Source organism: Salmo trutta, chromosome 1 (genome assembly GCF_901001165.1).
Source record: "Salmo trutta chromosome 1, fSalTru1.1, whole genome shotgun sequence".
Taxonomy (NCBI): Eukaryota; Metazoa; Chordata; class Actinopteri; order Salmoniformes; family Salmonidae; genus Salmo; species Salmo trutta.
In genome coordinates this window covers 41,241,813-41,313,901 of record NC_042957.1, presented here as the reverse complement: position 1 = coordinate 41,313,901, position 72,089 = coordinate 41,241,813, and the positions used below count along the sequence as shown (strand labels likewise).

Here is a 72,089-nt window from a genome sequence, read left to right as displayed (position 1 = left end):
GTGGTACCTTCAAGCGTTTGGAAATTGCTCCCAAGGATGAACCAGACTTGCTGCCATGGCTGATTTATTTACATTTTCCCATGATGTCAAGCAATGAGGCACTGAGTTTGAAGGTAGGCCTTGAAATACATCCACAGGTACACCTCCAATTTACTCAAATGTTTTCAATTAGCCTATCAGAAGCTTCTGAAGCCATGACATAATTTTCTGGAATTTTCCAAGCTGTTTAAAGGCACAGTCAACTTAATGTATGCAAACTTCTGACCCAATGGAATTGTGATACAGTGAAATATAAGTGAAATAATCTGTCTGTAAACAATTGTTGGAAAAATTACTTGTGTCATGCACGAAGTAGATGTCCTAACCGACTTGCCAAAACTATAGTTTGTTAACAAGAAATTTGTGGAGTGGTTAAAAATTAGTTTTAAAGACTCCAACCTAAGTGTATTTACAATTCCGACTTCAAATGTACGTGAAGAAATTACCTAGACTAACTTGTACCCCCACACATTGACTCGGTACCAGTACCCCCCTGTACATAGCCTCGTTATTGTTATTTTATTGTGTTACTTTTGATAATATTTTTTTACTTTAGTTTATTTTGTAATTTTTTCCCCTAACTCTTTCTTGAACTGCATTGCTGGTTCAGGGCTTGTAAGTAAGCATTTCACTGTATGGTCTACACCTGTTGTATTCGGCACATGTGACAATTTAAGTTTGATTTGATTGGCCACAGATAAAATGACTTCCAATCACATATCTAAAGTAGCTTTGATTGGACTGATCATGTCAACATCATACTTTCAAAATCTTAGCTAGAAAGCTAGAATCATGAATCAAGTTGACAATCTACTTGCAAATAATTTTTAGTCCTTGTCATGAAGAGAAATAATTAAGAGAAATTATAGGCAAAACGTATTGGTGCTCATCGGCCATTGGACAAACATTGCACAACAAGTTGGAAATAGCAAATTCAACAATGAGTGGTTTAAAGGAATCAGTGGCTAACTGCAAGCATTTCAAGCTGTCACTAGCCTGCTATTCAGTAGAGTGTGTGTGTGTGGTCCCAGTCTGGGTTTATGGGTTTCTTTTTCAAGCTTAAAAGGATCAACATTCAACATTGGCCATGCTGTCAATACATCATGACTTCTGATGTGCACAAAACAACTGGGAACAGGAAAATCTCAGACTTCGGGGGGTTCAAGACAACTGGGAACTCTGAAAAAAACAAGCTCTGACTGGGAAAATACATTTTGAACAGTCATCCAAGAATTGCAAGTCGGGAACTCGGGCCTCTTTCTAAAGCTCTGACCTGAAGATCACTGACATCATCATGATTCAACTTTACCCCCCCCCAAGTTCTCAGTTAACTTGAAAGCACCATAAATCGAGAGAATGCCAGACTTTGATGGCAAAATGTGTCGCCTTCATGTTGAAGTGAGCACAGCACAACAAGGTGAATCCAACAATGTATTGTATGTTGCTGCATAAATTATGTAATATGCCAGGGAAATATGTATACTGAAGCTAAGAAAGTAATACTAAGTGTATGTTGTGTAGTAAGCTGTTAGTAGCCCATGTGCCTTACCCTAATCATTTGGTCAATTTCCCCCTCATAATTTAGCCTACTGTTCAGACTTGGTGTAGCCTATAGCCTGTTTCAGAGAAATATAATCATTGAATATAGTAAGAGCTTTCCTTGTCTGCTTATATGCCCCCTTTATTTATCATACGGTTCTGACATGGTGTACAGGGAGAATACTGTAAGAACGGCCCATGTTCTGAATTCTGTTGCTGTACATTTCAAAAGTACTGAACAAAGAGGTATATTGACTCAGTCCGTCCTAGCTCGCTCATTAATGTCTTAATCTAAATTATGGATTGCCTCTTATCCGCTCGTCGTCCCCTTATGTCATAGTTTGAGCATCTCAATTGTCAATAGAAACCATATTTGTTTAAGCAAGTCAGCCATATCAGCTGTGTTTTTTTTAAGGCAGTAAATGAGACTTAATGAACTGTTTCTCTGCCAGAAAAGGCTCCGCTGATAGCCAAGTGTAGCTACTGCTGTTGGGACAGCTTAATAAGGATCCAACACTTAAAAAAAAAAATTAGCCTAAAATGACATACCCAAATCTAACTGCCTGTAGCTCAGGACCTACAAGAATATGCTGAACAATATTGATACCATTTGAAAGTAAACACTTTGAAGTTTGTGTAAATGTGAAATTAATGTAAGAGAATATAACACATTAGATCTGGTAAAAGATAATACAAAGAAAAAAATAATGTTTTTTGTACCATCATCTTTCAAATGCAAGAGAAAGGGAAATGAGAGAGACATGTTTTGTTCCACCCAGGCACAATTTAGATTTTGCCCACTAGAAATGAAATGTATGCATTCACTACTGTAAGTTGCTCTGGATAAGAGTGTCTGCTAATTGACTAAAATGTAAAAGTTTGTGGGCACTGTTTGTCACCGTTATAGTGCACTTAATGTGTTGTGCTGTGTAGGGGCTTTGCTGCCATGCATCAAAAACATTTAGGGGGGGGGGGGTTGCCCCACCAGGATCGACATGCTAAAATGGCCACTGGTTATATGGATATGATTTGGTCATCTCCCTGTATAAAATATGATTTTCGAAATCTGCCTGAATGTGCTGTGTTGTGGAGGTGGCACTTATGGATGTTTCTTGTCATTTATATCATAGATAATACAGTTGACATCTAAAACGTTTGATTTTGGCCTTTTATTACTGTTAGTATGTGAAGTAGTAATAGGAAACAGTAACTTCAACACATGGTGTCCTTACACATTTCACGGTCAGTACCTGCTCTGCCCTCTGCTAAATCAGTAATCACTGTCTTTTGAAAACATGTCTTTTCTTTTTCATAAAGTTTCTGTATTGCAATCTGATTATTACGCCATTTTCTTTCTCCTCTACCCTCCAAACCTGCAGTTTGTGTAACTTATTTGTCCTGTTTGACTGTGTGTCCTAAACTGTGTGTTAGGTCAGATTAACGAATCGTAGCCCCGCTCCCAAGCTGAATACCAGCATTAACCAGGGGACAATGGGATTGTGGGACTAAGCCCTTTTTACAACCTGTCTGCTGGCTGGTTGATGTCATCCTCTGACTCTGGCGCTTACCACCACCACAACTGTCACCCCCTGGCTATCAAAACACCATCAATAATGACAGGAATCACTCTCTACCACCACCACCACCAGCTGATCTGTGACTCTTTTTTGTCTTTCCTCTACAGTCACTCAATCTCTCCCTCTCTCTCTCCACCCCCTCTCCCTTGTCTCTCTGTTTCTCCCACCCATTTCATTCTCTCTTTCCTTCTTTCTCTCTTTCCATCCCCTTCTCTCTTGCTCTCTTTGAAAAAACCTGCCCCCTCAGTTTTATAACACACAGATGCATAATCTTAATTTAAGCCAGTTTGCTACAGCAGGAAAATAATTGAATTATTATGTGGATTATAATTAATGGACATGTTTGTAGGGGTTGATAACATTTTCGTTAGGGCAAATCAAGTCTGACAGTGGAAATTACAAACTTTAGATCTATTTCTTAAACCTTGAATAATATACTACAAGTCTGCATTTCCTACAGTACAGGAAAATTCTCAGCAACAAAAGGGTGACCAAATTAAGATCCTACATCTGTAGTACCACTTTGTTAGTTTGTTTAAAAAAATGGAGAATAGAAAGAGAATGGAATGACATCATGTTGTTTAGAATGATGTCATGTTGTTTAGAATCAGCCTCCGGTACCACTTGCGTGCGATAGCCCTAGTCTATGACTAGGGTGGCTGGATTTATAGACTATTTTAGGGCCTTACTCTGACACTGCCTGGTATAGAGGTCCTGGATGGCAGGAAGCTTGGCCCCAGTGATGTACTGGGCCGTACGCACTACCCTCTGTAGTGCTTTGCGGTCGGAGGCTGAGCAGTTGCCATGCCAAGCAGTGATGCAACCCTTCAGGATGCTCATGATGGTGCAGCTGTAGAACATTTTGAGGATCTGAGGACCCATGCCAAATCTTTTCAATCTCCTGAGTGTTAATAGGTTTTGTCGTGCTCTCTTCACAACTGTTGGTGTGCTTGGACCATGTTAGTTTGTTGGTGATGTGGATGCCAAGGAACTTGAAGCTCTCAACCTGCTCAACTACAGCCCAGTCGATAAGAATGTGGGCCTGCTCGGACCTCCATCTCCTATAGTCCACAATCATCTCCTTTGGCTTGATCACGTTGAGGGAGAGGTTGTTGTCCTTGCACCACACGGTCAGGTCTCTGACCTCCTCTCTATAGGCTGTCTCATCGTTGTCTGTGATTAGGCATACCACTGTTGTGTCATCGGCAAACTTAATGATGGTTTTAGAGTCGTGCCTGGCCGTGCAGTCGTGAGTGAACAGGGAGTACAGTTGGGGACTCAGCACACACCCCTGAGGGGCCCCCCGCGTTGAGGATCAGCGTGGCGGATGTGTTGTTACCTACCCTTACCAGCTGGGAGCGGCCCGTCAGGAAGTCCAGGATCCAGTTGCAGAGGGAAGTGTTCAGTCCCAGGGTCCTTAGCTTAATGATGAGCTTTGAGGGCACTATGGTATTGAACGCTGAGCTGTAGTCAATGAATAGCATTCTCACGTAAGTGTTCCTTTTGTCCAGGTGGGAAAGGGCAGTGTGGAGTGCAATAGAGATTGCATCATCTGTGGATCTGTTGGGGCGGTATGCGAATTGGAGTGTGTAGGGTTTCTAGGATAATGGTGTTGATGTGAGCCATGACCAGCCTTTCAAAGCACTTCATGGCTACAGCCATGAGTGCTACGGGTCAGTAGTCATTCAGGCAAGTTACCTCAGTGTTTTTGGGTACTGCTTGAAAGATGTTGGTATGATAGACTCAGACAGGGAGAGGTTGAAAATGTCAGTGAAGACACTTGCCAGTTGGTCAGCGAAGCCAGCATAGAAGTAATTTAGCTTGTCTGGTAGGCTTGTGTCACTGGGCAGCTCTCGGCTGTGCTTCCCTTTGTAGTCTGTAATAGTTTGCAAGCCCTGCCACATCCGACGAGCATCAGAGCTGGTGTAGTACAATTCGATCTTAGTCCTGTATTGACACTTTGCCTGTTTAATGGTTCCGGGTTATTGTCCCGCTCCTTGAAAGCTGCAGCTCTAACCTTTAGCTCAGTGCGGATGTTTCCTGTAATCCATGGCTTCTGGTTGGGGTATGTACGTACAGTCACTGTGGGGACAACATCATCGATTCACTTATTGATGAAGCCAGTGACTGATGTGGTGTACTCCTCAATGCCATCGGAAGAATCCCGGAAAATATTCCAGTCTGTGCTAGCAAAACAGTCCTGTAGCATACCATCTGCTTCATCTGACTACTTTTTGCTTTAATCTTTGCTTGTAAGCAGGAATCAGGAGGTTAAAATGATGGTCAAATTTGCCAAATCGAGGGAGGGCGAGGTAGAGCTTTGTACACGTCTCTGTGTGTAAAGGTGGTCTAGAGTTTTTTTCCCCCTCTGGTTGCACATTTAACACGCTGATAGAAATGAGGTAAAATGGATTTAAGTTTCCCTGCATTAAAGTTCCCTCCTACTAGGAGTGCTGCCTCTGGATGAATGTTTTCTTGTTTGCTTATGGCTTAAATTTCATTGTGTGCAGTCTTAGTGCCATCATTGGTCTGTGGTGGTATGTAAGACAGCTACGAAAAATACAGACGAAAACTCTCTAGGTAGATAGTGTGATCTACAGCTTATCATGAGATACTCTACTTCAGGCGACCAAAACCTTGAGACTTCCTTGGATACCAGCTGTTGTTTACAAATATACATAGACCGCCACCCCTTGTCTTACTAGAGGCTGCTGTTCTATCCTGCCGATACAGTGTATAACCCACCAGTTGTATGTTATTCAACAGAAGAAGCTGATTAAACAGCATGGTCATGACACAGGTGCACCTTGTGCTGGGGACAATTAAATGTCCATTCTAAAATGTGCAGTTTTGTCACACAACACAATGCCACAGATGTCTCAAGTTTTGAGGGAGCGTGCAATTGACATGCTTGACTGCAGGAATCTCCACCAGAGCTGTTGCAAGATAATTTAATGTTAATTTCTCTACCATAAGCTGCCTCCAACGTGGTTTTAGAGAATTTGGCAGTATGTCCAACCGGCCTCACAACCTCAGACCTTGTGTAAGCTCGCCAGCCCAGGACCTCAACATCTGGCTTCTTCAACTGCGGGATCGTCTGAGACCAGCCACACGGAAACCTGATGAAACTGTGGGTTTGCACAGCACAATAATTTCTGCACAACTGTCAGAAACCGTCTCAGTGAAGCTCATCTGCATGCTCATCGTCCTCACCAGGGTCTTGACCTGAATGTAGACTGGCGTCATAACCGACATCAGTGGGCTCACCTTCGATGGCCAATGGCACACTGGAGAAGTGTGCTCTTCACGGTTGAATCCTGGTTTCAACTGTACTGGGCAGATGGCTGACGACGTGTATGCCGTCATGTGGGCGAGCGGTTTTGCTGATGTCAACATTGTGAACCGAGTGCCCCATAGTGGCGGTGGGTTAATGGTATGGGCAGGCATAAGCTACGGACAACGAACACAATTGCATAATGCATGGCCCCATGTCACAAGGATCTGTACACAATTCCTGGAAGCTGAAAATGTCCCAGTTCTTCCATGGCCTACATACTCACCAGACATGTTACCCCTTGAGCATGTTTGCGATGCTCTGGATCGACGTGTACGATAGCGTGTTCCAGTTCCCGCCAATATCCAGCAACTTCACACAGCCATTGAACAGGAGTGGGACAACATTCCACAGGCCACAATCAACAGCCTGATGTGTCGTGCTACATGAGGCAAATGGTGGTCACACCAGATACTGTTTTTCTGATCCATGCCCCTACCTTTTTTTTTAAGGTATCTGTGACCAACAGATGCATATCTGTATTCCCAGTCATGTGAAATCCATAGAGTAGGGCCTAATTAATTTATTTTCATTGATTGATTTCCTTATATGAACTGTAAATCAGTAAAATCTTTGAAATTGTTGCATGTTGCGTTTTATATTTTTGTTCAGTGAGTATGTGTATATATATATATATATGCAGTTATGACAGCTTCTATGTTCCCTCTGTATCTCCACCTGCTGCTTGGATAATGTGCTCTGGTCCACACAGCATGCATACCCCAACATGGCTGCCATGTCTCCCCCTATGGCGTGGTTCCATATTGTAGTATTGGGTCATGTTCATTAGGGCACACTGTAGCAAAACATTTCAAGATAGTTTTCTTTGACAAGTTGAGATAATCCCTCCCTGTTTAACAACATTTTCTTCCATTTGGTGCCTTCTGAATACGATCCTGTTTTGCTGTAGAGGAGGTAAGCTAACAGCTGCTAGGCTAATGCTAAAAGGAGCTAAGCCCCAAGGGTCCCCTGGAGAGATGGAGTAAGAAAGCCCCTGGCTTCATCTCAGGCCTGCAGTAGGTGACCCCCTGTCCTAGAAACAGTTGCTGTTTTTACGTGATTAGCATTAGACACGGCAGCACAAGGATAGAGTCATTGTTATTTATACTGTGCAGAGTTACAGTGCTGCTGAAGAGCCAATATCCCCATGTGGTTGTTTCAGACTCCATCACAGAGGTTTGAGGGGGGGAATGGGGATTACAATTTGTTTGGTCTGTACGTCGGTTGTGGTGTTTGTCGTACTGGTTTGAACTAAAAGTAAATACTAACATCTAATTTATGTTAAATGTTGCTTTTGTATTGGTAGGGATGAGTATAAGTATTAAAGTACCACATGTAATATAATTAAGCAATAAGGCCCGAGTGGGTGTGATATATGGCAAATATACCACAGCTAAGGTCTGTTCTTAGGTACGACGCAACGCGGATACAGGCCTTAGCCATGGTATGTTGGCCATAAACCACAAATCCCAGAGGTGCCTTACTGCTATTATAAACCATATACCATCAGCATTCAGGGCTTCAACCACCCGGTTTATAAGGACTGTTAATGCACTCATGTGTAAGACATGCTTCCATTCTAGGATCAGGTTACCATTAACATGATGTTTCCAATGTAGGCCGAAAGAAAGTATTTGCTATTCTTAAGATTGTTATCTTGTATTTCAATGGGGCATGAGCTAAAACAATATTGCACACCCAGATGTCATGGTATATACAGTATCGGTCCCTATATCAAGAGTGCATTTTCGGGCCGTTACATCATGGGCTTCATGCAAGCATGTGAAAGTGTTCATGTGTGCGAGAGAGGGAGAGAGTGAAAGTGTTTTTTAAATGTTATTATTATTAACCAAACAATATTTAGCAGTTGCTAAGTGACTGTGAGGATGATTCACCCCCACTTCAGGCTAAAGGACATGCCAGCTTGAATGAATAATACTGAGCAGACCACGCCAACTCATTGAAAATAGGGTGGTTATGAATACAGTGATGGAGCTGCTTGGCTAAATGTAAATCATGCCTTTTCTCTTAAGACTGTCGCAGATGTTGGCCTCTGCTCAGAGATAGCGTGACAGCTCCGGGGAGACATTTTATCCTTCAACAATACCAAATTATTCATTACAGTTGTTTAAAAGGCTCAGCCACAATTCTGGGAGCTGCCAATACCACCTTTTCTGTTATCATTGGTGGTGATCTGATACAGCTTGGCAGTTATGGCTCATGATTGATTGAGCCTTGATGTAAGGCCTTACAAAATATTGTATATCCTAGTTTCATACAATGAAGGCCACAGCCAAAGTGCTAATGAAAAAGACATGTCAAAACAGTTAGGTAGGATCAGATCTTTCTACAGTCAAAATGAGAGAGAGAGAGAGAGAGAGAGAGAGAGAGAGAGAGACCACACTACCATCAGCCTGTTGAGAGACAGGCTGGCTGTGTTAGAGGTATGGGTTACTGAGCTGAAGGAGCAGCCCCCCAGTCAGAAACAGACTCCATGAGTGTGGTATGAGGGCCCGACGTCCACAGGTGGGGGTTGTGCTTACAGCCCAACACCGTGCAGGACGTTTGGCATTTGCCAGAGAACACCAAGATTGGCAAATTCGCCACTGGCGCCCTGTGCTCTTCACAGATGAAAGCAGGTTCACACTGAGCACATGTGACAGACGTGACAGAGTCTGGAGACGCCGTGGAGAACGTTCTGCTGCCTGCAACATCCTCCAGCATGACCGGTTTGGCGGTGGGTCAGTCATGGTGTGGGGTGGCATTTCTTTGGGGGGCCGCACAGCCCTCCATGTGCTCGCCAGAGGTAGCCTGACTGCCATTAGGTACCGAGATGAGATCCTCAGACCCCCTGTGAGACCATATGCTGGTGCGGTTGGCCCTGGGTTCCTCCTAATGCAAGACAATGCTAGACCTCATGTGGCTGGAGTGTGTCAGCAGTTCCTGCAAGAGGAAGGCATTGATGCTATGGACTGGCCCGCCCGTTCCCCAGACCTGAATCCAATTGAGCACATCTGGGACATCATGTCTCGCTCCATCCACCAACGCCACGTTGCACCACAGACTGTCCAGGAGTTGGCGGATGCTTTAGTCCAGGTCTGGGAGGAGATCCCTCAGGAGACCATCCGCCACCTCATCAGGAGCATGCCCAGGTGTTGTAGGGAGGTCATACATGCACGTGGAGGCCACACACACTACTGAGCCTCATTTTGACTTGTTTTAAGGACATTACATCAAAGTTGGATCAGCCTGTAGTGTGGTTTTCCACTTTAATTTTGAGTGTGACTCCAAATCCAGACCTCCATGGGTTGATAAATTGGATTTCCATTGATTATTTTTGTGTGATTTTGTTGTCAGCACATTCAACTATGTAAAGAAAAAAGTATTTAACAAGATTATTTCATTCATTCAGATCTAGGATGTGTTATTTTAGTGTTCCCTTTATTTTTTTGAGCAGTATATATATATATATATAACAGAAAAAATGTTAGCTGTTATCCTGTTTATTTCACTCTTAACAACTTATTAGTTAATAGTTACTGTATTTCTGACTGCTATTCTTTCTTTTTGCAACATGAAATCCCTATCAGTTAGCATGTGGAACATTCAGGGCCTAAACTCATCAACCTTTGGACTGAAGAGTTTAGCACTGGAGTTCAACAAAAATCTGAAAGATGTTGACGTCATCATTCTGCAGGAGACATGGTGTAAGGCTGACATTGTCACTCACTGTCCCACAGGCTACAGAGGGATAATTGTGCCATCACAGAAACACAGCTCTGTCAATAGAGGCAGAGACTCTGGAGGATTGATCATTTGGTACAAATCCGAACTACAAAATCTAATTTATCCCCTCAAACTTGGTAAATATCACATTTGGTTAAAACTGAAAAAAAAATAACTTGTACTGACAGAAAAAGATGTGTTCCTTTGCGCAATATATATCCCCCCCTCAGAATACCCCATATTACTCAGAGGAGATCTTCCCCACCCTTGAGGAAGAGACGTGCAATTTCCAGGCCCAGGGAAATGTGCTCATCTATGGTGACACAAATGCGCACACAGCTTTATTACAGGCCATACTGTTTCTGTCTTAATCTCCCCCATAGATACAACAGTGACAGCACCATCAACAAAAACGGAAGGGATCTGTTGCAGCTCTGTAGAAGCCTGGGTCTGTACTTTGTCAATGGTAGGTTACGGGGGGACTCTTTGGGGAGATTTACCTACTGCTCACCTCTTGGCCACAGTACAGTAGACTATATGATTACAGACATTGACCCCTTCTCTCTCAGCTCATTCACTGTCAAGCCACTAACACCTCTGTCTGATCACAGCCAAATTACGTTGTTCCTCAAAAGAACAGACATGGAAACAACCACACATTTACAACCCAGTAAGCTGTACAACATCAGAAATTCATACAGATGGGCCCAAATATATAGAGTACTGTACACACTACAATTACTTAGGTTTAAAAATAAGCTCAACTGGACACCTTAATGAGGCAGTGAATGAACTGAGAGTGAAAGCACGCATGGCATTCTACACCATTAAAAAACAAATTCAAATTGAAATACCTATTAAAATTTGGCTAAAACTAATTGAATATGTCATTGAACCAATTGCACTTTATGGCAGGGAGGTGTGGGGTCCACTTGCAAAACAAGATTTCATCAAATGGGACAAACACCCCATTGAAACCCTGCATGCAGAGTTCTGTAAGATTCTCCTACATGTCCAGAGGAAAACTACAAACAATGCATGCAGGGCAGAATTAGGCCAAAAAATAGCAATTAAGTTTTGGAAACATCTAAAATACAGTGACCCCCTCTCATATCATTACCAAGCCCTGCAATGCCAAGAGCTGAGCAAAGAAAAGAGTCCCCTCATCCAGCTGGTCCTGGGGCTGAGTTCACAAACCTGTTCTACTAACACACTGAAGCCTCAGGACCAGAACATCCAATCAATCAGAATAAACCAAATTACAACACAGTCAAAACAAAACTACATTGCTTATTGGGAAACACAAACACAAAGCAAAATGCAGTGCTATCTGGCCCTAAATCGACAGTACACCGTGGCTAAATATTTGACCATGGTTACTGATCAAAACCTTAGAAAAACCTTGACAAAGTACAGGCTCAGTGAGAACAGCCTTGCCATTGAGAAGGGTAGACACAGGAAAACCTGGCTCCCTGTAGAGGAAAGGCTGTGCAACCACTGCACAACAGCAGAACCTGAGACGGAGCTGCATTTCCTGACAAAATGTCAAAAATATAAAACAATTAGAGAGTGCCATTTTCCCAAATTTGTTGTCCCGTTGACAATTTTGATTCTCATTTTTATATTGTAAATATACAGAATAAGCTTTGGCAATATGTACATTTTGTTACGTCATGCCAATAAAGCGGGGGGAGAGAGAAAGAGAGAAATAATTAAACCTATTAATGAACGCTATAAAATATCTGTTGAAATATGATGAGGACCTGTAAGTGAATTGTTTGATTGTCTGTAATCATTTGATTTCTCATATACGTAGATTTTGAAATGGATTTGAACCTATGGTAAAATGGATAATTACCTTCAAGTTTCAACAGGTTAGTTCCTTTTTTGGCCGACACACATCCTCCCAACCACTCTCTTTCCAAATCCATTATCTCCCTCTTTACAATAGTACTGTGCTATGTAAATTGAGTTTAATCGGATGAATGTGCAGAGAGTTATGGGGCCATAGGTCAACAGACTGTTGAATCCTTGGCACTGTCTCTCTCTCCCATCACTAGACATGTTGCTTTTCAAGCTGTCGAGCCTGCAGTATGCCCATCTGTGACATTTTCTCCCAAAAGCTGCAGAATCTTTCAAATATTTTAAATCCTCAGCCTCGCAGAGGAAATGTTATAAGTTGGTGTTTCAAAGGCAGATGGGGGGGAAAAACATGTATAAAACATTTCTTAATTGATTTCGGCTTTAAATACATCTCACGTAACTCCAGCCACTTTACCCCTGATTATATGCATACAACTACCTCATCTATCACTATCGTTATTGATATTGTTTGTGTACATACTCTATATTATTTTATTTAAATTGACAATATCTATTTCTGATATTGCTACTATGCAAGTAACCATTTGGCTGTACCGCTTACACCTTCTGTAGAGACCCATCCACTTAGCAAGACTTAGCAACATTTTTATATATAAAATGAATATTGATATGTGTGGTCGTAACATGATTTTGTGACATACCACAACAATATCATGTGACCGTATCAAGTGTCCAACACATAAATATATGGTGCATGCATCTGTTTATGTACTGTACATGTGCACCTTACTCAAGTTTCAACTCAGGTTGCAGGGCCTTAACTTATGTATGGAATACTGTGATAAGTGTGTGTGTAACAGTATATAAAGTATGCTAATGTACTGGTGTGAAGACATTTGGGCAGTGGTGTAAAGTACTTCAGTAAAAATACTTTAAAGTTCTACTTAAGTCTTTTTTGGAGTTCTGTACATTACTTTACTGTTTATATTTTTGCCAACTTTTACTTTTACTTCACTACATTCCGAAAGAAAATAATGTACTTTTTACTCCATACATTTTCCCTGACACCCAAAATTACTCGTTATAATTCAAACATTTATCAAGAGAACATCCCTGGTCATCCCTACTGCATTTGATCTGGCAGACTCACTAAACACAAATGCTTCATTTGTAAATTATGTTGTGTTGGAGTGTGCCCCTGGCTATCCGTCAATAAAAAATATATATTAAAAAATTGTTCCGTCTGGTTTAATATAAGGAATTTTAAATGATTTATACTTTTGCTACTTAAACCTCTTCGGGCTAGGGGGCGGTATTTTCACGTCCGGATGAAAAGCGTGCCCAAAGTAAACTGCCTGCTAGTCAGGCCCAGAAGCTAGGATATGCATATAAGTAGATTTAGATAGAAACCACTCTAAAGTTTCTAAAACAGTTACAATTATGTCTGTGAGTATAACAGAATTTATTTGGCAGGCAAACCCGAGGACAAACCATCCAGGAATTTGTTGTTGTTGTTGAGGTGACTGTGTTTTCAATTGGTTTTCTATGTGAGTCTAGATTTCTGAGGCATCTGGTTGCAGTTCCTATGGTTTCCACTAGATGTCAACAGTCTTTAGAAATTGGTTGATGTTTTTCTTTTGAGAAATTAAGAAGTAGCCCTTTCCTTTCTGGGAGTATAGCCAAGTGGACTGTTTTGTTTGGGGCGCGTGACCTGGAGCTCGCTCCACTTTCATTTTATCCGCTATTGAACACAGTTTATCCCGTCTTAAATTGTATCGATTATTTAAGTTTTAAAATACCTAAAGTTGGATAAGGAAAGTTGTTTGAAATGTTTGGACAAAGTTTACAGGTAACTTATTAGATAATTTGTAGTCATGTTGGGCGAGTTGGAACCGGTGTTTTTCTGAATCAAACGTGCCAAATAAATTGACATTTTGGAGATATAACGACATAATTAATCAAACAAAAGGACCCTTTGTGATGTTTATGGGACGATGTGATGTTTATGGGATGATCCGGTATCATTTTGGGGTGTGGTTTCTGCACAGCTCTTTTTGTGCAACCATGAGTGAGTGTCATTTCAGTTCATCTAATCTGTTGTGTTATGCTATTTCATGTTATATACTGTATGACTACGGCCAGTGATGGTGTTTTGTGAAAGACTCACATATGGCCTTCTGTTAATTGAGAACGGTTGACTAAGTCAGTAGTTCTAAATTGTCACGTGTACTCCCTCTCCGGCGGTCTAGGTCACCAGGCTGCTCATTATTACGCACACCTGTCACCATCGTTACGCGCACCAGTGCCTCATCAGACTCAGACAGACTTCGTCACCTTCCTGATTACCTTCCCAATATCTGTCACTCCCTTTGGTTCCTTCCCCAGGCGTTATTGTTTCTGTTCAGGTCTGTACGCTACCCGTATTTCTTGTTTTGGTCTATGTTCATTTATTTACTAAATACACTCACTGAACTTGCTTTTTTGTTACATCAATTATTTCCTTAGGGGCCCCTAGCTGTTCCAGAGCTAGCACACCTGATTCAACTTGTTAATAAACACAATAATAAAACCTATTGAAATTGTAAACTATAGTATGGCTATTAAACAAGAATAAAAACCCTGTATGGTTCTTCAAAAAACCTTTGAGATTGAACCTTTATGGAGAATGGTTATATAAATAACCTTTATTTATATAACCATTCTCCATAAAGGTTCTACAAAGAACCATAAAAAAGGCTATATATACCCAGATGCAAGATCTTAATTTGATCACTCTTTTGTGCAGGAAATGCAAACTTGTGAATTCAAGGCAATTTTAGGCTTCTAATGGTTGCAATTTCCAATTTAAAATGTCAGACTTCATTTGCCCTAATGAAAAATGTATTAACCCCTACAAAACATGCATATTAGTTATAATCCACATAATTATTCACATTTTCTGTTGCTGCAGGATTATTTTCCTGCTGTTGCAAACTGGCTCAAATTAAGATCCTATATTTGTAGTCCTAAAAAGGGTTAAGTCCATAGCAGAATACTTTTTTGGTGGTGTATATAACCTTTTTTTAATGGTTATTTATAGAACCTTAGGATAGGGTTCTTTATAACACCATACAGGTTCCATTTAGAACCTTATGAGCATGGTTCTATATAGAACCTTCAAAAAAAGGTTCCATATAACAACAAAAAGGTTTCCGCTATGGTTACATGCCAAATAAACCTTATTTGGCACTATATAGAACTATTTGATTTTAGAGTGTAGGTTGCACAGCATTCATGCAGGTTGAACAAACATAGAATCTATGCGCATAAGCTAAACCATTCTATAGGACAAACTAGCCTTTCAAAATACCTCACTAACATCAGTGTGACATAATCCTCCAACCAACGTTGACCTGTACTTTTATTCCATGTTTTGTAACCAGACAAACCGGGCTCAGTTTGCAAAAAGCACATCAGCCACGCTGTCACTATTAGCATGGGTCTCACTGGGGAAAGCTGATGAATCCGCTATGCTGAGTCATTTGTTGTGTATTTTTCAGAAATCCCAGAGTACAACCGTGTTGTGTATTTTGGAAGAGGCTTTAGAATATAACAAAATCACTTAATTTTTTACCAGAGGAAACAGTTGTGGCTTTCACTAGCTCCTGACAAGTAGGCTGCATAGCCTTTGCTGTCCTGAATGGTGCACACTCCATACTGTTATCCTACCACAGAAAACAATAGGAGATCATCAAGAGTGGTCTGGTGATATTATTTTGGTTACTATTGGAAAATGTGACTAAGATGAATATTGATTCATGGTTGGTGATTAATTGTTATGTTTATTCAACCTGGGACAATTACTGTAAGTGCTTTTCATGAACATGAAAGGGGAATTTCACCCTGGCTCTGTCACAGCATATAGTCATTATTATATTGACAACATTACATTTGTCATAAACATCAACATTATCCAAACCACAAGCTAGAAAGAGCGCATTTTCATTTTACCGGTAGAATCTGGAAGTTTTGAATTCCTGTGTATTCGTCTGCTCATAGTGAACCACAGCCCGCCCTTACAAAAAAAGAGTGCAGTATAACTGCAATTAGAGTGCAGTATAACAGCAGTATGCTGCAATACTGCATCCAAAATTACACGTTTGTTTTTTACTGCAGTAATTTTGCAGTGCAAATGCAGTTAGAGTGCAGTATAACTGCAGTTACTGCACTTCAGTTTCAAAACGGCAATGTTTTTTTGTAAGGGCAGCATTCATAGTGAATGCAGATAGCACCCTGCTAGGTAGATGGGGCGTGCCCACAAACGTGGTTCATAGCGTTGTTTACAACACACAGAAATCTCAGAACTTCTCCAGGCACATTTTTTTTATACGTTTGTTTTTTAACTACCGTTTGTCATCATGCCCGCGTGGTGTTCTGTCTGGCTGTGCTAATTACAACCAGGTGCGAAAATGTGTTATCTTTCACCTTTCTACATACCAGAGATTTACCCAGATGCTGCCAATGGGTCGTGGATATGAAGAATGATGCTTACTGTGACCAAAGATTATCAGAGTGATTTTCAGGCTGAACGGATGGGGAATCCATTTAGACGATAGCTGAGAAGTGATGCGATACCATCGTTTTCTCCCTTCACAACAAAATTAAAGATTCTCAATTCGAGGTAGCGTAATGTTAGCTGGACTAGTTAAATTAGCTATGTTAGCTAATATTACAGTCTTGTATTGAACTCTGAAAGCCATCAGCAAAATCATATTGCTAGCTAACTTTTGGATACACACTGTCAATCAATTTTGCCAATGCCATGGTAGTCACTGCTAGACTGACCTTCAGCAGAGTAAGCATGTTTGTTTGTCTGTTTGTTCTATCTTGGACTAATGTTAGCTAACGTAAGCTAGCTAATGTTAACACATAAGAGTAACTCAATCTGGTAGCCATCTATTACACCCTTTTCTGAAAAACACTAGAATTGTAATCTATATAGCTAAGTATTTGTTATAATAACTGAGCATTTTCTAAATTCAAACTGAACCCCTGCAACTGGACATGGACATTTTCTGAGACTCCTGTTTCCACAAATCAAGGACGAAGACAGCATCAAAAACGCTGTGCTACACCTATCCTGGAACTCCCAGTTATGGATACCAAACATATTTGGTTAAATCACATTGTCTGGTGTATCAATCTGTAGCTAAGAGAAATGATGATCAGCAGATGATGGGAGAGGTGGTCATGATAAAATTGCCATTCCAAAGAAACATACAGTAACTTCAGGGAACAAATGTACAGCTGTGGGAGGTGTGTTGTCATGATCAGCTCCTCTTGTGTTGCCATTCAGCTCCTCTTGAGTCATCTTCTGCTTGAAATCCAGCATAATGTCCAATTCTACAATGAAATGCGCAGGCAAAGGAATTACTTCTCTCTCTAAGAATCCACTCTAGAAAGAAGCCCAGGCACCACACAGTATTGCCTGTAAGACAAAAAAAGATAATAAATTATACTCCATTGCACAGTTTAAACAGTTGAACTGTGCCAGCATAACACTATTGGGGTAGACTAGTTGAACATGCATACATGTGCATAGGCACAGAGATTACATTTAGAACAATATCTAGCCTAATAGAAAGAAATATGGCATAGCCTTCAACCTTTGCGCAGTGACCAGACAGTACAAATGTACCTAGGTAAGTAGGTAGGCAGACAGTATCTAGCTACAGCCATGTCTAATGGGCATGCTTAGGCAAATATTTTTTAGAGTAAAACCAGCTTATCATTTTTTTTGATTTACAACATTTAAATTGTTGTATTATTTTTTTCCTCCTCACTGTCAGCTAATAAACTTAACTAGCTAGCTTGCTGGATAGCCTATAATTGTTATTCACATCTGTTTGGAATCCTATCTTGCGTCATGCCTATCATTTTGTGATTTTGAAATGCATCTATAGTCATTGTCATTTATGTTCCATAGCTAGCTAGTAAAACTATTTACAGTTGCAGATGTTAACTGTTTGCTAAAAAGTTACATAAGGGAGGCCTGGTGCATAGTAATAAGTTAGCAGGGGCCAGGCTTACTAGCTAGCCAACTCCAGTCATGTGCTAACGTTTGCTGGTAAACCTAGCTTTAGGTAGCTGGTTGTAACGTTATCGCTTGCTGTTAAGTAGCCATATCTACAACTAAAAAGAGAAGAGGTTTTACAATCGAGATACAATAGATCTCTCATGGTAAAACCTCTTCTATTTTTTGTCATGGATATGACTACCCGTATTGTTTAGCTAACTTAGCTAGCTAGCTACCTAAGTTACCAAACTGGGAAAAAACATGATGTCCCCTACTGTACCACAAAAGTATGTTAGTCAGTAATACACAATATGAATTTTAGTAGATAAACTAAAGATATCTAGGTGGCTTGCAGGTAAAAAGAACTTACTAGCCACCGTATTTGTCATCTGCCCTCTTGGTGCTGGAATTGGCTGTAGCTGAGCCTCTAGCAAAATCTAACTCCTTGTTTCGAATCGTCCCCGTTATATTCCGGTTGAAACATGTATGGTTGAATGTCACCATGAAGCTAAAAAAAAATAGAAGCTCCATCTTCGAATTCGTGTTGACGAGAGGAATCACTTGCCAGAGCGGCCAGAGCACAAAGCACCGCCCATACGAGTAGTAGTCTTTCAGATACAGGAAAAGTTGTGTCAGCTTGTATAATTAGCAATGAATCTGCTGATAGGAACATCACTGAAAGATGTCCAAAGGCTCTATCGAATAAGGACAACCATATCTACATGCACAAAATGTATAGTGCGATCAGCATCACATAGAGCCTTTGCGAAATGCCAAAAAGCAGGACTACATTTATTTTCAGACCCCCCCCCCCAAAAAAATACACCAGAGGCCGTGATACAGTGTATCATTCAGCGTGCAAAGCCCAGACCTGCCTTACTCCTGGGCAATTATGTGTGAAACACATCTCACTGTCCTAGAAATGTCTCAGACATAATGAAAAAAATCCCAGATTCCCCCTGGGTGAAATTCCCCTTTAACCCCTTTAACAGTGACACATATTCCTAACAACACAACTCGGCTGTGACCACACCACTATCACCAACTGCCGATGCTATTTCAACATTGACTATTAGTATTCATTTGAATGTTATGTAAATCTGAAAGTGTTGTATTTCCTGTATCTACACCTGCATCCATTTTTAGCACATTCAGCAAAAACAATTGTCACGCCCTGGCCATAGAGAGGGTTTTTGTTCTCTATTTTGGTTAGGCAAGGGTGTGACTAGGGTGGGCATTCTATGTTCTGTTTTCTATGTTTTGTGTATTTCTTTGTTTTGGCCGGGTATGGCTCTCAATCAGGGACAGCTGTCTATCGTTGTCTCTGATTGGGAGCCATACTTAGGTAGCCTTTTCTCACAGGGTTTTTTGTGGTTAGTTGTTTTCTGTCTTGTGTTTTTCACCTGACAGAGCTGTTGCGTTTTGTTCCACTTTGTTTTTGATTCAGTGTTCAGTTATAATAAATACCATCATGAACACATACCACGCTGCACCTTGGTCCTCTCCTTGCAACAACCGTTACAACAATGACACCAGGAGTAGGTTACTGCCTATACATTTTTAGCATAATGTCAGGTGACATAGTTTATGGGATCAACATAACATAATAAAACATCAACAACACCAATCACACTCTCTATCAAACCATGATACCATACACTTAATTGTGGACATTGATACGATTATACTAGGGTCTTGCGGGGTGAACGATTATTCATGGCCAGGTCTCAGATAATTCAATTTGGATGGGGCTTTGATCAGCTCCAGCCACACACTTATAAATACCCCCCTCTGTGCTGCTGCTAAGAATAGAAGCAATAATAAATGTCCTGCATTGTTCAAGGCTGCAACGGGGTATAAATAGAGAGTCTCGGTGAGACCCTCTCCCCCACGACGTGTCCTGTCATATGGGAGCATGTGCTCTTAGCCAAGTTGGCACTTTTCTCAACGGCCCGCAGCCACTTAATTACCCCAACAACAATATTACCTCACATTTTTTACAGGCTTCAGGGGTAACTTTTGTTTGTGTGTGTGTGTGTGTGTGTGTGTGTGTGTGTGTGTGTGTGTGTGTGTGTGTGTGTGTGTGTGTGTGTGTGTGTGTGTGTGTGTGTGTGTGTGTGTGTGTGTGTGTAAACAAGCAGCACTATAACCCTATTTTCTTGGACAGGTTTTCAAAGTCTTTGCGTCATTGACCTGCTATCCCTTGTCAGAATTGACTGGTTGGGATGGGCAGCCAACTTTGTGCAGTTAATCAAAACTAACTTTAAAAAGTTATTCTACAGTAATAGACTTGTATCAAACCATGGTGGACGTGTTGTCCTGGTGGACCGTACTTTATAATAGGGGTTAATTGATTCTTGAAAGGACATACAGTGAGTGTACAAAATATGAAGAACTTCCTAGTATTGAGTTGCACCCCTCCCAACCCCCCCTTTTTAATTTTTAATTTAACCTTTATTTAACCAGGTAGGCGAGTTGAGAACAAGTTCTCATTTATAACTGCGACCTGGCCAAGATAAAGCAAAGCAGTGTGACACAAACAACAACACAGAGTTACACATGGAATAAACAAACATACAGTCAATAATATAATAGAAAAAGTCTATATACAGTGTGTGCAAATGAGATAGGATAAGGGAGGTAAGGCAATAAATAGGCCATAGTGGCAAAATAATTACAATTTAGCGCCCTCAGAACAGCCTCAATTCATTGGGCATGGTCTCTACAAGGTGTTGAAAGCATTCCACATGGATGCTGGCCTATGTTGACTCCAATGCTTCCCACAGTTGTGTCAAGTTGGCTGGATGTCCTTTGGGTGGTGGACCATTCTTGGTACACACGGGAAACGGTTGAGTGTATATATTTTGTCTTGCCCATTCACCCTATGAATGGCACACATACACAATCCATAGCTGTGTTCGAATACCCATACTAACATACTTTATACTACATACTTCATGAGTATATACTACATACTATGTACTATTAGTTCATTTTAGTATACTGGAAACGAACGGTATCGTTTCAGTTGAGCATACTAGAGCTTCGCCTGTCTACCGGAAGTTGATGCTGTTGCTGGATTGTTAGTTTAACAAATGACTAGCTAAACATTCGTAAATTCAATGTGGAGTGTGCCCTCTAAATTCAGAGCGTTGTCAGATTGTCCATTTGTAAATTCTGAGCACACACTGTACGCTCTGGCCAAGGAGTAGGGTTGATCCGAGCGTTCTGCCCTCACAGCGGCAGTCAAGCACCCAAGCTAACTGGCTAATGTAGGCTAACTTGCTAGCTACTTCCAGACACAAATGAGAGAACACCTCACTCTGACCATTTTACTCGCCCTAGCAGAGCTGGATAGGCTGTTTTCATGTTATCCAGAGCGTTGGTGACTGTACCTGTGCTGCTGGGAACAATTTAGTTACGCTTTTTTTTGCCAAGATTTACTGACACCGGGCCATATTCAATGGGTGTTGAGCATTCGTACATTCATCAGTTATTTTGTGCGAGAGTGCTCTGAAATCGAAGTAATAGCCATTGAATTGTGGCGCCGGAAGAAATGGCAGCAGTTTTAAGGGCGCCCAACCAATTGTGCTATTATGTGATTTTTTTTGCGTTATTTGTAACTTATTTTCTACATAATGTTTCTGCAACCGTATCTTACGACAAAAAGGAGCTTCTAGATATCAGGACAGCTGTAACGGCTCTCGTTGGTGGTAGAAGTAGACCAAGGCACAGCATGGTAAGTGTTCATGATTTAGTTTATTCAAGAAACACTAAAACAAAATACCAAAAGGCGAAAACAAAGGCGAACAGTTCTGTCAGGCACAGACACTAAACAGAAAACAAGATCCCAACAAAACCCAATGTAACGCCCTGGCCATAGTGAGTTTTTTTTTGTTCTTTATTTTGGTTAGGCCAGGGTGTTACATTAGGTGGGCGTTCTATGTTCGTTTTCTAGGTTTTTTGTATTTCTTTGTTTTGGGCCGTGTGTGGCTCCCAATCAGGCACAGCTGAAGTTCGTTGTTGCTGATTGGGAGTCACACATAAGGAGCATGTTTTTCCTTTGGGTTTGGTGGGTAATTGTTTCTGTTGAGTGTTTTGCACCCGACAGGACTGTTTGGCTGTCAGTTTTCTTGTTTTTGTATAGTATTCACGTTGTTCAATTAAAATCATGATGAACACTAACTCCGCTGCGCCTTGGTCTACTCTCTCTCCCGACAGTCGTTACACCCAAAAGGAAAATAACAACTTATATATGATCCCCAATCAGAGACAACGATAGACAGCTGCCTCTGATTGGGAACCACACTCGGCCAACAACAAAGAAATAGAAAACATAGACTTTCCCACCCGAGTCACACCCTGACCTAACCAAACATAGAGAATAATAAGGATCTCTAAGGTCAGGGCGTGACAACAGCGATCACTCACCTCGGATTAGACAAAGATTTTTTCTTCAACAAGCAGGACGCACAGGACATTCTCCGAACACCCGACAAGGCCAACATCACAGTTATTTGCAAGAGGAAGTGATGCAGGTACAGAGGACACAGCGGGGTGCCTCGTAAGGATCCGCAGAAGGCAAGTGGGAAAGCTGCCGCTACCGTCAATATTACTCGCCAACGTGCAATCATTGGACAATACATTAGACGTGGTACGATCACGAATATCCTACCAACAGGACATCAAAAACTGTAATATCTTATGTTTCACGGAATCGTGGCTGAATGATGACATGGATATTCAGCTAGCGGGATATACGCTGCACCGGCAAGATAGAACAGCACACTCCGGTAAGACGGGGGGGGGGGGGGGGGGGTTGCATATTTATAAACAACAGCTGGTGCACGAAATCTAAGGGAGTCTCTAGATTTTGCTCACCTGAAGTAGAGTATCTTGTGATAAAATGCAGACCACACTATTTGCCTAGAGATTTTTCAGCTATACTTTCCATGGCTGTTTATTTACCACCACAGACGGATGCTGGCACTAAGACCGCACTCAGTCAGCTGTATAAGGAAATAAGCAAACAGGAAACCACTCACCCAGAGGCGACGCACCTAGTGGCCTGAGACGTTAATGCAGGGAAACTTAAATCAGTTCTTCCTAATTTCTATCAACATGTTAAATGTGCCGCAGGAGTTGGATTTTTTTTTTAGATCACCTGTACTCCACCCACAGAGATGCGTACAAAGCTCTCCCTCGCCCTCCATTTGGTAAATCCGACCACAATTCTATCCTCCTGATTCCTGGTCAGATGAAGCAGATGCTAAACTGCAGGACTGTTTTGCTATCCCAGACTGGAACAAGAATTCTTCTGATGGCATTGAGGAGTACACCACATCAGTCACTGGCTTTATCAATAAGTGCATCGAGGATGTCGTCCCCACAGCAACTGTACGTACATACCCCAACCAGAAGCCATGGATTACAGGCAACATTCACACTGAGCTAAAGGGTAGAGCTGCTGCTTTCAAGGTGCAGGACTCTATCCCAGAAGCTTATAAGAAATCCTGCTATGCCCTCCGACAAACCATCAAACAGGCAAAACTTCAATACAGGGCTAAGATTGAATCGTACTACACCGGCTCCGATGCTTGTCTTATGTGGCAGGGCTTGCAAACTATTACAGACTACAAAGGGAAGCACAGCCGCGAGCTGCCCAGTGACACGAGCCTACCAGACGAGCTAAATCACTTCTATGCTCGCTTCGAGGCAAGCAACACTGAGGCATGCATGAGAGCATCAGCTGTTCCGGACAACTGTGTGAACACGCTCTCCGTAGCCGATGTGAGTAAGATCTTTAAACAGGTCAACATTCACAAGGCTGCGGGGCCAGGCGGATTACCAGGATGTGAGCTCCGGGCATGTGCTGACCAACTGGCAGGTGTCTTCACTGATATTTTCAACATGTCCCTGATTGAGTCTGTAATACCAACATGTTTCAGGCAGACCATCATTGTCCCTGTGCCCACGAACACGAAGGCAACCTGCCTAAATGACTACAGACCTGTAGCACTCACGTCCGTAGCCATGCAGTGCTTTGAAAGGCTGGTAATGGCTCACATCAACACCATTATCCCAGAAATCCTAGACCCACTCCAATTTGCATACCGCCCCAACAGATCCACAGATGATGCAATCTCTATTGCACTCCACACTGCCCTTCCCCACCAGGACAATAGGAACACCTACGTGAGAATGCTATTCATTGACTACAGCTCAGCGTTCAACACCGTAGTACCCTCAAAGCTCATCACTAAGCCCTCCATACTTTTATTCTCAGCACGTCCTCATGCCGGCTCTAAACACCTCCCTCTGTAACTGGATCCTGGACTGATCACCGACAACGATGAGACAGCCTATAGGGAGGAGGTCAGAGACCTGGCCGGGTGGTCTCAGAATAACAACCTATCCCTCAACGTAACTAAGACTAAGGAGATGATTGTGGACTACAGGAAAAGGAGGACCGAGCACGCCCCCATTCTCATCGATGGGGCTGTAGTAGAGCAGGTTGAGAGCTTCAAGTTCATTGGTGTCCACATCACCAACAAACTAGAATGGTCCAAACACACCAAGACAGTCGTGAAGAGGGCACGACAAAGCCTATTCCCCCCTCAGGAAACGAAAAAGATTTGGCATGGGTCCTCAGATCCTCAAAAGGTTCTACAGCTGCAACATCGAGCGTATCCTGACTGGTTGCATCACTGCCTGGTACGGCAACTGCTCGGCCTCCAACCGCAAGGCACTACAGAGGGTATTGCGTATGGCCCAGTACATCACTGGGGCTAAGCTGCCTGCCATTCAGGACCTCTACACCAGGCATGTCACAGGAAGGCCCTAAAAATTGTCAAAGACCCCAGCCACCCCAGTCATAGACTGTTCTATCTACTACCGCATGGCAAGCGGTACTGGAGTGCCAAGTCTAGGACAAAAAGGCTTCTCAACAGTTTTTACCCCCATGCCATAAGACTCCTGAACAGGTAATCAAATGGCTACCCGGACTATTTGCTTTGTGTGCCCCTACCCAACCCCTCTTTTACGCTGCAGCTACTCTCTGGTTATCATATATGCATAGTCACTTTAACTATACATTCATGTACATACTACCTCAATCAGCCCGACTAACCGGTGCCTGTATATAGCCTCGCTACTGTTATAGCCTCGCTACTGTATATAGCCTCGCTACTGTTATATTTCACTGTCTTTTTACTGTTGTTTTTATTTCTTTACTTACCTATTGTTCACCAAATACCTTTTTTTTATTGCACTGTTGGTTAGAGCCTGTAAGTAAGCAGCTCACTGTAAGTTCTACACCTGTTATATTCGGCGCATGTGACAAATAGACTTTGATTTGATGTAAATAATCAAGTCAATAAACATTGGGTAGTTTGATAGATAGCAGATAGTTAATATACTGCCTGGCAAGTTTGATGAATTTGAATTGGAATTGACATGTTTCATCTAATCAAACCGTGTCTGTACCAAATAACGTTAAATAACTAGCTAACATACCGGTACATACTATAATGCTATGCGGTTCGTAAGGATAGCGTAGCTAACAAATTGTCAGCCAACATAACATGTAACGTAACTGATTTGAAAAGGCATTACTTTATTACTTTTTTCAACATTTTCTTAATATATGTCATAATTAGTTAAAGCAATGAATCTGTATCCGCTTTGTCGGACTTCGGCTGCATATATTCCACCATTTTCTTCAAATCTGAAAAGTTATGAAGCCACGCCCATTTTCTGAAGAATTGCATGATGGAACTTTTGGAATACTAACTATATCCATACTATGACTAACGAGCATACTATATACTCAATTCACGTCACAAATAGTATGGTTAGTGCGGTTAGTATGAGTATTTGAACACAATTAGTGCCTAAATCGTCTCAAGGCATAATTTTTTAGTTGTTGCCTGTCTCCCCCTCTTAATCTACACTGATTGAAGTGGATTTAACAAGTGAAATCAATAAGGGATCTTAGCATTCACCTGCTCAATCTAGGTCATGGAAAAAGCCTAATGTTCATAATGTTTTGTACACTCAGTGCATATATGCTTCATATTCGCTTCATAATCGTCGCCAAACCCACTGGCTCCAGGTCATCTACAAGACCCTGCTAGGTAAAGGTCCTGTGTGGCTCAGTTGGTAGAGCATGGTGTTTGCAACGCCAGGGTTGTGGGTTCGATTCCCATGGGGGACCAGTACAGAAAAAAAATTATGAAATGTATGCACTGTAAGTTGCTCTGGATAAGAGCGTCTGCTAAAATGTAAAATGTATGTAAATGTAAAGTCCCCCCATATCTCCGCTCACTGGTCACCATAGCAGCACCCACCTGTAGCACGCGCTCCAGCAGGTATATCTCTCTGGTCACCCCCAAAGCCAATTCCTCCTTTGGCCGTCTCTCTTTCCAGTTCTCTGCTGCCAATGACTGGAACGAACTACAAAAATCTCTGAAACTGGAAACACTTATCTCCCGCACCAGCTGTCAGAGCAGCTCACAGATCACTGCACCTGTACATAGCCCATCTATAATTTAGCCCAAACAACTACCTCTTCCCCTACTGTATTTATTTATTTTATTTTGCTCCTTTGCACCCCATTATCTCTATTTCTACTTTGCACTTTCTTCTACTACAAATCTACCATTCCAGTGTTTTACTTGCTATATTGTGTTTACTTTGCCACCATGGACTTTTTTGCCTTTACCTCCCTTATCTCACCTCATTTGCTCACATCGTACATAGACTTATTTTTCTACTGTATTATTGACTGTATATTTGTTTTACTCCATGTGTAACTCTGTGTTGTTGTATGTTGTCGAACTGCTTTGCTTTATCTTGGCCAGGTCGCAATTGTAAATGAGAACTTGTTCTCAACTTGCCTACCTGGTTAAATAAAGGTGAAATAAAAAAATCCAAGAAGAACGTATACAGGCTATAATGAACAAGTATATGTCCATTTAACCTAGATGTGCAAGCCACACATCACAGTATCTTGAGTAGGGTATTGGTTCAGGGTCTTATAAACAGAGACATGAGCCCTTTCATATCTACATTAGGGGGAATATGAACCTTTAAATGCCTGTATAATATACATGCCTTAGCCCTACATTAAAATATCTTGAGTAGAGTATTGGTTCAGGGTCTTATATGCAGAGACATGAGCCTTGTTATACAGTATCTACTGGGGAGAACCTAGGTATGGCTATTCTGGAGCAGGACATCACATGACTATAATTATCTATGATACACCCCTAAATGAGCAAATTGTCAAGATCATTTCCAATGAACATGTAGCATAGACAGGCTAATTGAAGGCACCTGTGGCCATAACCTCATATAATAGGCTATTGTAGATTATGCATTACCATTGTAATATCATAGCCTAGCTGCATAATATGAATCACTATAAACCAGTTTCCCCCTGAAAAAACGATCATTATTAAACTATTAAATTGCATGCAACTACTACAGTGGTAATGACTGTATTTCCTATATAAATAGGCGGAGAAGAACGCATTAAAGACGAAACAGGATGAACGAATTTCTAATCTGAGAATGTTATCATCAATCTACACTTGCTTCACTCTTCCTCGTAGCGCACTTTAGATTGGTTGCCAGTGACATCACCCTACTCTCATACATGGGACTCTGAGAATTGTTCATTTGACTATTTAAGGAGAAACTCAATTACTAACTCCTCGCGTCCTGTCTCTGCTCTCCTCGCCTTCTCAAAATCCATTGGATGAGAAAGCCAAATGTCCCTCCCCTTTGACTTTCTCATCCAATGTGTTTTGAGAGGGAGGCGAGGAGACAAGAGAAAGTACACGAGGAGGTACAATTGAGATTTACCCCTAGCTAGCCGATTTTTAAGACCCGCTGCGGAACACGCACTACTGGGTTGGTTCTCGCTGCGCTCTCACTGTACAAAACGACTAATTTCATATTAATGAAGTCGTTTATTGGCTCATACCCGTGCCAATCCTAAAGTGCAACTTCTCTAGGTTGGCTGAACCCCTTGTATATTATTACTGGGGACCAGGCTAAAAGTAAAAATGATGCGGATCCACGGCACTGGGAAAGGCTGAATGGAATCAACATTGAGCACAAATAAAATTCGTCAACATTCAACCGGAGCACCCAAAATATTGTCTTACAAAAATGTAAGTACACTTTTATTAGGCGACCCTTCACAGTGTATGTAGCTTACAAGTTGTATAGAAATTACGCTGACGTTATCAACATGAACAGACCATACTCAGAAATTTCAAGTCATAACAGTGCTAACGTTAAATATGAACGATTTCAGATATTGGGAATTTCACATGAAACTATAGGCTATTCGATATATCCTATATCCTTTAGATCGTTGCATGAACTAATTTCCTTCATGTCAACCTCTGTCAGATGATAAACTGTTGGCTTTTCAATATCACTTTTAACAAATATCTGTTACTGGCTACAATGTTGCCAAAATGATCCAGACTAGACTATCACTACAAATGATACAATGTTTCACTATATGAGATAAATATGTGCTGTCCAACCGCGGCGTCTTTGAATTGGAATTGACATGCTTCATCTAATCAAACCGTGTCTGTACCGCCGAAGCCCTCCATACTTTTATTCTCAGCACGTCCTCATGCCGGTCTCTTCATTGAATGTACACCCTGTGATTTATTCTTACATTACCAGCCAGTTGAAACAGCTGGACACTAAATGCACGGGCCGGACGACGCGACCATGTGAGTCTTTTGATATGAGGACCAGGCTTATTACATCGTTATTATTACAACGTTTGATGAAATTTAAGCAGCCTCTCGCGCAGCCCATGACTGTCCCAGATGTGATTTGGAGGGAGAGACCAAACTGCGGCGTAGCTCTACTACACGTTGAAGCAGTATTCCAGTCTTTTTGTCACCTGAAATGCATAGCCTTATTGCACTGCAATGTGAAATTGACAGTAGCCTAGCTGCGTAGTCCAGCCATTTGCTCTGTGAATTTCAAACCCCGTATGACCTGCACATATTTGTGACGATTATATTATTTGCTCATAGGCTACATATTCATTGGAAACTCCACATATATCACATAGTCTATGGTTTATATCCACCCTCACTAAATGGTCAGTAGGCGCTCTGTTTTACCTGCATAGTCCCATGACTGTGGCAGTTGTCTTGCAGACGTTTACTTAGCAGATATTTGGTGACTGTAGCTGTTTAGTTTCTCATTCACTGTCCCCAGAGTCAGTGGCAATGGTCATCAACAAACCTCCATGCTATTCGACAGATGCTGCGGTTATTATTGATTCTACCCACGTAGCCTATAGCAGAAGTCTTCTCTGGTTTAACTGGGCCGAACGGACCCGAGGACAATCAGACCCGGGGCGAATGGATCCAATCTGTTGTGTATTGATATTTTAGTTTTGTCCCTTTAGGGCACCTGTAACCCCCTCTTGCTTACCTACTTTGAAATGCTTGGAATGTTCTTCCTGTGAAACGCATTAAACAATGCCCACGTTAATTTGGTTAGAGCGTTGGACTGGTAACGGAAAGGTTGCAAGTTCGAATCCCCGAGCTGACAAGGTACAAATCTGTTGTTCTGCCCCTGATCAAGGCAGTTAACCCACTGTTCCTAGGCCGTCATTGAAAATAAGAATTTGTTCTTAACTGACTTGCCTAGTTAAATAAAGGTAATATAAAAAAGAAATCTACTCCCGTCTCATGTCCTGTCCTTATATTAGTTGTATAAGTAACACAGTGTGCTATACAACACAATAATTGTAAGGAAAGGGGGACCCGGACTTGAACAATCAGATCCGAACCCAAATGGGCCCGCCTACAACTATATCAGACCCAATTGGACCTTAATATAAAAAAAAAAGATTATCAGCCACGTTGCTCTTCTCGTTAATGAATTGGTCTTCATATGTTGGCTAGGCCTTCTATAAGTGAACAGATTCACCTTATTACTGTAAAATAAATATGCTATAGGCTATGCAGAGCCGTGGTCAGGTCCATTCGGGTCCACTTGGGTCTATCAATAGCAGTTACATAGACCCGAGACCGATGACAATCAAACAGGACCCGACCTGAACCTGAGGGAAAAGTTAGAATTTTGGATCCGGGGCCGCTTGAGTCCCGGTTCGGGCTCGGGTATTCAGGTTAGGGTGGACCCATGAAGAGCTCTAGTCTATAGTGGATTCCGTTGGTGCACTCTTGTGAGTGCACCAATGGAATCCTAATCTAAGCCCATATTCATAAAGCATCTTGGAGTGCTGGTCTAGCTTCAAGCTCCGTGTCAATGATCTTATTTATTATTATCTAAAAGGCAAAACATATCCTAAATCAGCAGTCCTACTCTGAAATGCTTTATGCATGCAAGCCCTGACATTTTGTTTCTTCTGTCAATCTTTCCCCATGTAGACTGGCTTCTTGTAGTTCTCTGTAGACGTCCCGACCCTCAGCCTCCCCATGCCTCCATCTCCCCTCGACGACAGAATTGTGGTGGCGCTGCCAAGGCCGATCCGACCTCAGGAACTCCGACTGTGCCTGGACACCAGCTACCTGGACACCACCGTCACCAGCCACGGCAGCAAGACAACGGTCATTAGCACCACGGTGGTGAAGATCCGGGCGACCAACCTCACGTATATGCCCTCATCCAACGGCTCCACGCGCTCCCTGTCGTGTGGATGCAGCAGTGCCAGCTGCTGCTCGGTCACCACCTACGAGAAGGACAGCCAGCACAACCAGCGCCACCAGCAGAGCCACCAGAGCCAGGTGAGCGCCAGCAGCCCCAACCTCAGCTATGCTGGACCCGCCTCTTCCTCCAACCCCATGGGCATGGTCCACCATGAGGCATTTAGCGACCTCAGTCTCACCTCAGGCCCACCCAAGGCTCTAGGGTCCACCATCCGGGTCATCCACCCCAATGAGCTGGCCAAGCGGATGGCCAGATGCCCCATGGGCCATCTGGTTGGGCCGGTCCCGGTCATCATTGATTGCCGACCCTTCATGGAGTACAACAAGAGCCACATCCAGGGCGCGGTACACATCAACTGTTCGGACAAGATCAGCCGGCGGCGGCTGCAGCAGGGCAAGATCACAGTGCTGGACCTCCTGTCGTGCCGCGAGTCTTCCGGCAAGGACTCCTTCAAAAGCATTTTCTCCAAAGAGATCGTGGTGTACGACGAAAACACCATGGATCCCCAGAGGATGACCTCCTCGCAGCCCCTCCATGTGGTCCTGGATTCGCTGAGGAGGGAGGGCAAGGACCCCATTGTTCTCAAAGGTAGGACGAAGTTCTGGGCTTATATTCACAAAGTGTCTCAGATAAGGTAGTGTAGGAGTGTGGATCTAGCATCAGTTTTGCCTTTCAGATCATAATCTTGAGGTTCTCCGGAGGTTGTGTCGACGCTTCAGTGAGTCAATATAGAAACACCAGGGATGTTAACTGGAATTGTTGAAAGACGAGGATGAGGTCTTTCATATAAAAATCCTACCGGACTGTTTTAATTAGAGACAATTTTTTAAGAGCTCTGGTTTGTCTCTGAGAGGATGAGAGAGATTGGTTTACGTAACATTAATTTGGTCCGTCCGAGTCCTTTTCCAGAGTCTTTATGCTTCTGTTGTGAAGGAGATAGAGGTTTAGATGACAATAGGCAATGAAGTTGGAGGTGCAATGGTGATATTTGCTATTGAATGTATGTCCCTGATGAATAGGCTCATGTTAGGTGTAAAGTAGATGTAAGGACTTTGTCTTGCCTCCATTGTGTGTAAGACTCTTTCACTGTAACTCACACTGTAATTTAATTTGTACTACCCATGTAAAATTACAGTATGAAGGCCTAAACTGACACTTCTGCTTCATCTCCACGCACGCAGGCACACGCACACTCTCTCTCTCACACACACACACACACACACACACACACACACACACACACACACACACACACACACACACACACACACACACACACACACACACACACACACACACACACACACACACACACACAGAGATCTTAATTTGGCAGGCAGCTCTAGTCCTGCCAGGGTATGTAACATGCTTTGGCTGTTGTGCAGAGACTAGGAGGCAGCTGTTCGTAAATACTGAGCCCTGTTGAGGCAGCAGCCTCTGGGTTAGTGCCATATTTTATATCTTCGGTTCGTGTGTGTCTGTGTGTGAGTGTTTGTGTGTGTGCAGAGCTGGAGCAGCAGCAGGATGTGTTCTGGGTTGGGGGCTGGGACATGTGTCTGCCGTCTGCTTCGCAGACGCCGTCTTGCAGGGAGATCATACTGTAGCACCTTGATGCCATCCCATCCTCCTACGGCTCTACTGTCCTCTCTACCCTCTCCTCTCGACCTGGTGGCTTCCTCCATTCCTTCCCCCTTTCTTCCTCCTTCGCCCTCCCTCTGCGTCCGTCGGTGGGGAACAGGGAGCAGGCTACAGCAGAGCAGAATGTCTTGGTCTTTTTTCTGATTTAATTCCCCTGAAATGCAGACATCTGCTGCTGCAGGAATCCAACGACTCAGCTTCAGCCCTGAGCTCCATCGACCCTGTATCTCCTGATATGCATGACTCTGTCTCTGCTGGTCTCAACTAGAGGTCGACCGATTATGATTTTTCAACACCGATACTGATTATTGGAGGACCAAAAAAAGCCGATACCGATTAATCGGACAATTGTTTTATTTATTTGTAATAATGACAATTACAACAATACTGAATGAACACTTATTTTAACTTAATATAATACATAAATACTATCAATTTAGCCTCAAATAAATAATGAAACATGTTCAATTTGGTTTAAATAATGCAAAAACAAAGTGTTGGAGAAGAAAGTAAAAGTGCAATATGTGCCATGTAAAAAAGCTAACGTTTTAGTTCCTTGCTCAGAACATGAGAACATATGAAAGCTGGTGGTTCCTTTTAACATGAGTCTTCATTATTCCCGGGTAAGAAGTTTTAGGTTGTAGTTATTATAGGAATTATAGGACTATTTCTCTCTATACGATTTGTATTTCATATACCTTTGACTAATGGATGTTCTTATAGGCACTTTAGTATTGCCAGTGTAACGGTATAGCTTCCGTCCCTCTCCTCGCTCCTACCTGGGCTTGAACCAGGAACACATCGACAACAGCCACCCTTGAAGCAGCGTTAACCATGCAGAGCAAGGGGAACAACTACTCCAAGTCTAAGAGCGAGTGACGTTTGAAACGCTATTAGCGCGCACCCCGCTAACTAGCTAGCCATTTCACATCGGTTACACCAGCCTAATCTCGGGAGTTGATAGGTTTGGAGCGAGCAGTCGCACTACGCTTCACTCCACAGGTAATATTACACTTCACTACATTACAACGGTTTGATTTGTTTGATCTGAGCAATTTTTTCTTAGCTAGCTACATAGCCGTCTTTGTATCAAAGATAATCGTGTAGCTTAGAGTAATTATCGAAGTTAGCTATCTTCGTCCTCCTAACGTAGTCATCACTGCTAGCTAGCTAGTCAACACTGCTAGCTAGCCAACCAGCCAACTTCCACCGACTAGCAGCACTGTAGAATATATTACATTACAACGGAACGACTTGACTAGTGTAGTGTTAGTGAGCCAGCTACATAGTTGTCTTTGCTGTCTTTGCATCTAAGATAATTGTGTAGTTTAGAGTAATTGTTAGTAACTAGCCAGCCGCGACGAGACGCCAGACTTAGTCAACACACCTAGTCTTCATTAACCCACTGCTAGCTAGCTAGCCAACCGTTACCGACTAGCAGCGCTGTAGATACTAATACTTTACAACGGAATGACTTGATTAGTGTAGTGTTAGTGAGCCAGCTACATAGTTGTCTTTGCTGTCTTTGCATCTAAGATAATTGTGTAGTTTAGAGTAATTATTAGTAACTAGCCAGCCGCGACGCCAGACGTAGTCAACACACCTAGTCATCATTAACCCACTGCTAGCTAGCTAGCCAACAGCTAGCCAACCGTTACCGACTAGCAGCGCTGTAGATACTAATACTTTACAACGGAACGATTTGACTAGTGCAGTGTTGGCTAGCTAGCTACATAGTTGTCTTTGTCATAGCTTGATAATTGTGTAGTTTAGTAATTATCGAGGTTAGCTAGCCAGCTATTGCCGTCCCCCGCGACGCCATTTTTCCAAACCCAGCCAACTATTACCGACGAGTAGCACTGTAGAAACTAAATACATTACAAAGGAACGTCTTGATTAGTGTTATGTTAGCTAGCTACAAAGTTGCTTTTGTATCATGACATGGTGTAGTACTGAAACTATCGAGGTCACCTAGCCAGCTACACCTAGCCAGCTACACGTTCAAACAAAGTCAACAACGCAGCCACTGCTAGCTAGCCTACTCCACCAGCCAGCAGTACTGTATCATTTTCGTCATTTTAGTCAATAAGATTTTTTGCAACGTAAGCTTAACTTTCTGAACATTCGAGACGTGTAGTCCACTTGTCATTCCAATCTTCTTTGCATTAGCGTAGCCTCTTCTGTAGCTTGTCAACTATGTGTCTGTCTATCCCTGTTCTCTCCCCTCTGCACAGGCCATACAAACGCTCCACACCGCGTGGCCGCTGCCACTCTAACCTGGTGGTCCCAGCGCGCACGACCCACGTGGAGTTCCAGGTCTCCGGCAGCCTCTGGAACTGCCGGTCTGCGGCCAACAAGGCTGAGTTCATCGCAGCCTATGCTACCCTCCAGTCCCTAGACTTCCTGGCGCTGACGGAAACATGGATTACCACAGATAACACTGCTACTCCTACTGCTCTCTCCTCGTCTGCCCACGTGTTCTCGTATACCCCTAGAGCATCGAGCCAGCGGGGTGGTGGCACTGGAATCCTCATCTCTCCCAAGTGGACATTCTCTCTTTCTCCCCTGACCCATCTGTCTATCTCCTCATTTGAATTCCATGCTGTCACAGTTACCAGCCCTTTCAAGCTTAACATCCTCATCATTTATCGCCCTCCAGGTTCCCTTGGAGAGTTCATCAATGAGCTTGACGCCTTGATAAGTTCCTTTCCTGAGGATGGCTCACCTCTCACAGTTCTGGGTGACTTTAACCTCCCCACATCTACCTTCGACTCATTCCTCTCTGCTTCCTTCTTTCCACTCCTCTCCTCTTTTGACCTCACCCTCTCACCTTCCCTCCCTACTCACAAGGCAGGCAATACGCTTGACCTCATCTTTACTAGATGCTGTTCTTCCACTAATCTCATTGCAACTCCCCTCCAAGTCTCCGACCACTACCTTGTATCCTTTTCCCTCTCGCTCTCATCCAAAACTTCTCACTCTGCCCCTACTCGGATGGTATTGCGCCGTCCCAACCTTCGCTCTCTCTCTCCCGCTACTCTCTCCTCTTCCATCCTATCATCTCTTCCCTCTGCTCAAACCTTCTCCAACCTATCTCCTGATTCTGCCTCCTCAACCCTCCTCTCCTCCCTCTCTGCATCCTTTGATTTTCTCTGTCCCCTATCCTCCAGGCCGGCTCGGTCCTCCCCTCCTGCTCCGTGGCTCGACGACTCACTGCGAGCTCACAGAACAGGGCTCCGGGCAGCCGAGCGGAAATGGAGGAAAACTCGCCTCCCTGCGGACCTGGCATCCTTTCACTCCCTCCTCTCTACATTTTCCTCTTCTGTCTCTGCTGCTAAAGCCACTTTCTACCACTCTAAATTCCAAGCATCTGCCTCTAACCCTAGGAAGCTTTTTGCTACCTTCTCCTCCCTCCTGAATCCTCCTCCCCCTCCCCCCCCCTCCTCCCTCACTGCGGATGACTTCGTCAACCATTTTGAAAAGAAGGTTGACGACATCCGATCCTCGTTTGCTAAGTCAAGCGACACCGCTGGTCCTGCTCACACTGCCCTACCCTGTGCTTTGACCTCTTTCTCCCCTCTCTCTCCAGATGAAATCTCGCGTCTTGTGACGGCCGGCCGCCCAACAACCTGCCCACTTGACCCTATCCCCTCCTCTCTTCTCCAGACCATTTCCGGAGACCTTCTCCCCTACCTCACCTCGCTCATCAACTCATCCTTGACCGCTGGCTACGTCCCTTCCGTCTTCAAGAGAGCGAGAGTTGCACCCCTTCTGAAAAAACCTACACTCGATCCCTCCGATGTCAACAACTACAGACCAGTATCCCTTCTTTCTTTTCTCTCCAAAACTCTTGAACGTGCCGTCCTTGGCCAGCTCTCCTGCTATCTCTCTCAGAACGACCTTCTTGATCCTAATCAGTCAGGTTTCAAGACTGGGCATTCAACTGAGACTGCTCTTCTCTGTGTCACGGAGGCTCTCCGCACTGCTAAAGCTAACTCTCTCTCCTCTGCTCTCATCCTTCTAGACCTATCTGTTGCCTTTGATACTGTGAACCATCAGATCCTCCTCTCCACCCTCTCCGAGCTGGGCATCTCCGGCGCGGCCCACGCTTGGATTGCGTCTTACCTGACAGGTCGCTCCTACCAGGTGGCGTGGCGAGAATCTGTCTCCGCACCACGTGCTCTCACCACTGGTGTCCCCCAGGGCTCTGTTCTAGGCCCTCTCCTATTCTCGCTATACACCAAGTCACTTGGCTCTGTCATATCCTCACACGGTCTCTCCTATCATTGCTATGCAGACGACACACAATTCATCTTCTCCTTTCCCCCTTCTGACAACCAGGTGGCGAATCGCATCTCTGCATGTCTGGCAGACATATTAGTGTGGATGACGGATCACCACCTCAAGCTGAACCTCGGCAAGACGGAGCTGCTCTTCCTCCTGGGGAAGGACTGCCCGTTCCATGATCTCGCCATCACGGTTGACAACTCCCTTGTGTCCTCCTCCCAGAGTGCTAAGAACCTTGGCGTGATCCTGGACAACACCCTGTCGTTCTCCACTAACATCAAGGCGGTGACCCGATCCTGTAGGTTCATGCTCTACAACATTCGCAGAGTACGACCCTGCCTCACACAGGAAGCGGCGCAGGTCCTAATCCAGGCACTTGTCATCTCCCGTCTGGATTACTGCAACTCGCTGTTGGCTGGGCTCCCTGCCTTTGCCATTAAACCCCTACAACTCATCCAGAACGCCGCAGCCCTTCTGGTGTTCAACCTTCCCAAGTTCTCTCACGTCACCTCGCTCCTCCTCTCTCTCCACTGGCTTCCAGTTGAAGCTCGCATCCGCTACAAGACCATGGTGCTTGCCTACGGAGCTGTGAGGGGAACGGCACCTCCGTACCTTCAGGCTCTGATCAGGCCCTACACCCAAACAAGGGCACTGCGTTCATCCACCTCTGGCCTGCTCGCCTCCCTACCTCTGAGGAAGCACAGTTCCCGCTCAGCCCAGTCAAAACTGTTCGCTGCTCTGGCACCCCAATGGTGGAACAAGCTCCCTCACGATGCCAGGACAGCGGAGTCAATCACCACCTTCCGGAGACACCTGAAACCCCACCTCTTTAAGGAATACCTGGGATAGGATAAAGTAATCCTTCTAACCCCACCCCCCCTTAAAAGATTTAGATGCACTATTGTAAAGTGGTTGTTCTACTGGATATTATAGGTGAATGCACCAATTTGTAAGTCGCTCTGGATAAGAGCGTCTGCTAAATGACTTAAATGTAAATGTAAAGGTGATAGGCTTGAAGTTATAAACAGTGCAATGCTTGAAGCATTGCTAAGAGCTGCTGGCAAAACGCACGAAAGTGCTGTTTGAATGAATGCTTACGAGCCTGCTGGTGCCTACCATCGCTCAGTCAGACTGCTCTATCAAATTATAGACTTAATTATAACATAATAACACACAGAAATACAAGCCTTAGGTCATTAAAATGGTCGAATCCAGAAACTATCATCTCGAAAACATAACGTTTATTCTTTCAGTAAAATACGGAGCCGTTCCGTATTTTATATAACGGATGGCATCCATAAGTCTAAATATTCCTGTTACATTGCACAACCTTCAATGTTATATCATAATTACGTAAAATTCTGGCAAATTAGTTCGCAACGAGCCAGGCGGCAAAACTGTTGCATATACCCTGACTCTGCGTGCAATGAACGCAAGAGAACTGACACAATTTCACCTGGTTAATATTGCCAGCTAACCTGGATTTCTTTTAGCTAAATATGCAGGTTTAAAATATATAGTTCTGTGTATTGATTTTAAGAAAGGAATTGATGTTTATGGTTAAGTACAGTCGTGCAACGATTGTGCATTTTTCACAAATGCGCTTTTGTTAAATCATCCCCCGTTTGGCAAAGTTGGCTGTCTTTGTTAGGAGTTCGCAACGAGCCAGGCGGCCCAAATTGCTGCATATACCCTGACTCTGTTGCAAGAGAAGTGACACAATTTTCCTAGTTAAAAGAAATTCATGTTAGCAGGCAATATTAACTAAATATGCAGGTAAAAATATATATACTTGTGTATTGATTTTAAGAAAGGCATTGATGTTTATGGTTAGGTACACGTTGGAGCAACGACAGACCTTTTTCGCGAATGCGCCCAGCATCGATTATATCCAACGCAGGACACGCTAGATAAACTAGTAATATCATCAACCATGTGTAGTTAACTAGTGATTATGATTGATTGATTGTTTTTTATAAGATAAGTTTAATGCTAGCTAGCAACTTACCTTGGCTTCTTACTGCATTCGCGTAACAGGCAGGCTCCTCGTGGAGTGCAATGTAAGGCAGGTGGTTAGAGCGTTGGACTAGTTAACCGTAAGGTTGCAAGATTGAATCCCCGAGCTGACAAGGCAGTTAACCCACCGTTCCTAGGCCATCATTGAAAATAAGAATGTGTTCTTAACTGACTTGCCTCGTTAAATAAAGGTGTAAAAAAAAAAAAATTAAAAAAATAAATCGCCCAAATCGGTGCTCCAAAATACCGATGTCCGATTGTTATGAAAACTTGCAATCAGCCCTAATTAATCGGCCATTCTGATTAATCGGTCGACCTCTAATTTCATCTACACCCGTTGCTGACAGCTGTATAAAATTGAGCACACAGCCATGCGATCTCCATGGACAAACATTGGCAGTAGAATGGCCCGTTCTGTAGAGCTCAGTGACTTTCAACGTGGCACCGTCATAGGATGCCACATTTCCAACAAGTCAGTTCTTAAAATGTCTGACCTGATAGAGCTGTCCGGGTCAACTGTAAGCGTTATTGTGAAGTGGAAACGTCTAGGAGCAACAACGACTCGGCCGCAGGACACACAAGCTCACAGATTGGGACTGCCGAGTGCTGAAGTGTGTAACGCGTATAAATCGTCTGTCCTCGGTTGCAACACTCACGAGTTCCAAACTGCCTCTGGAAGCAACGTCAGCACAAGAACTGTTCGTCTGGAGCTTCATGAAATGGGTTTCCATGGTCGAGCAACTCCACATAAGCCTAAGATCATCATGCGCAATGCCCAGCTGGAGTGGTGTAAAGCTCACTGCCATTGGACTCTGGAGCAGTGGAAACGTGTTCTCTGGAGTGATGAATCACGCTTGACCATCTGGCAGTCTGACAGAAGAATCTGGGTTTGGCGGATGCCAAGAGAACGCTACCTGCCCCAATGCATAGTGCCAACTGTAAAGTTTGGTGAAGGAGGAATAATGGTTTGGGGCTGTTTTTCATGGTTCAGGTTAGACGCCTTCGGTCCAGTAAAATAATTGTTCGTGAAATGTATGAATGGTAGTTAATTTACCCATAAGGAGGGATACCAAATGTTAGTTAAGATTTACTCATACATTAATAATGAAATGTGAAAACTGTTTTGGATGCATCCCAAATAACATTCCATTCCCTAGCTACTTAGTGCACTACTTTTCAATCAAAAGTACATAGGGAATAGGGTGTCATTTCAAATCAAATCAAATTTTATTGGTCACATACACATGGTTAGCAGATGTATTGCAAGTGTAGCGAAATGCTTGTGCTTCTAGTTCCGACAGTGCAGAAATATCTAACACGTAATCTAACAATTCCACAACAACTACCTAATACACACACATCTAAGTAAGGAATGGAATAAGAATATATACATATAAATATATGGATGAGCAATGACAGAGCGGCGTAGGCAAGAGGCACTAGATGGTATCAAATACAGTATATATATATATGAGATGAGTAATGTAAGATATGTAAACATTATTAAAGTGGCATTATTAAAGTGACTATTGATCCAATGACTTCAAGTCTGTATATAGGCAGCAGCCTCACTGTGTTAGTGATGGCTATTTAACAGTCTGATGGCCTTGAGATAAAAGCTATTTTTCAGTCTCTCGGTCCCATCTTTGATATACCTGTACAGACCTCGCCTTATGGGTGGTAGCGGGGTGAACTGGCAATGGTTTGGGTGGTTGTTGTCCTTGATGATCTTTTTGGCCTTCCTGTGACATTGGATGCTGTAGGTATCCTGGAGGGAAGGTAGTTTGCCTCCGGTGATACGTTGTGCAGACCACACCACCCTCTGGAGAGCCCTGCGGTTATGGGCAGTGCAGTTGCCGTACCAGGCGGTGATGCAGCCCGACAGGATGCTCTCAATTGTGCATCTGTAAAAGTTTGTGAGGGTTTTAGGTGACAAGCCAAATTTCTTCAGCCTCCTGAGGTTGAAGAGGCACTGTTGCTCCTTCTTCACCACACTCTCTGTGTGGGTGGGCCATTTCAGTTTGTCCGTGATGTGGAAGAACTTGACTGGCCTGCACAGAGCCCTGACCTCAACCACGTCGAATGAAATGTTCTACGAGCGGGTTTCCACATACTTTCGGCCGTGTAATGTACATAGACCATGAAACATATGTGGTTGATATTTTTGGCGGACAGTGTTTTTTTTTGATTTCCTGAGAATTGTTCGTGAAATTTACGAATGGCAGTTAATTTACCCATAAGGAGGGATACCAAATGTTAGTTACAATTTACTCATACATTAATGAAATGTGAAAACGGTTTTGGAGGTGTTGGAGGTGTGCATGGCCACGCAGTCATTGGTGAACCAGCGAAGTGGAGATGTTGTTTCCTACCTTCACCATCTGGGGGTGGCCCGTCAGGAAATCCAGGACCCAATTGCACAGGGCGGGGTTGAGACCCAGGACCTCAAGCTTAATGATGAGCTTGGAGGGTACTATGGTGTTGAATGCTGAGCTATAGTCAATGAACAACATTCTTACATAGGTATTCCTCGTGTCCAGGTGAGATTGTGCAGTGTGATGGCGATTGCATCACCTGTGGACCTATTGGGGTGGTACGCAAATTGAAGTGGGTCTAGGGTGGCAGGTAAGGTGGAGGTGATATGATCCTTGACTAGTTTATCAAAGCACTTCATGATGCCAGAAGTGAGTGCTACGGGGCGATAGTCATTTAGTTCAGTTACCTTTGCCTTCTTGGGTACAGGAACAAAGGTGGCCATCTTGAAGCATGTGGGGGACTGCAGACTGGGATAGGGAGAGATTGAGTATTTTCTTAAACACACCAGCCAGCATGCTCTGAGGACACTGCTAGGGATGCTCTCTGGGCCGGCAGCCTTGCGAGGGTTAACACGTTTAAATGTCTTACTTACTTACGTTGACCACGGAGAAGGAGAGCACACGTTGTCCTTGGTAGGTGGCACTGTATTATCCTCAAACTGGGCAAAGAAGGTGTTTAGTTTGTGTGGAAGCAAGACGTCGATGTCTGTGACGTGGCTGGTTTTCTTTTTGTAGTCCTTGATTGTCTTTTGACCCTGCCACATACGTCTTGTGTCTGAGCCGTTGATTTGTGACTCCACTTTGTCTCTATACTGACATTTCACCTTGTTTGATTGCCTTACTGAGGGAATAACTACACTGTTTGTATTCGGTCATATTCCCAGTAGACTTTCCATGGTTAAATGCAGTGGTTCGCGCTTTCAGTTTTGTGTGAATGCCGCCATCTATCCACGGTTTCTGGTTAGGGTAGGTTTTAATAGTCATAGTGGATACAACATCTCCTATGCACTTCCTTATAAACTCACTCACCGAATCAGCGTATAAATCGATATTATTCTCTGTGGCTTTGAACATATCCCAGTCCACGTGATCAAAACAATCTTGAAGTGTGGATTCCGATTGGTCAGACCAGCGTTGAATTGTCCTTGTCACGGGTACATCCTGTTTGAGTTTCTGCCTATCGGAAGGGAGGAGCAAAATGGAGTTGTGATCAGATTTGCGGAAGGGAGGGCGGGGGAGGGCCTTGTATGCATCGCGGAAGTTAGAGTTGCAGTGATCCAGAGTTTTGCCAGCGCGAGTACTACAATCAATATGCTGATAGAATTTAGGTAGCCTTGTTCTCAAATTTGCTTTGTTAAAATCCCCAGCTACAATAAATGCAGCCTCAGGATGTATGGTTTCCAGTTTGCATAATGTCCAGTGAAGTTCCTTGAGGGCCGTCGTGGTATGGGCTTGAAGGGGGATATACATAGCTGTGACAATAACCGACGAGAATTCTAGCGGGAGATAATACGGTTGGCATTTGATTGTGAGGAATTCTAGGTCAGGTGAACAAAAGGACTTGAGTTCCTGTATGTTGTTACGATTACACCATGAGTCGGTAATCATGAAACATACACCCCCGCCCTTCTTCTTCCCAGAGAGATGTTTATTTCTGTCGGCGCGACGCACAAAGAATCCCGGTGGCAGTACCGACTCCGACAGCAAATCCCGAGAGAGTCATGTTTCCGTGAAACAGAGTATGTTACAATCCCTGATGTCTCTCTGGAAAGCAACCCTTGACCTAATTTCATCTACCTTGTTATCTATAGACTGGACATTAGTGAGTAATATATTCGGAAGCGGTGGGTAGTGTGTGTGCCTCCGAAGTCTGACCAGAAGGCCGCACCGTCTACGGCGACGTTGTTTTGGGTCAGCCTCTTGAATCAGTTCAGATGCCCTGGGTGGTTCGGACAAAGGATCCGCTTCAGGAAAGTCGTACTCCTGGTCATAGTGCTGGTAAGTTGACTTCACTCTGATATTCAATAGTTCTTCCCGGCTGTATGCAATAACACTTAAGATTTTCTGGGCCACCAGTGTTAGAAATAATACATTTAAAAAAAATACTTCAATGTTTCCTAAGGACTGTCGGCGCCATCTTTGGGATGCAACCTCAGTCTCCGGTTTAATCATTGGGCTTTCTCCAGAATAATAAATCATCAAATGGCGTACATCAATATGGTTGTTGGAACTTGGATGGCATATTTTGATGCATAGAACAGCAACATTTCTAGTCCTGACTTGCTTTTTTCCCTGTGACCCAGACCTAAATGTAGTAATGAGTTATATAGCTGTCAAATGTGTCATAAGCAAACATCATGATTGATGTAAGACTGTGGACCTTACAGTTGCTGGATAGCACTGAATAGTGGAACCTGTGAGAAGCCCTCAGAGCTTCAGAGAAGTTGTAATTTATGAGTGAGGAACTGTGCTGGAGGCTTCTAAAAGTGAGAGAGACACATGAAGGTGCTTTCCTCCATGAGATTGTCGAAAGATGCTTCACAGATCTCACCTCTCTCCACAATGTGGCAGAAAATTATTCTGCCTTTTCTACTTTTCTCACTCTCACCTCTCAAAAGAAGCTATTTACCAATTGAGCGCATCTCCACAAGAAAGGCGCCGCTTGAATATGTGCAATACAAGTACAATTATTTCAAAGATGATTTTGGTTGAACAGTTGAATCTGTTAATTTGTTGAAAAATCCAGAAAGAGAAAGCTATGTAATGCATCATTAGAGAATCTTGACACACAGACACACACACACACACACACACCCCCCCTAGTAATGTCATAACTAGGTTGTGGTGGTCACTATGATTTATTCAACTGTAGTAATGTTCAACGCCTTTAGGACTCATGTGAAGAGACTCTCCTTCCATTATTTACCCTCAGAGTGAGTGTTTTAAAAAATATATATATATTTCACCTTTATTTAACTAGGCAAGTCAGTTAAGAACACATTCTTATTTTCAATGATGGCCTAGGAACGGTGGGTTAACTGCCTTGTTCAGGGGCAGAACGACAGATTTTTACCTTGTCAGCTCGGGGATTCATTTTTGCAACCTTCCGGTTACTAGTCCAACGCTCTAACCACCTGCCTTACATTGCACTCCACGAGGAGCCTGCGTGGCAGGCTGACTACCTGTTACGCGAGGGCAGCAAGAAGCCAAGGTAAGTTGCTAGCTATCATTAAACTTAACTTATAAAAAACAATCAATCTTAACATAATTACTAGTTTATCTAGCGTGTCCTGCGTTGCATATAATCGATGCGGTGCCTACTTCGACAAACGGGTGATGATTTAACAAAAGCGCATTTGCAAAAAAAGCACTGTCGTTGCACCAATGTACCTAACCATAAACATCAATGCCTTTCTTTAAAATCAATACACAAGTATTTATTTTTAAACCTGCATATTTAGTTAATATTGCCTGCTAACATGAATTTCTTATAACTAGGGCAATTGTGTCACTTCTCTTGCGTTCCGTGCAAGCAGTCAGGGTATATGCAGCAGTTTGGGCCACCTGGCTCAAACTGTGTGAAGTCCATTTATTCCTAAAAAAGGCCGTAATTAATTTGCCAGAATTGTACATAATTATGACATAACATTGACTGTAACAATATTTAGACTTAGGGATGCCATCCGTTAGATAAAATACGGAACGGTTCCGTATTTCACTTAAAGAATAAACGTTTTGTTTTCGAAATGATAGTTTCCGGATTCGACCATTTTAATGACCAAAGGCTCGTATTTCTGTGTGTTATTATGTTATAATTAAGTCTATGATTTGATAGAGTAGTCTGACTGAGCGATGGTAGGCAACAGCATGCTCGTAAGCATTCATTCAAAGAGCACTTTCGTGTGTTTTCCAGCAGCTCTTGCAATGCTTCAAGCATTCGCTGTTTATGACTTCAAACCTATCAACTCCCGAGATTAGGCTGGTGTAACCGATGTGAAATGGCTAGCTAGTTAGCGGGGTGCATGCTAATATCGTTTCAATCGGTGACTTTACTTGCTCTGAGACTTGGAGTAGTTGTTCCCTTGCTCTGCATGGGTAACGCTGCTTCGAGGGTGGCTGTTGTCGATGTGTTCCTGGTTTGAGCCCAGGTAGGAGCGAGGAGAGGGACGGAAGCTATACCGTTACACTGGCAATACTAAAGTGCCTATAAGAACATCTAATAGTCAAAGGTATATGAAATACAAATCGTATAGAGAGAAATAGTCCTATAATTCCTATATCGTATAATAACTACAACCTAAAACTTCTTACCTGGGAATATTGAAGACTCATGTTAAAAGGAACCACCAGCTTTCATATGTTCTCATGTTCTGAGCAAGGAACTTAAACGTTAGCTTTTTTTACATGGCACATAATTGCACTTTTACTTTCTTCTCCAACACTTAGTTTTTGCATTATTTAAACCAAATTGAACATGTTTCATTATTTGTTTGAGGCTAAATTGATAGTATTTATGTATTATATTAAGTTAAAATAAGTGTTCATTCAGTATTGTTATAATTGTCATTATTACAAATAAATAAAAAAATTGTCCGATTAATCGGTATCCGCTTTTCTTTGGTCCTCCAATAATCGGTATCGGGATCGGCGGTGAAAAAAAATCATAATCGGTCAACCTCTAGTTTGTACTGCAGGATGCAAATTTCTGCTTGAAAAAGCTAGCCTTAGCTTTCCTAACTGCCTGTGTATATTTGTTCCTAACTTCCCTGAAAAGTTGCATATCACAGGGGCTATTCGATGCTGATGCAGAACGCCACAGGATGTTTTTGTGCTGGTCAAGGGCAGACAGGATAACAACAAAAAAATCCAGAAAAACGCATGTCAAAAATGTCATAAATTGATTTGCATTTTAATGGTAGGTTTATTTGAACAGTGTGAGACAGAACAACAACAACAAAAATATATAAAAAACATGTCAAACATGTTATAAAATGATTTGCATTTTAATGAGGGAAATAACTATTTGACCCCCTCTCAATCAGAAAGATTTCTGGCTCCCAGGTGTCTTTTATACAGGTAACGAGCTGAGATTAGGAGCACACTCTTAAAGGGAGTGCTCCTAATCTCAGTTTGTTACCTGTATAAAAGACACCTGTCCACAGAAGCAATCAATCAGATTCCAAACTCTCCACCATGGCCAAGACCAAAGAGCTCTCCAAGGATGTCAGGGACAAGATTGTAGACCTACACAAGGCTGGAATGGGCTACAAGACCATCGCCAAGCAGCTTGGTGAGAAGGTGACAACAGTTGGTGCAATTATTCACAAATGAAAGAAACACAAAAGAACTGTCAATCTCTCTCAGGCCTGGGACTCCATGCAAGATCTCACCTCGTGGAGTTGCAATGATCATGAGAACGGTGAGGAATCAGCCCAGAACTACACGGGAGGATCTTGTCAATGATCTCAAGGCAGCTGGGACCATAGTCACCAAGAAAACAATTGGTAACACACTACGCCGTGAAGGACTGAAATCCTGCAGCGCCCACAAGTTCCCCCTGCTCAAGAAAGCACATATACATGCCCGTCTGAAGTTTGCCAATGAACATCTGAATGATTCAGAGGACAACTGGGTGAAAGTGTTGTGGTCAGATGAGACCAAAATGGAGCTCTTTGGCATCAACTCAACTCGCCGTGTTTGGAGGAGGAGGAATTCTGCCTATGACCCCAAGAACACTGTCAAACATGGAGGTGGAAACATTAAGCTTTGGGGGTGTTTTTCTGCTAAGACAGGACAACTTCACCGCATCAAAGGGACGATGGACGGGGCCATGTACCGTCAAATCTTGGGTGAGAACCTCCTTCCCTCAGCCAGGGCATTGAAAATGGGTCGTGGATGGGTATTCCAGCATGACAATGACCCAAAACACACGGCCAAGGCAACAAAGGAGTGGCTCAAGAAGAAGCACATTAAGGTCCTGGAGTGGCCTAGCCACTGTGGAGGGAGCTGAAGGTTCGAGTTGCCGAAGGTCCGAGTTGCCAAACATCAGCCTCGAAACCTTAATGACTTGGAGAAGATCTGCAAAGAGGAGTGGGACAAAATCCCTCCTGAGATGTGTGCAAACCTGGTGGCCAACTACAAGAAACGTCTGACCTCTGTGATTGTCAACGAGAGTTTTGCCACCAAGTGCTAAGTCATGTTTTGCAGAGGGGTCAAATACTTATTTCCCTCATTAAAATGCAAATAAATTTATAACATTTTTGACATGCGTTTTTTCTGGATTTTTTTGTTGTTATTCTGTCTCTCACTGTTCAAATAAACCTACCATTAAAATTATAGACTGATCATTTCTTTGTCAGAGGGCAAACGTACAAAATCAGCAGGGGATCAAATACTTTTTCCCTCACTGTAGCAGCACGAGCTCTGAAGATAGATGGGGGGGCAATCAATTCACATATGGTGTCGAGGGCACAGCTGGGGGCAGAGGGTGGTCTATAGCAAGCGGAAACGGTGAGAAACTTGTTTCTGGGAAGGTGCATTTTTAGAAGTAGATGCTCGAATTGTTTGGGTACAGACCTGGATAGTAAGACAAAACTCTGCAGGCTATCTTTGCAGTAGATTGCAACTCCGCCCCCTTTTTCAGTTCTATCTTGTTGGAAAATGTTATAGTTAGGGATGGAGATTTCAGGGTTTTTGGTTGTCTTCCTAAGCCAGGATTCAGACACAGCTAAGACATTTGGGTTGGCAGAGTGTGCTAAAGCAGTGAATAAAACAAAACTTAGGGAGGAGGCTTCTAATGTTAACATGCATGAAACCAAGGCTTTTACAGTTACAGAAGTCAACAAATGAGAGCGCCTGGGGAATGGGAGTGGAGCTAGGCACTGCAGGGCCTGGATTAACCTCTACATCACCAGAGAAACAGAGGAGGAGTAGGATAAGGGTATGGCTAAAGGCTATAAGAACTGGTAGTCTAGTACGTTTGGAACAGAGTAAAAGGAGCAGGTTTCTGGGAATGGTAGAATAGATTCAAGGCATAATGTACAGACAAAGGTATGGTAGGATGTGAATACAGTGGAGGTAAACCTATGCATTGAGTGACGATGAGAGAGATATTGTCTCTAGAAACATTATTTAAACCAGGTGAGGTCACCGCTTGTGTGGGAGGTGGAAATAAAGGGTTAGCTAAGGCGTATTGACCAGGGCTAGAGGCTCTACAGTGAAGTAAGGCAACAATCACTAACCAAAACAGCGATGGACAAGGCATATTGACATTAGGGAGAGGCATGCGTAGCCAAGTGATTATAGGGGTCCAGTGAGTAGCTCGGCGGGCTGGAGACACGGCAATTCAGACAGCTAGCGGGCTGGGGCTAGCAAGCTAGCAATAGGGCCTTAGAGGGACGTCGCGACCGAAGAAGTCTGTTGTAGCCCCCTCGTGCTGTTACATCGGCAGACCAGTCGTGATTGATCAGCAGAGTGTGGTAAAGGGGTGCAGGCCAATTGGCAAAATAGGTATAGTGGCCAAAGAATTTGTCCGATGGGCCTCTTCAGCTAACAGTCTGATATGCTCTAGACAGCCAGCGGGCCGCTGCTATCAGGCTAGCAGATGTGCATTCAGGGGACGTCGCGACGGATTAGCCAGTGGAAAAAACACCTCATGCAGATTACGTTGGTAGTCCAGTCGTGATGGATCGGCGGGGCTCCGTGTCGGCAGTAAAAGGGGTCCAGGCCAATTGGCAAAATAGGTATTGTAGCCCAAGGAGTGGCTGATGGACCTCTTCGGCTAGCCGGGGGAGATGGGCCTAGCAAAGGCTAGCTCCAGGCTAATTGGTTCTTGCTTCGGGACAGAGACGTTAGCCAGGAGTGGCCACTCGGATAGCAGCTTACTAGCTGCGATGATCCAGGTGAAAAGGTTCAGAACTTGCAGTAGGAATCCGGAGATATGGAGAAAAATACGTCCAATTTGTTCTGGTTTGAGTCGCGCTGTGCATACTGGCAAGAGTTGTCCGGGCTATAGGTTAGCTGATGACCGCTGACTACTAGCTAGTAGCTAGTTAGTTGGCTAGCTTCTGTTGGGGGTTCCGGTTCAAAAGTAAAGAAAATAGGAGATTCGTACCACATTGGGTGAGGCGGATTGCAGGAGAGTATGTTGAAGTTGAGATTAAGAAAAATAAATATATGTGAAGAAAAATATATATAAAAAGATCTATACACAGGACATGACAAGACAAGGACAAAGACATCTGACTGCTACGCCATCTTGGAATACTTGCGTGAGAGAGTGATGAAAAAGCGTTATTTGAGAAACATAGCATTTTAATTTGTTTGTTTAGTGTGGCCCTATCAGTTAGACTCATTTTATGACCCTCTTATGATAGACAACATCCTCCCTAGTTGAAAGTTGATAGGAGATCCTCACCTGCCCCATTTCTAGGGCGAAGCCGGTGAGGCCATACCATGAACTCACTTAGCATGATGTTAGCTTTTGTTAACTGATACTGATACTCTGTGTCAGGCCCCTATGCAACACCCCCTCCTCCGCCTAACCCTCCTCCGCTCTGGAGGGAGGCAGGGTGCCGATGGCGTCATGCCCTGTGTGTATTAACGTTATGTTAATGTTGTGTCAATGTTACACGGTTTTATTTGAAGGAGTGCAGATGTCCAGAAAGACAAATGTTCAACATTTATAAACTTTATTTGGCCATCATCTTTGGCTCTGAGGAGATTGATGATAGCTATTTTTCAGAGGTAAAAAATGGGAATGCTGTGTGGATTGCCTTGGGGCCGTGTTTTATGTTTCTCTCACTCTCTAAATGATGAAGGAAATAGGACATTACCTCCAGGACCGTAGGTGATTGAGAGACAGAAACAAATGAAGTGCAAAGCCTTCCCTTCAAGCTGATGTGATATCCAATTCAAATGGCAAACAAATTATATGGTTTGAATGGTTGGGTTAGTAAGGGGGATTGGAGTGTCCCAGTGTTCGACTTCAGGCTATAGAAGTGTACGTTATGATAAGTTGGTCACCTATTTTGCCACCCTATCAGATTGATATGAAAAACTCCATTGATATGAAAAACTCCACTTTTCAAAGAAGAAACGAGGAGAAATGGGCCAGAAAGAAGGTAGAACAACCAAATAATAGGTTAGATACATCAATTGGATTCTAAGAATATTTTGAAGATAAATACACAACGTATAGGATGAGAGGATGAGAGTACTAAAAACGAAATATAGTACTAATGGTCAATAGGGAATTGTCAATGTAAATAGGAGTTGGTTTTCAGATCAACATCTGTTTAGAATCTGTGGAATGTCACTCCTGAACTCAGAGCTACGTGTGCTACGTTCTGTACATTTAGTCGGGAGCAGGATACTTGTTATTTGGCCATTGGCCCAGTTGTACTGCAAGGACTTCTGATTGGTCAACCCCAGGCTAGGGTGGGGGGTTATAAATGGCATCCTGTTCCTTTGTTCTGTAGAGAAAAGCTGAGGAGACTGAAAATCTACCTCCCAGCGTAACATCTATGATTTGTCCTTCTCAAATAAACCAATTTTTCTGCCCCTGATTTGCTTTGGAGTTTGTGTTATTGAAGAATAACATCAACTGCTAACAGGATGGACATGGATTGTTTTTGATTGTTTAATACAGTAATATTTCGTAGCAGACATGTTCCTGTAAGACAGTAGTAACCTGCCATTGACAGAAAGGATTATACCTGCAGGCGTTAAGTTTATTGTCACATTTAAGTGTATTTATGTTTCGCTGACTCATCTTGTCTGTTGTTTACCCAGGGGGCCTCAGCTCCTTTAGACAGAACCACCAGCGCCTGTGTGACCACTCCCTCCACCTCCACGAGAGCCTGGACGCCGGCATGGGCGTCAGTGGGGCCTCCGGCCACACGGGGGCGCTACCTCACTCCATGTCCCTGCCCTCCACGCCGGACATCGAGAATGCCGACCTGACGCCAATTCTGCCCTTCCTCTACTTGGGCAATGAGCATGACGCGCAGGACGCCCACACGCTACAGCGCTATAACATCAGCTTCGTGCTTAACGTTACCACCCACCTGCCGCTCTACCATTACGATACGGGTCTCTTCAGCTACAAGCGGCTGCCCGCAACCGACAGCAACAAGCAGAACCTGCGCCAGTACTTTGAGGAGGCTTTTGAATTCATCGGTACGTGGGAAATTTTTCCAAGACTAGTCAGTGCATGGCGGCTTGGCCCACATGAACAAGTACTATATTGTGTACAATGGTAGGAATACTATAGTATTCACTGTACTGTTTTTGCTGACTTTACTGTAGAATACTGTAGTATTTATAGTTTGATATAGTATAAATACTGTAGTATTTTTTGTTTGTATATACTATAGTAATTACTGTTGTGTTTTTGCGGACTTAAGTATACTGTAGTGTCTTTATACTTTAGGATTTACTGTAGTGTTTTTGGGGACATTACTGTCGTATTTACTAAAGTGTTTTTGTTTTATTATCTTTGACATAGAAGTGGAGACTTTCTCCTTGAGAAAATCTACTGGAGAAATACTAAAATAGCAAATTTTCCATAACAGACAGACAGACGGGCGGGCGGGCGGGAAGGAAGGAAGGACTGGGTTCTGAACGGAGAGTTTAGTACTCTACTCTTTTCTATGACCTGTAGGGAACACAGTATATTTGGCATGTAGGTTTTTCACTTACAGGTAGCACAAATTGGGATATGGGGGAGGGGAATTGGCAAGGTATATGCAAATTAAATACTGTAGCATTTACCATAGTAAAACATATATAGTGTTTTTGAGGACATTTCTGTTGTATTTACTACAGTGTTTTTTGTGTGGATAATACTGTAGTATTCTATACTATACTACAAAATTCTATACTAAGTACTACACATAATTGAGGGATACTAATGTATAGTATTCTAAAATATGCTATAGTTTACTGTAGTATTCTATAGTAAACTGTAGTATTTCTTATTTGGGTGGGTGCACAGTAGAAGTTTACAACACATTTAGGAACACCTTCCTAATATTTAGTTGTACCCCATTTTGCCATCAGAGCAGCCTCAATTCTTTGGGGCATGGACTCTACAAAGTGTTGAAAGCGTTCCACAGGGATGCTGGCACATGTTGACTCCAATACTTCCCACAGTTGTGTCAAGTTGGATGGATGTCCTTTGGGTGGTGAACAATTCTTGATACACACGGGAAACTGTTGAGCGTGAAAAACCCAGCAAGGTTGCAGTACTTGACACACTCAAACCTGGCATCTACTACCATACCCCGTTCAAAGGCACTTCAATATTTTGTCTTGCCCATTCACCCTCACAATCCATGTCTCAGTTTTCTCAAGGCTTAAAAATCCTTCTTTAACCTGTGTCCTCCCCTTCATCTACACTGATTGAAGTGGATTTAACAAGTGACATCAATAAGGGATCATAGCTTTCACCTGGATTCACCTGGTCAGTCTAGTCATGGAAAGAGCATAACGCATTGTAGACTCAGTGAATAGGGCAGAGCAGGGCAGGGGTTGCAGTTGGTGGCAGTGGTGGGATCTCATTGAATCGATTCAGTTGTATTATTTATTTTCAGGTCATATTATGATTGGAGTAAGTCAGTGATTTAGCTTGGTTGATACATATTCAAATGGCTTGTTTTTATCGATCAGAGGCTGTGTAGGTTGTCGGACTTTTGAAATTATGGATTTGTTAGCTCTACAGTTAGTATAACGTATGCACAGTGTAGGTTTTGAGTGAGCGGACTGCAGGGAAAAATATGACACATTAGTTACATAACTAAAACATTAATGTGATGTTGTCGAAGTCTATTTTGTACTACTGCATGTTTTATGTTGCTATGATGAGTTCTATTCTAAAGAGCCTAAAATTATTATCTGTTTCTGTTGAAGTCTATTTTGTACAATGTTTCATATGCTTTAGCACTAAAACGCTCCTAAAAGTCTCCTAAAATGCTCCTCTCTTTCCTTTCTTCAGAGGAAGCACAGCAAGCAGGGATGGGCCTCTTGATCCACTGCCAGGCGGGTGTGTCTCGCTCGGCCACCATTGTCATCGCCTACCTGATGAAGCACACCTGGATGACCATGACAGATGCCTACAAGTTCGTCAAGACCCGGCGGCCCATCATCTCACCCAACCTTAACTTCATGGGCCAGCTGCTTGAGTTCGAGGAGGACTTGAACAACGGTGTCACGCCGCGCATCCTCACGCCAAAGCTCATTGGGGTGGAGACCATGGTTTAGGAGGACACCCGCCATTCCTGCTTTAGGAGGACATCCAACAGGCTACTCTTAAAGGCTGATTCTGAGAGAGAAATCTTTATTTCAGAATCTCGTAATCATGCTCTTTTGGGACTGTCACAGGGGTGCCAAAGTTCTTGAGATGAGATACGCCAAAAAATCCCAGCTGTTCCGAACTGGCCGGCTTCCCGGAGGAACAGAAGTGTTGGGGAGAGAAACAGTCAGTGGGAAGCTGTCTGTGCATGACAACGGAGGAGCAAAAACATGAAAGGAAAGGAAAATAGATTAACTATTTTGAGAGAAAAAAAACACCATGTTCTGTGGGGACTGAGCAATTTAGTAGTTAGAGAAACTGAACTCTTCAGGCTCACACTGTGCTGTGGCTCATGGTTAATGTTGCAGGCAGGCTGGGGCCGAGCTGGCCAAGGCAGTGCCTATCAGAAAAGATGAAGACTTGTTTGGTGTGTTGATGTTCTTGTTCTATTTTTATACAGGAGTTTATGGGAGTGACCATGACAAGCCCAAAGTGGCTTACTGTGCAATAATTTCTGAGTGGACTGCGCCTGAGAGCTTGATATTATGTGTATATATGGGTATTCAATGACGATTAAACATTTCCAGCTCGCTGCTGATTTGACATGAAGTAACTTTTATTTTTTTTATTGTTGTTGTCAATTCCGTATTTTTTGGCACATACAATTGAGCTGTTACGTTTGGCACAAATTAGATTGACAAAATAGTTATATTTTTTTTGAAGTGTCTCAGTTGTGTGTGTATATTTGTTTCATTCTGTTTACTCTTCAAAAATACTATACATGAAAACATTCACGTTGTCTGCGTTTTTTGTTTTCCAACTGAGTTTTTCCATTGCCCATCACCATCAACCATACCATTTGTTTTTAGTAATACATTTACTGCCATAAAGAGCTTTGTACCACAAGTTTACTGAAAGCAGATATATTGCTCCTCAAACAAAATGGTGGTTATCCTGTTTTAAGTATTACTTCAGTTGTAAAGTAGATTTGAGGACTATTCTGTGCTTCTTTTGAAATAATTTACCCTCGCTTCTAACTTGTCCCTCTTTTAATGTAGTGTCTAACCTCTCCAGATATATTTTGGTATAGTTATAGTGTATGTTAATACATTTACCCTGTCTCTGAATGTGACCGAGTATAATTTACTACATTACAAAATAACACAGCTCTGAGATGACCTTGAATTGGGCCTCTGGCATCAAATGAGACATTGTATCAAGGGTCATGGTTAAAAGTCAGAACTGTCGTAGAAGGAAGGTACTGTAACCCCTTTCTAATATTTTGAAACCTCCCAGTCCTGCCTCTAAGCTAAGCTAACGGGGAGCTCTTGTTCTGCCACCTCGTGTAACACCAAGCTCAGTACTAGTGCCTCTATCTATGCCTTAACTAACACCTATCTTTTCTCCACTGGATCTTTTTGCGGCACTGTACAGTACAGGCCATCATCGCATGCAGACAGAAGCAGCCGTTCAGGCTGGGGTCGACTACACGGCCTGCGGATGCAAACCAAACCTTCAGCAGCAGCAGTCAACTCTGTGATACATTCAAAAGGATATTAAGGCAGTTTGCACACATTTTCACTTCAAAGAGCCTGTCACAGCATTTGTTTTAAAACCAAATTTCACTAATGGAATCTGTGCTGCTTTGGTTTTTATGGCACTTTGGGCTATTAGGCCTTTAGATAATGTGTATTTTAAAATGACTTTGATCTGGTGCTAAATCTGATAATTGAGATCCTGAGCAACTTATAGTCTAGGCCTCTTCCACGCAGGCTGTGCTGAAGCAGAACATTCTGTTATGATGGTTGTGTGTGTGACCCCGCGCTGAGCTTTTGAATCTCATCAAAGACGAGTCACTGAAATGTTTCCTTGCATAATGCATGCTGTTTCAAACAAGGCGATGTGTAGCCACTTAGCTGCTAATTATATTGATGCTCAGTTTTGGCCCCAACTAGCGTTAGCATTAGCGTTAGTGCGACAACTCAAACAATGGTAGATTATACAACGAAAGACAAAACAGGGTCGTATTCAATAAGGCATGCAATGTTTCAAAATATTCGCAACAGAAAATGGAAATTAGAGTTTTCATTGGATAAGGGGTCCGGCGCACAAGGGGGTCCAAAATTGGGCGGGATAACTCAATATACTTTAAAATGACTAAAACCAAATCAAAACTGTGGAAATTCGAATGGACCTACATTTATACAGTTTCTTGACTGTATCCAGCTCGCTAATATTCACCAAAATTAAAACTAGACAGTCAGGGAGTATTGAAAATTTGAAGAAGAAAAAACGATGGATAGATTCAAATTTTGGATAGATGCAAATTTAGATGCACATTTTTTTGACGTGGAAATATAACACATTTTCAGTGCGGCACTCCGGATCTCATTGAAGAAATCCCCGGGCAAATTTTTTTGGGACATCCCTGATTTAGTGATTGATGAATATGACCCAGAAACAAAGACAAAACATGGAGTCATATACTAGTGTCTGAATAAATGAGGAAAAGTATACTTAAATATGCTTTGCACACGCAATCATAATATTTGTGTGGCAGTGTCTTTGGGGTTTGAACTGAAGTTACTTTGCATATAGATTATATACATACTGTTGCTACTGCTGCACCCCAAACCTCATGATTATTCATCGTATAGTCCTCTCAAGAAAACATTTGAGAGTTGAGGGAGACTACAAGACAAAGTAAGCAAATTGAGGTGCTCTTTAGGAGATTGCACAGCTAAAGAGAGTACAAAGCATTTATCTATCCACAAAATATGTACGTATAGGGGTAATAAATGATATTTTTTGAATTCTCACCTATTCTTCCTGTCTTCAGTTGCTATGATCATTTACAGTACATTGGTGTAAATTGGTGCTATAAAAACACTGTACGTGGATATGACAGGTCTTCAAAAGTTTACCACACGTTTGTAGCTTATACATTTACAGTATATGAAATGATAACCGTCTGCAAAAAAAGTACACATCTGAACCAATTAAGTAAAAAATATAAACCCCCATTTCTCTTCCACTGGTTCCTAAATCTGTTCCCTATCGGCACATCTTTGCTTTTCATTTGTAATTACAGTCTTGTATTTGATTGATAAATGTAACTGTTGTACATTCTTCTTCTCTGGTTGGAAAACAAACGGTTCATGAGAGACGCTCATAACTCTCTACTGTCTGTCAAATTTTGCTCGATGACTGTGGATGTCGAGCTTTTATGCCTCGTTCCAAATGGCACCCAATATCAGCGATTTGGGGGATTTTAGTTTCTTGTTAAAAAAGACTAAAATGACCAGGAATTCAGCTAAAATGTGTTTACTTTAGGACATCTGTTCCCAAGTATTCCCACAAATTGAAAAATCGTATCCCAATGTAATCAATATGTTAAACTATTGTTCTTTTCAAATGCAATCTCTTTTTGGGTTTAGCTGTGGTCAATTTGCAGTTTACAAATTATTCAAATTATGTTCTGGCCCCCCGACCATCCGCTCTGACAAAAATCAGGCCGCGGCTGAATCTATTTGCCTACCCATGCCCTACATAGTGCACTTCTTTTGATTAGACTTGTCGAAAGTAGTGCATTAAATAGAGAATAGGTAGCCATTTGGGAGGCAACTTTTGTGTCTCTCGCTAAGGCGGTTTTGAGTGACAGCTCCCTGAAAGGGATTCCGGTGTATGGCTTTTATTTGGAAAGACACCTCTGTATTAGAACCATATAAAACTGTCATATTTGATTTGGGACTGTTTATGGTTAGACCTGTTTAAGAGTTTCTGCTTTGGGCTCGGAGACTCTGGGGAGAACAGGGGGTCACTATACAAGTGTATGTACTTTAACAGTGAGTGTGTCTATAGTTCCACATTTACATTTACATTTAAGTCATTTAGCAGACGCTCTTATCCAGAGTTAAAGCATATACTCTATATTCACAACTTTTCTATGCATACATTTATATCCATTACTATTTTTGCACTGACCTATGGATGGACAGCTGGATTTTATTTTTTCACAAAGGGTGCTATTATAATGGAGGCCTTCTCCCAGACAACACCTTTTTGCATGACCTGCTTAATATTCCCCCCTATGACGGATCTATGACTGTAAACCTCTCCTCCTCTCTATTCTTAAACAGTTGTGGTTTAAGCGCTGTCATTTTGTAATCCTTCCCTACTTGTAAGGTTTAAAATAAACCGAGGCTAAAAGTTTTATCTGGGGTTGCGTGTGTTTTTGTGTCTGTAAAAATGTTTACGTGTTTTCTTCCTTTTGATTCCATTTCCTGGTTGCATTGACTGCAAGCACACACATTTTGGGTAAATATTTTATTGTTATGTACATTATAACCCAGCAACAACAATAACAACAACAGTTTCACCACAGTGTAACACTACCACACAGTCCATAAAGAGTGGCACTATTCCCAGTTATCCCAGCCTACTGAAATGCGAAAAGTCACGTCGCCGCTGCACCGAAGCAGAGTTGTGAATTATTTGCACTCGTCCATTGAACCTTGTGTCACATAGCTGCAGGACTTATGGGCCTATATTTACTCCAACCCTGCAGGAATCCACTGCTGCATGGCTAGGGGGAATAGAGGGGTTTGATTAACACAGAACGGGTCAAGTTCCCTCCATAGGAACAGGCCCAGAAATAGTTTTTAGTGTTGTTTCTAATTACGAGTGATGAGCGGCCCTGCCTCATTAATCCTTTCCTTTCAGCACTGGGCAGGCCGGCGGCACCAGAATAGCCCTGATCTTAGCGCTGCTGCATGCACGCCACTCCCTCCCTGCTCCCCACTCCCCGGCCCTGGCTACGCTTCATGGACGTATTAGGAAAGGTAGGCTCTCCCAGCTCTGGGCCCAAGAGGATGGCCTATCTCTTGGACACACACACACAATATAAACACACACACATACATTCTGTACACTTGCGTACTGTAAATAGGCATATACACACACACACTCACATACTATACACACACTCACACACACACAAACAAACACATGCACGTGCGCCCACACACACACTCAAACACACATAGCTACATACACAATAGGCGGACGGTGGCACCTTAATTGGGGAGGAGGGGCTGATAGTAATGGTTGAAACGTGATCAAAGGAATAGCATTAAACCCATCAAACACATGGTTTCTGTGTTCCATTTACTGCATTCCAGCCATTATTAAGAGTTGTCCCCTCAGCAGCCTCCTGTGACGTACACACACAGTTGTATACACTCTGCTGCCTCCCAGCCAGAGGACTCAGAAATAAACCAGGGAGGATGTTTCAGTTTGAGCCCTGCTGCACTGGTAATTGTCAAAACAGTTTCCTGTGTCATAGGAGGGATGAAATCAACCTACTCGCACGATATCCCTTCAAGCCTGGATAAAATACTGTAACACAAATACTGCAACTGCTCTCTAAGGTGCTGCTTGCCAAAGCTAAACTATGCTCCCTAAAAACTAGAATCCTTCAACATTTTTATACTATGGCCTGATGAGATAACTGAGAACTGGATTGTGGAGGCCAGGTTATCTGATGCAGCACTCCATCACTCTCCTTCTTGTTAAAATAGCCCTGGAGGTGTGTTGGGTCATTGTCCTGATGAAAAACATATGATAGTCCCACTAAGCCAAAACCAGATGGGATGGCGTATCGCTGCAGAGTGCTGTGGTAGCCATGCTGGTTAAGTGTGCCTTGAATTCGAAATAAATCACAGACAGTGTGTCACCAGCTGTCACGTCCTGGCCAGTATAAGGGTTAATTGTTATTGTAGTTTGGTCAGGACGTGGCAGAGGGTATTTGTTTTATGTGGTTCAGGGTGGTGTTTTTGCAGTAAGGGCATTTGATTTAGTATTCCGGGGGTATTTGGACACTGTTTGAGATTCATGTATTCTATGTTTAGTCTAGGTAGTCTGTTTCTATGTTGAGTTAATTGGGGTGGACTTCCAATTGAAGGCAGCTGTGTGGTGTTGCCTTTGATTGGAAGTCCTATATTAGTTGGGTGTGTTTGTCCCAACACACCTCCAGGGCTATTTTAACAAGAAGGAGAGATTGTTCTGTGTTTAGCCTTGTGCCTTGCCAGACTGTTTGTTGAGCGTTCGTTCTCTTGTTTGTTATTTTTGTACGTTCATTCTGAGTTAATAAACGTCAAGATGAGCTTACAGATACCTGCTGCGTTTTGGTCCTCCATTACCAACGACAACCGTGACACCAGCAAAGCACCCCCACACCATAACATCTCCTCCTCCATTATTTACCTTGGGAAATACACATGCGGAGATCATCTGTTCACCCACACCGCATCTCACAAAGACACGGGGGTTGGAACCAAAAATATCCAATTTGGACTCTTCACTGTTGACATTGAGACTGGTGTTTTGTGGGTACTATTTAATGAAGCTGCCAGATGAGGACTTGTGACGCATCTGTTTCTCAAACGAGACAATGTAATGTACTTGTCCTCTTGCTCAGTTGTGCACCGGGGCCTCCCACTCCTCTTTCTATTCTGGTTAGAGCCAGTTTGCGTTGTTCTGTGAAAGGAGTAGTTCACAGAGTTGTACGAGATCTTCAGTTTCTTGGCAATTTCTCGCATGGAATAACCTTCATTTCTCAGAACAAGAATAGACTGTCGAGATTCAGAAGAAAGTTCTTCGTTTCTGACCATTTTGTGCCTTTAATCGAACCCACAAATGCTGATTCTCCAGATACTCAACTAGTCTAAAGAAGGCCAGTTTTCTTGATTCTTTTATCAGCACAACAGTTTTCAGCTGTGCTAACATAATTGCAAAAGGGTTTTCTAATGATCAATTAGCCTTTTAAAATGATAAACTTGGATTAGCAAACACAACACTCAATTGGAACACATTGCTGATAATGGGCCTCTGTACGCCTATGTAGATATTCCATTAAAAATCTGCCGTTTCCAGCTACAATAGTCATTTACAACATTAACCTCTATGGGCTAGGTGGGACGCTTGCTTCACCAATTATGTTAATAAAAAAGTTTGCCTTGGCCTGTCTGATTTCTTTCATCACCTTATTTCTCAACATGGTAAACCTACGTCTGTCATGCTCTAATTTGGATCTTAGGGCTATTTTTAGAGCATCATCTTGTTCTTTCATCAATTTCCAGATTTCTCCATTTAGCCAAGGAAGAGTGCTTTTTTGGCCAGGTTTGGATTTGATTTTCTTTAGGAAACCATTTATTGTAGTCTGGATTGTGGATAGAAAAACCTGACTATCAGCTTCCACGTCTGTATAGGACAAGAGACCATTCCAGTTAATTCCCTTAACCTCTCTAGGGTCGGCGGGACGAAATCGTCCCACCTACGTAACAGCCAGTGGAATCCTGTGGCGCGTTATTCAAATACCTTAGAAATGCTATTACTTCAATTTCTCAAACATATGACTATTTTACACCATTTTAAAGATAAGACTCTCGTTAATCTAACCACACTGTCGGATTTCAAAAAGGCTTTCCAACGAAAGCAAAACATTAGATTATGTCAGCAGAGTACCCAGCCAGAAATAATCAGACACCCATTTTTCAAGCTAGCATATAATGTCACAAAAACCAAAACCACAGCTAAATGCAGCACTAACCTTTGATGATCTTCATCAGATGACACTCCTAGGACATTATGTTTGCAATACATGCATGTTTTGTTCAATCAAGTTCATATTTATATCAAAAACCAGCTTTTTACATTAGCATGTGACTAGCATGTGACTAGCATTCCCACTGAACACTTCCGGTGAATTTACAAAATTACTCACGATAAACGTTCACAAAAAACATAACAATTATTTTAAGAATTATACATACAGAACTCCTTTATGCAATCGCTATGTCCGATTTTAAAATACCTTTTCGGTGAAAGCACATTTTGCAATATTCTGAGTAGATAGCCCGGCCATCACAGGCTAGCTATTTTGACACCCACCAAGTGTGGTACTCACCAAACTCAGAATTACTATTAGAAAAATTTGATTACCTTTGCTGTTCTTTGTCAGAATGCACTCCCAGGACTTCTACTTCAATAACAAATGTTGGTTTGGTTCCAAATAATCCATAGTTATATCCAAATAGCGGCGTTTTGTTGTGCGTTCAAGACACTATCCGAAGGGTAAAGACGGGTGACGTGCCCGACGTGTTTTGTGACAAAAAATGTCAAAATATTCCATTACCGTACTTCGAAGTATGTCAAACGCTGTTTAAAATCAATTTTTATGCAATTTTTCTCGTAAAAAAGCGATAATATTCCGACCGGGAAACCCTGTTTTCGTTCAAAGATGAAAAAATAAAAACATGGAGTCCCCTCGTGCATGCGCCCCAGTCTCATTGTTCTCAGATCGACCACTATCCAAATGCGCTACTGTTTTTCAGCCTGGGCCTGCAAAGGCATCATTCACCGTTCTGCCGCCTTCTGAGAGCCTATGGGAGCGTTAGAAAATGTCACGTTATGCCAGAGATCCCCTGTTTTGGTTAGAGATGATCAAGAAGGCCAAGAAATAGTCAGAGAGAGCGCTTCCTGTTTGGAATCTTCTAAGGTATTGGCCTGCCATATGAGTTCTGTTATACTCACAGACACCATTCAAATAGTTTTAGAAACTTTAGGGTGTTTTCTATCCAAATCAAACAATTATATGCATATTCTAGTTACTGGGCAGCAGTAGTAACCAGATTAAATCGGGTACGTTTTTTATCCGGCCGTGCAAATACTGCCCCCATCCCCAACAGGTTAACAATGTCTACACTGTATTTATGACCAATTTGCTGTTATTTTAACAAATAAAAAATAAAAAATGCTTTTGTTTGTTTTTGGTATGTTTTTGGTTATTTCATGTTGTACAGTGCCTTCAGAAAGTATTCACACCACTTTACTGTTTCCACATTTTGTTGTCTTACAAGGTGTGATGAAAATATATTGATTTGGGGTTTTTTGCCAACGATCTAGACAAAACAATTGAACAATTGTAAAAATAACTATAATATAAACACTAACATATCTTGATTACATAAGTATTCAACCCACTGAGTAAATACATGTTATAATCACCTTTGGTAGCGATTACAGCTATGAGTCTATCTGGGTAAATCTCTAAGAGCTTTATGTACCTGGATTGCAATGTCAACTGCAATGCATTTCAATTAACAGGTGTGCCTTCTTAAAAGTGAATTTGTGGAATTTCTTTCCTTCTTAATGCGTTTGAGCCAATCAGTTGTGTTGTGACAAGGTAAGGGTGGTATAGAGAAGATAGCCCTATTTGGTAAAAGACCAAGTCCATATTATGGCAAGAACAGCTCAAATAAGCAAAGAGAAATGACAGTCCATCACTACTTTAATACATGATGGTCAGTCAATACAGAAAATGTCAAGAACTTTGAAAGCTTCTTCAAGTACAGTCGCAAAAAACATCAAGCGTTATGATGAAATTGGCTCTCATGAGGACCGCCACAAGAATGAAAATCCCAGAGACCCAGACCATAAGTTCATTAGAGTTACTGTACCAGCCCCAGAAATTGCAGCCCAAATAAATGTTAGACATTAGACCAGTGGAAAAAAAATCCAGAAAAACGCATGTCAAAAATGTTAGAAAATGATTTGCATTTTAATGAGGGAAATAAGTATTTGACCCCACTGCAAAACATGACTTAGTACTTGGTGGCAAAACCCTTGTTGGCAATCACAGAGGTCAGACGTTTCTTGTAGTTGGCAATCAGGTTTGCACACATCTCAGGAGGGATTTTGTCCCACTCCTCTTTGCAGATCTTCTCCAAGTCATTAAGGTTTCGAGGCTGACGTTTGGCAACTTCAACCTTCAGCTCCCTCCACAGATTTTCTATGCGATTAAGGTCTGGAGACTGGCTAGGCCACTCCAGGACCTTAATGTGCTTCTTCTTGAGCCACTCCTTTGTTGCTTTGGCCGTGTGTTTTGGGTCATTGTCATGCTGGAATACCCATCCACGACCCATTTTCAATGCCCTGGCTGAGGGAAGGAGGTTCTCACCCAAGATTTGACGGTACATGGCCCCGTCCATCATCCCTTTGATGTGGTGAAGTTGTCCTGTCCCCTTAGCAGAAAAACACCCCCAAAGCATAATGTTTCCACCTCCATGTTTGATGGTGGGGATGGTCTTCTTGGGGTCATAGGCAGCATTCCTCCTCCTCCAAACACAGCGAGTTGAGTTGATGCCAAAGAGCTCCATTTTGGTCTCATCTGACCACAACACTTTCACCCAGTTGTTCTCTGAATCATTCAGATGTTCATTGGCAAACTTCAGACGGGCATGTATATGTGCTTTCTTGAGCAGGGGGACCTTGAGGGCGCTGCAGGATTTCAGTCCTTCACGGCATAGTGTGTTACCAATTGTTTTCCTGGTGACTATGGTCCCAGCTGCCTTGAGATCATTGACAAGATCCTCCCGTGTAGTTCTGGGCTGATTCCTCACCGTTCTCATGATCATTGCAACTCCACGAGGTGAGATCTTGTATGGAGCCCCAGGCCGAGGGAGATTGGCAGTTCTTTTGTGTGTCTCCATTTGCGAATAATTGCACCAACTGTTGTCACCTTCTCACCAAGCTGATTGGCGATGGTCTTGTAGCCCATTCCAGCCTTGTGTAGGTCTACAATCTTGTCCCTGACATCTTTGGAGAGCTCTTTGGTCTTGGCCATGGTGGAGAGTTTGGAATCTGATTGATTGCTTCTGTGGACAGGTGTCTTTTATACAGGTAACAAACTGAGATTAGGAGCACTCCCTTTAAGAGTGTGCTCCTAATCTCAGCTCGTTACCTGTATAAAAGACACCTGGGAGCCAGAAATCTTTCTGATTGAGAGGGGGTCCAATACTTATTTCCCTCATTAAAATGCAAGTCACTTCGGATTTTTTTGCTGTTATTCTGTCTCTCACTGTTCAAATAAACCTACCATTAAAATTATAGACTGATCATTTCTTTGTCAGTGGGCAAACCTACAAAATCAGCAGGGGATCAAATACTTTTTTCCCTCACTGTAGGTATGTGTATTGATATATGTGTACATATATGTGTATGTACGTGTATGTATATGGATATATATATTTACCCCAAAAATATATGGGGGATTGGAAATGATGCAGACCATTACATTGATGGAAGCAACAATCTTTCCGCAATATTAAGCTGATCCACCCCCCCCAAAGAAGAAAAAAGAAAATTAGAATTCGAAAACATATCCAATTTTGTGTACAATCACAGCAGCAAGATTTGTTACCTGTTGCCACAAGAAAAGGGCAACCAGTGAAGATAAAACAGCACTGTAAATACAACCTATATTTATGTGTATTTATTTTCCTTTTTGTACTTTAACTACTTGCACATCATTGCAACACTGTATTATTGTTATCACTGTATATTATCTATGCATTGTCACTTCACCCCTACCTACATGTACAAATTACCTCAACTAACCTGTACCCCCGCACACTGACTCGGTATCGGTACCCCCTGTATATAGCCTCATTATTGTTATTTTATTGTGTTACTTTTTATAATTCTTTACTTTAGTTATTTTGGTAAATATTTTCTTAACTCTTCTTGAACTGCACTGTTGGTTAAGGGCTTGTAAATACAGTTTGATTTGACTTTGATTTGTATATATACATAATATGACATTTGAAATGTCTTTATTCTTTTGGAACTTTTGGAAGTGTAATGTTTACTGTTAATTTTCTGTTGTTTATTTCACTTTAGCTTATTATCCATTTCAACTTGCTTTGGCAATGTAAATGTTTCCCATGCCAATAAAGCCCTTAAATGTAATTGAAATTGAATTGAGAGAGAGAGAGAGAGAGAGAGATAGGGAGAGAGAGAGAAAGTGAGACGCGAGAGAGACATGAGTAGAGGAGAGCAGGGTCCTGGCCCATTTCACATGGGTCCACCAAGGAAATTACAGCCAGGTCTTCAGGCATGACACGGGCTCCATGGCCACTCCTCTATGCAAACTACAAATTCATCTCTGTGGAAGTGAGGAGGACAGGGAAGGACAATGAGAGTTAAGGCCATACACTTGAGGAAGAGACAAGTTTTCAAGACATATGGGTTCATCGATTATCTGTTATGTTTACGTCTATCGAATTGGCCAAAACAGAAACAGCAGGGGTTCAAACTTTAGAACCCAGTTCCTACATTTGAATTTAAAATTGATTTTATCAACCAAAACTATGCTACATTTTATCTCTGGGACCCTCAGGATGACAAATTAGAGCAAGATTACTGAATGTAAGTACATTATTTACCTTCAGAGGTGAATGTATCAAACCAGTTGCCGTGATAAAAGTTTTTTGTTGTTGTTCACTCTCCTGAACCAATAGCATGGAATTTTTTCACTGTAATAGCTACTGTAAATTGGACAGTGCAGTTAGATAAACAAGAATTTAAGCTTTCTGCCCATATAAGACATGTCTATGTCCTGGGAAATGTTCTTGTTACTTACAACATCATGCTAATCACATTAGCGCACGTTAGCTCAACCGTCCCGGCAGAGGGACACTGATCCCATAGAGGTTTGAAGGTGACAATATGTTTTACAAATGTTGTCAGACCTAGGGGCTAGATTCAATCAGTCCTGCCTTAACCTGTGATAACCGACAACTGCATAGAAGTTAATTGTTTTTATTTAGGTGATGTTGGAGGTGTAACTGTGTTGGAGCTGTCAAATCATCAAGCGTCTCCAGGGCGTTATACCTGTTGCGGACATTGCCATTGGATGCTCCGAGTCGCATTAGTAATAATTCCATGCAGCCTTGTTACAAATTCGAACACTGGAATGTATGTTGTAATCTACACCTTGATTAAGCTGATATGAATCCCTATTACTTAATTTGATGATTTTCAGTTTGAGTGTGATTATTTCTAAATAGCCTTTACTTTCTCGTTCTTCTATATAGCCTACACTTTCTCATTCTGAACTTCTAACATGAGTGAGTGGACTATGAGCTCACGTTCTCTGTGGCCAACGTGAGTAAGACATTTTAGCGTGTTAACCCTCGCAAGGCTGCTGGTCCAGACGGCATACCTTGCCGCGTCGTCAGAGCATACGCAGACCAGCTGACTGGAGTGTTTACAGCCATATTCAATCTCTCCTTATCCCAGTCTGTTGTCCCCACTTGTTTCAACATGTCCACCATTGTTCCTGTACCCAAGAATGCAAAGGTAACTGAACTAAATGACTATCGCCCGTAGCACTCACTTCTCTCATCATGAAGTGCATTGAGTTAAAAATCCTATCACCTCCACAGATTACGCAATCGCCATCGCACTGCACACTGCCCTATCCCATCTGGACAAGAGGAATACCTATGTAAGAATGCTCTTCATTGACTACAGCTCAGCCTTCAACACCATAGTACCCTCATCATTAAGCTCGGGACACTGGGTCTGAACCCCACCCTGTGCAACTGGGTGGTCCTGGCTTACCGGACCGGCCGCCCCTAGGTGGTGAAGGTAGGCAACAACACCTCCACTACGCTGATCCTCAAAACAGGGGCCTCACAAGGGTGCGTCCTCAGCCCCCTCCTGTACTCCCTGTATGCACATCTCCAACTCAATAATCAAGTCTGCAGACAACACAACAGTGGTAGGCCTGATTACCAACAACGATGAGACAGCCTACAGGGAGGAGGTGAGGGCCCTGGTGGAGTGATGCAGGGAAAATAACCTCTCCCACAACAACTACAAAACGAAGGAGCTGATTTTGTACTTCAGGAGAAAGCAGAGAGAGCAAGCCCCCTTCCACATCGACAGGGCCACAGTGGAAAAGTTCCTCGGCATACACATCACTGACAAGCTGAAATGGTCCACCCACACAGACGGTGTAGTGAAGAAGGTGCAACAGCCACTCTTGAATCTCAGGAGGCTGAATACATGTGTCTTGGCCCCTAAGACCCTCACTAAATTCTACTGATGCACCATTCTGAGCATCCTGTCGGGTTGTATCACCGAACACAACTGCAGGGCTCTCCAGACCGTGGTGCAGTCTGCCCAATGCATCACCGATGGCACACTGGCTGCCCTCCAGGACATCTACAGCACCCGGTGTCACAGGAAGGCCAAGAAAATCATCAAGGACCTCAGCCACGGCCTTTTCACCCCGGTACTATCCAGAAGGTGAGGTCAGTACAGTTGTATCAAAGCTGGGACTGAAAGACTGAAAAACAGCCTCTATCTCAAGGCAATCAGACTGTTAAATATTCACCGTCAGCCGATACCCTGCCATGAACTTTAGTCACTGTCACTAGCCGGCTACCACCGGTTACTCTAACATGCACCTTTGAGACTGCTGCCCTATGTACATAGTCATGGAACACTGGTCACTTAAATATTTTTTACATACTGTTTAATTCACTTCATATGTATATATTGTATTCTAGTCAAGGTCTATCCTATTTAACTATTGCTGTACATATACAGTTGAAGTCAGAAATTTACATAGCAGCATACCACCCTGCATCTCACTGCTGGCTTGCTTCTGAAGCTAAGCAGGGTTGGTCCTGGTCAGTCTCTGGATGGGAGACCAGATGCTGCTGGAAGTGGTGTTGCAGGGCCAGTAGGAGGCACTCTTTCCTCTGGTCTAAAAAATATCCCAGGGCAGTGATTGGGGACACTGTCTTTTGGATGGGATGTTAAACAGGTGTCCTGACTCTCTGAGGTCATTAAAGATCCCATTGCACTTATTGTAAGAGTAGGGGTGTTAACCCTGGTGTCCTGGCTAAATTCCCAATCTGGCGACCTAATCATCCCCAGCTTACAATTGGTTAATTCGTCCCCCTCCTCTCCCCTGAAACTATTCCTCAGGTTGTTGCTGTAAATGAGAATGTGTTCTCAGTTAACTTACCTGGTAAAATAAAACATATACCTTAGCCAATTACATTTAAACTCAGTTTTTCACAATTCCTGACATTTAATCCTAGTAAAATTTCCTGTCAGTTAGGATCACCACTTCATTTGAAGAATAGTAATAGAGAATGATTTATTTCAGCCTTTATTTATTTCATCACATTCACAGTGGGTCAGAAGTTTACATACACTCAATTAGTATTCGGTAGCATTACCTTTAACTTGGGTCAAAAATTTCTCCCAAGGATGAACCAAACTTGTGGAGGTCTACAAATATTTGACTTGGATGATTTCTTTTGATTTTCCCATGATGTCAAGCAAAGAGGCACTGAGTTTGAAGGTAGGCCTTGAAGTACATCCACAGGTACACCTCCAATTTACTCAAATGTCATCAATTAGCCTATCAGAAGCTTCTAAAGCCATGACATCCTTTTCTTGAATTTTCCAAGGCACAGTCAATTTAGTGTATTTAAACTTCTGACCAACTGGAATTGTGATATAGTGAATTATAATTGAAATAATCTGTCTGTAAGAAAGTGTTGGAAAACTTACTTGTGTTGTGCACAAAGTATATGTCTTGACCGACTTGCCAAAACTATAGTTTGTTAACAAGGCATTTGTGGAGTGGTTGAAAAACAAGTTTTAATGACTCCAAACTAAGTGTATGTAACTTCCGACTTCAACTGCACATAACTATTCTGTCCTATGTATTCTTCAGATATACTACTTATTCAATCCATAAACTGTCCGTGTTGTCTATATATCCCATCACATACACTATATATACACAAAAGTATGTGGACACCCCTTCAAATGAGTGGATTTGGCTATTTCAGCCACACCCGTTGCTGACAGGTGTATAAAATCGAGCACACTGCCATGCAAACTCCATAGACAAACATTGGCAGTAGAATGGCCTTACTGGTGCGCTCAGTGACTTTCAACTTTGCACTGTCATGGTATGCCACCCTTCTAACAAGTCAGTTTGTCAAGTTTTGTTCTGCTAGAGCTGCCTCAGTCAACCATAATTGCTGTTATTCTGAAGTGGAAATGTCTAGGAGCAACAACGGCTCAGCAACAACGGCTCAGCCGCGAACACAAGCTCACAGAACAGGACCGCCGAGTGCTGAAGCGCGTAGTGCATACAAATCGTCTGTCCTCGGTTACAACACTCACAGCCTAGTTCCAAACTGCCTCTGGTAGCAACGTCAGCACAAGAACTGAACATCAGGAGCTTCATGCGCAATGCCAAGCGTCGGCTGGAGTGGTGTAAAGCTCGCCGCCATTGGACTCTGGAACAGTGGAAACGCATTCTCTGGAGTGATGAATCACGCTTCACCATCTGGCAGTCCGACAGACGATTCTGGGTTTGGCGGATGCCAGGAGAACGCTACCTGCCCTAAGTTTGGTGGAGGAGGAATAATGGTCTGGGTCTGTTTTTCATGGTTCAGGCTAGGCCCCTTAGTTCCAGTGAAGGGGAATCTTAACGTTACAGCATACAATGACATTCTAAACGATGTTGTGCTTCCAACTTTGTAGCAGCAGTTTGGGGAAGGCCCTGTCCTGTTTCAGCATGACAAAGCCCCCGTGCACAAAGCGTGTTCCATTCAGAAATGGTTTGTTGAGATCTGTGTGGAAGAACTTGACTGGCCTGCACAGAACCCTGACCTCAACTCCATCGAACACCTTTGGGATAAATTAGATCGCCGAGCCAGGCCTAATCGCCCAACATCATAGTCCGACCTCACTAATGCTCTTGTGGCTGAATGAAAGCAAGTCCCCGCTGCAATGTTCCAACATCTAGTGGAAAGCCATCCAAGATGAGTGGAGGCTGTTATAGCAGCAAAGAGGGGACCAGCTCCATATTAATGCTCATGATTTTGGAATGAGATGTTCAAGGAGCAGGTGTTTACATACATTGCATGACCAAAAGTATGTACATATTTATATAAATTTTGTTCTTTTACTTTTTAGATTTGTATGTATTGTTGTGTATCGTTAGATATTACTGCACTGTTGAAGCTAGGAACATATGTGTATGCGACCAATAAAATTTGATTTGATTTGTGATATAATGACATTGACCGCACAATTAGCCGCTCTGATTTTACAGCTCTAACACAGTTGCACCTCCAACACCACCGAAACACCAGCTATGCGGGTGTCGGCTATCGCCGGGTTAACACTTCATCGGATAAAATCTAGGCCAAAGTAATCTTTTTTATCTCTAATTGTAGTATGGTACAAATGGTGCTGTTGGCTCTCTGGGTCTAGATGTGTATTAGCCACACACACAGAATCATCCCAGTGCCCTGACCAGTCCGACAGATAGGCGAGGGGCCAGTGGCATTGAGCACGATTATAGGATATCTCAATGTAGCTGTCTTACTAAGCATGCAAACACACACATTAAAATGTCCTTGTTTTTAAAAGAAAAGCACATTTTTGGTCCATTAAAATAACATCAAAATGATCAAAAATACAGTGTAGACATTGATAATGTTGTAAATTACTATTGTAGCTGGAAACGGCAGATTTTGTATGGAATATCTACATAGGCGTACAGAGGCCTATTGTCATCAACCATCATTCCTGTGTTCCAATGGCACGTTGGGTTAGCTAATCCAAGTTTATCACTTTAAAAGGCTAATTGATCATTAGAAAACCCTTTTGCAGTTATGTTAGGACAGCTTAAAACTGTGGTGATGATTAAAGAAGCAATAAAACTGGCCTTCTTTAGACTAGTTGAGTATCTGGAGAATCAGCGTTTGTGGGTGCACAACTGAGCAAGAGGACAAGTACATTAGAGTGCCTAGTTTGAGAAACAGACGCCTGACAAGTCCTCACCTGGCAGCTTCATTAAATAGTACCCGCAAAACACCAGTCTCAACGTCAACAGTGAAGAGGTGACTCCAGGATGCTGGCCTTCAAGGCGGAGTTGCAAAGAAAAAGCCATATCTCAGACTGGCCAATAAAGAAAAGATTAAGATGGGCAAAATAACACAGACACTGGACAGAGGAACTCTGCCTAGAAGGCCAGCATCCCGGAGTCGCCTCTTCACTGTTGACGTTGAGACTGATGTTTTGCGGGTACGAAAATGGATGCACGCACTACTGTAAGTCGCTTTGGATAAAAGGCATATATTATTATATGATAAAACAGATCACCTCATCATAATAATGATGCCTAACGTCATCATCAACATTATTATGATTTGACTTAGTTGATTTATATCTACAATCACTACATCCCCATAGAAGCCTGTTGTATATTGGGCTGTGTGATGGTGAATTCCTTTAGTCCCAGTAGTCCTAGTACCTAAAAAGGAACATTCTCCCTGACACCCCTCTTCTCCTTGGGTCCACATTAAATGTCACACCACAACTTTTTTCAGAATGGATAGTTTTCTGGAGCTGAATCAGGGCTTTTATAAATAGCACTGGCTGTGATAACAATACTGTGACTCCCAGTGTGGATGATAGCCTACTGTAGCTGAGGGCACCTGGCTTTATGTCCATGGTCTGCAGTCATTCCCATAGAGAAATAGTGAAGCCCATTGCTTCCCTCTGGTGGACAAATGATGTGCTAGCAAGCAAATTACGTATTCAGAACCATGCCCATAAAACCAATAAAAAGATGGGTCCTGTTTTCTGAATGAAGTAAGGCATTCCAAACTTCAGAGAGAGTGAATTCAAGGGTGAGTGCAAGAACACACAAGTTATATCATCTCATAAGCTTACAGTCAGCGTCATATGGTTGTTATAAGTAATCAATGTTGAGTCACACACTGCTTTAAGGCTTGCATCGCTCACATCCCTATGTGATGGCAAATGAGCCAATGGA

At 42.7% G+C, this 72,089-nt stretch overlaps 1 protein-coding gene, 1 long non-coding RNA gene and 1 other non-coding gene across 3 annotated transcripts; 1 reads left to right on the top strand and 2 right to left on the bottom strand.

Moving 5' to 3' along the window:
* Positions 1-15,840: 15,840 nt before the first annotated feature.
* On the bottom strand, positions 15,841-18,694 carry LOC115195963 (uncharacterized). Its single transcript, XR_003878786.1, has 2 exons — positions 18,465-18,694; positions 15,841-17,506 (listed from the first exon to the last, which is right to left on the bottom strand). It is a non-coding gene; the product is annotated as an uncharacterized LOC115195963 (long non-coding RNA).
* Positions 18,695-28,005: 9,311 nt separating this feature from the next.
* On the top strand, positions 28,006-57,575 carry dusp10 (dual specificity phosphatase 10). Its single transcript, XM_029756337.1, has 4 exons — positions 28,006-28,272; positions 30,535-31,402; positions 50,863-51,249; positions 53,066-57,575. Exons 2-4 carry the CDS (start codon positions 30,583-30,585, stop codon positions 53,329-53,331), a joined length of 1,473 nt encoding a protein of 490 aa, XP_029612197.1. The 5' UTR covers positions 28,006-28,272; positions 30,535-30,582; the 3' UTR covers positions 53,332-57,575.
* Positions 51,582-51,636, bottom strand: LOC115147402 (U7 small nuclear RNA). Its single transcript, XR_003866326.1, has one exon. It is a non-coding gene; the product is annotated as a U7 small nuclear RNA (small nuclear RNA).
* Positions 57,576-72,089: the final 14,514 nt, after the last annotated feature.

Coding starts and splice junctions, on each gene's coding strand:
- dusp10 (XM_029756337.1), top strand. CDS start 30,583: ATGCCTCCATCTCCCCTCGACGACAGAATTGTGGTGGCGCTGCCAAGG. Junction 31,403..50,862: donor GGACCCCATTGTTCTCAAAG/GTAGGACGAAGT, acceptor TTGTTTACCCAG/GGGGCCTCAGCTCCTTTAGA. Junction 51,250..53,065: donor GGAGGCTTTTGAATTCATCG/GTACGTGGGAAA, acceptor TCCTTTCTTCAG/AGGAAGCACAGCAAGCAGGG.